This window comes from Somniosus microcephalus, chromosome 28, assembly GCF_052327205.1.
Source record: "Somniosus microcephalus isolate GS21.2 chromosome 28, FLI_Smic_1.0, whole genome shotgun sequence".
NCBI classification, from domain to species: Eukaryota; Metazoa; Chordata; class Chondrichthyes; order Squaliformes; family Somniosidae; genus Somniosus; species Somniosus microcephalus.
Genome location: NC_141014.1, coordinates 30,975,917 through 31,046,892, shown reverse-complemented (window position 1 = coordinate 31,046,892; position 70,976 = coordinate 30,975,917). Strand labels below are relative to the sequence as shown.

Sequence of the window (70,976 nt, the reverse complement as noted above, 5' to 3'; positions counted from 1 at the left end):
AAGGTGTGCGCGCGAGGCCGCTCACCATCTTTTACATTGTTAATCCCGCACATGCGGCGAAATTTAAAGGGACCCCGCACGAAAAGAAACAGGCCGCGCAGAACAAAGCGCAGCTTACAGGGACCATTGATGGGGAGGGGGGTGCGGGAGGAGGGAGTCAGTGTTCGAGCACGATTCATCGTGAGTGTGGGGCAAGCTTGTGGACCAGCCGACCCTTATCCTGCTCCACAAATCTTTGCATCCGAATGCATCCCGCATTCCTGAAAGAAACACTCACTCAGGGGCAGGGACGGGAACCGGGCTCCGAGGTGACGTCGCCTGCGGTCGAATAGCCCGCTGGCACTTATCGTGCGGGGTCACACGCGAGGAGTGGCCACTCGGACAAGGTGCAAGAGTGCGGGCAGCGGTTGCTGGTTCGAGCCCCGTAAATGACACGCGGCAAGCTGGGTTAGGGTGAAGAAGGTGCTCGTAATTCAGCCTGCCTGTGAGAAGTAGCACTGAGCGCTGCATCAATGCTGCTAATAGGCAACCGGTTAAATATGGACTGGGAACAGTCAGCCTGCAAGGCGGAGTTTGTAAGCTAGCAGGAGCTGCTGAACGACGTTGTATACGGGGCAGTTTAATTATAGAATCATAGAAATTTACGGCACAGAAGGAGGCCATTCGGCCCATCGTGTCTGTGCCAGCCGCCAAACAGCGATCCAGCCTAATCCCACTTTCCCGCTCTTGGTCCATAGCCCTGTAGGTTACGGCACTTCAAGCGCATATTCAAGTACTTTTTAAATGTGATGAGGGTCTCTGCCTCTCCCACCCTTTCAGGCAGTGAGTTCCAGACCCCAACCACCCTCTGGGTAAAAAAAATTCTCCTCAAATCCCTTCTAAACTTCTGACCAATTACTTCAAATCTATGCCCCTAGTTTAAAATCGAGTCAAGTTTCCTCTGCTTCTGCACAAACTTCTAGAGAGAGTAACTCCCCTTAAGCAGATAGCAGGTTAAAACAGGGAGAGATCATTTAAAAAGAGCCGGATTGGAAATTAAATGCTTGTCTGACACGATTTCTCCGCCGGCCTCCCAATCAGATCTGTTTCCTGGCATTGCAACTCCTCAAAACAAAGCTTGAGTTTATAAAAAAGACTTTTTTTGGGGGGGGTGAGGGGGAGGGGGTGTTGGGGAACTGTACCTGATCTTTGTCCAATCTGTTGACCATGGTTATCAGGAGGTTCTCGGCGCAGTGGGCGTGTGTGTTCGCCAGGTATGCTGAGTGTCGGTTGGTGCTGGTCCCCTCGATCTGAGCTTTTCTTGATGAAAGGTTCCGTCGCTCACTGACGAGGTAGCAGCAATCGGTGTGTGTGTGTGTGGGAGGTCAGCCAGCGTAAGGCACACCTGAGCTGAGTTATAACCTGTCTGACTGCAAGAAAAAACTCTCCCTCTGCAAGGAGTGCAGGGCGAAAAGAACTGACTTTTTTTTATTCGTTTATGGGATGTGGGCGTCGCTGGCAAGGCCGGCATTTATTGCCCATCCCTAATTGACCCTTGAGCAGGTGATGGTGAGCCTCCTTCTTGAACCGCTGCAGTCCGTGTGGTGAAGGTGCTCCCACAGTGCTGTTAGGGAGGGAGTTCCAGGATTTTGACCCAGCGACGATGAAGGATCGGCCGATATATTTCCAAATCAGGATGGTGTGTGACTTGGAGGTGGTGGTGTTCCCATGCGTCTGCTGCCCCTTGTCCTTCTAGGTGGAAGAGGTGGCGGGTTTGGGAGGTGCTGCCGAAGAAGCCTTGGCGAGTTGCTGCAGTGCATCTTGTAGATGGTACACACTGCAGCCACGGTGCGCCGGTGGTGGAGGGAGTGAATGTTTAAGGTGGTGGATGGGGTGCCAATCAAGCGGGCTACTTTGTCCTGGATGGTGTCGAGCTTCTTGAGCTGCACTCATCCAGGCAAGTGGAGCATGTTCCATCACACTCCTGACTTGTGCCTTGTAGATCGTGCGATGTGATAAGAAACCAACCGGCTGAAGGGTCGGTAACCAGAGGCCACAGTTTAAGGTGATTGGCAAAAGAACCTGAGGCAATATGAGGAAAAGCATTTTTACATAACGAGTGGTTGATAGGGAGGTGGCTACAGATTGAATAGTAGCTTTCAAAAGGGGATTCCTGGGTATTTGGTGAGACTGCTTCTGATACCACTCCTGCAAAGAAAGAAAGAAATGAACATTGGAAATACCTTCAGGACTATTAAAGAAAAATAACACAACTTTCTTCTGCTCTCTCGGGTGGATGTAAAAGATACCATGACACTATTTCGAAGAAGAGTAGGGGAGTTCTCCCCGGTGTCCTGGCCAATATTTATTCCTCAATCAACATCACTAAAACAGATTATCTGGCCATTATCACATTGCTGTTTGTGGGATCGTGCTGTGTGCAAATTGGCTGCCGCGTTTCTTACGTTACGACAGTGACTACACTTCAAAAAGTACATCATTGGCTGTAAAGCACTTTGGGACATCCGGTTGGTCGTGAAAGGCTGTTAGAACTTGCTTCTGTGTCAGGTGTCCCATCATATCTCTAGGCCATTGTCCGATTAGGATATGCTGCGATTGGAGATTAGTCGAGACAATGGAAGTAGCAACTAGCAGACATGTTGGCTACGTCCCATGTGAGGTGCAAGTATCAGGTATTGGCCAGAACAATGGAAGCACCCAAGCAGTGTCACAAGGGCCCTGAAATTAGGATCGGGAGCTTGCCGCGCGTGCAGGCCCCCGATCTGCACTCACCCGGCGCGCCGACATCTGAAGCCCGGGCCTGCTTGCATTTCCTGTCACAGGCCCGGTTCAGCTGTCGGCGCGATGTGCTTACCTGATCCAGCGGCGTAGTTAGTGCGATGTGCCGGCTGGGATCAGGTGAGCACTGTGCAGCCAATCAGGGGAGGGGAAACTTCATTCATTAGTTTGAGAGTAAGAACTGTCAAACTCATGAAAAGTATGGGCTGCCAAAACACTACTTAAACTTTAAATAACATTTAAAAAAACATCCCACTGATTATATTAACTATAAATAAGTTTTAAAAAATATTTTTAACAATTAATCACATTTTTGAAAAAAATAATTTTTTTTAAAATAGGGTCTAAAACTAAACTTACCTTACTGTAAATTCTTTAAAAATAATAAACCTGTGGAAAAAAAAATTCTAAATTGTACTAAAAGACCACTTACCTGTAAAACTAAATACTTACGTCTGTTTTTTCCACGCGTAAAAACCGGAGGCCTTTACACTCGGGCAACTCTGGGGAAAAAAAGGAATTTCAGTGCGCACGCGCTGCATCACAAGTCGCACGCGTTCTGCCTCTTAACCCCTTGGGTCAGAGGAGAGGAAATGCCAGTTTTCAGCGCATGCGCTGTGCATACTGAAAACCGGCAATTTCTCCGGGCACACGCGTGAGTACCCCGTCCGTACTCACGCGTTGTGACAGGAATTACTGGGCCATTAACTATCTGGGATTGTCTAAGTCATCCCATTCCTTTTGTAATGTTAAGGCAGGATGTCCGGTTAAACTGATTAACAGTTAAACCATCAAGATGGCCATTATGGCCATTACGAAGCTTTGACCACGCTCGATCAGCTCCGATGGATGGGCCACATCGTCCACATGCCCGATACGAGACTCCCAAAACAAGCGCTCTACTCAGAGCTCCGACACGGCAAGAGAGCCCCAGGTGGGCAGAGGAAACGCTTCAAGGACACCCTCAAAGCCTCCTTGAAAAAGTGCAACATCTCCACTGACACCTGGGAATCCCTGGCCCAAGACCGCACAAAGTGGAGGAGAAGCATCCGGGAAGGCGCCAAACACCTCGAGTCTCTTCGCCGGGGAGCAAGCGGAAGCCAAGCGCAAACAACGGAAAGAGCGCACGTCAACCCAAGCACCCCGCCCACCCGTCCCTTCAACCACCGTCTGCCCCACCTGTGACAGAGACTGTAGGTCCCGCATTGGACTCATCAGTCACCTGAGAACTCATTTTTAGGACTGCCTAAGAAGAAGAAGAAGAAACCATCAAGATGACCATTATGTCAAGGTCTGGAGGTTTGGCGAGAAGGAACCTGGCTTCAATATACATTCCGGTCATCATGTAATATGACTCACATTAAAGGGGGAGGGTACTTCAAGGATGCCTGGAAGGATTTTGAACATGTGACAGATGACAAAAGGGGAGTACAAAAGAACAGGTAGCAGCTTTCTTGTAGTTAGAGCTCACGGGGCAGTCAGAAGCCCAACACGTACGGAGGCCAGCTTGATCGCCGTGGGTCTGCAGGACACCAGCTTGTATAAGTCTATTGTATAACCATAATAGTTATTATATTATTGGTGTCTGAGTAACAGACTATAGTTGGACAATACGCTCGAGCCTGAATCACGAGGAATCTTTTAATTGGGTTTAAGAGATTTTCTTACAAAGGCGCTATATAAATGCACGTCTTTCTTTCTTTCCATGATGAGTTATTGGTTTTAAGTCACAGAATTCACCAATCACACGCTTCTCATATAAGTTTCTGTCCAAAATTGGGGATAGGACCCCCCCTTCTGTCCAGAGCCAGCAACTAGTTCAATGTTTGAAATTTCAAGAGGCAAAGGCTCCCAACACCTTGCCTCACTGGACTGGATCATGGATCAGAGCACCAGGTGCGGAGATTCCCTGTGCCTGACTTCAGGGGATACCCGGAGCGCCGGATGTGGGGGCTTGTGGGGGCAAAAGGAACATTCAGAGGGGCAACGACCACAAATAGTATTGATAAAATAGAGACCCCCGCGATTCGACAAGAGCATGGATTGGAGGATCGGGCATGTTTAAGGATAGCCAGTTCACCAGGATCGACTTGGCATCTCCAGGAACGGGATATCTCCAGGACATCACTGCGGGCAGCACCCGGGAGAAAAATAATCATAATTAAAAATAATTGTGTGTTCTTTTAATTCGTTCTGTTTATATTAGTTATAAGAATATTGCAGATGGGGGGGGGGAAAGGGTTGTTTGACTGACAATCAAGAAGCATCCAATCGGGTAGTGAGGAGTCTGTTCACTTTCTGATTGGCTGTGGGAAGGCGGGGCGCCGCGAGGACGGACCCGCCGGGCGACCAATGGCAGGAGTGTGGGGGCGGGACGGTTGGAGGCTTGAGGTCATGTGTTGGAAGCTCCAGGAATACAACCAACCAGAGTTGGCAACACTTGGCAATGTTAATGACCAGAATATCAACAGGACTGCAGATCAGGCACAGCGGCCTCTGCACCTGATCCTCCAGTCCACACTGCAGTCCAACAATACTCCATGCCGGGAGATGCGGAATACGGGTCACTAAATTTATTTGAGAGAGGTTGAAGGCTAGAGGTTGGAGAAGAATCGGCTCTCAGACAGCTCTTGCTCTTGTATTTTGTTCGGGGGTATGAGAGGTGTTAGGGAAGCCTACCTCCAATATGGGAAGATGATTCAAGTCTTGTATTGAGCTCCCTCGATGGCTCAAGGTAACTCAACCATTGACCAGTCCCACAGTCCAGGAAGGTCTCAGTTTGGACCCTGTACGGATAACCGTAGCTGTCGTAAAAACAGCGGGGTTTGATTGACAGCTGGTTGACAGCTGACGTCATATCCGGGGGCGGGATCCGACGCCATCTTGGCCATGCTTGAAGTACTGTACTATGAGACACAGAGTCAGGACTGAATAAATGGCACTCCACTACAACTGCTTGGGAGACTCGTAATTACGTTATTAAGATAACATTACATGGTACCAGGATTTATAGAACTCACGATAAGGACATACTACAACAATGGAAGGAATAAAACCTCCGGCTAGCCTGCAACTAGAAGGTAATGTGGATGAAAATTGGCGCGTCTTCAAGCAACGCTTTCTTCTCTACCTCACAGCGATTGACGCTTCGACTAGCTCTGGAACACGTAAAGTAGCTTTGTTGCTAACAGTGGCTGGCTTGCAGGCAATCAAGCTGTTTAATACATTTACGTTTGCAGCCAAAGATGATAAAAATGATCTGGACAAGGTGATAGAATGGTTCGACGAATACTGCACTCCAAAAAAGAATGAAACGTATGAGAGATTCGTGTTTCGCTCCCGTGTGCAAAAGCAAGGAGAATCCTTTGATTTTTTTTGACGGACTTGAAAATAAAAGCACAAACATGCAACTTTAGGGACCTGAAGGAATCGATGATACGCGATCAAGTCGTTTTTGGAATACTCGACAAGAAGGCGAGGGAGAGAATGCTTAGAGACAATGACCTAAATTTGGATGCAGCAGTGAAAATATGGCATGCTAGTGAACTCTCAGCCATGCGCATGAAAACTTTCGAAGGGAGCAGCACAGCAGCGGGCAGGAGCGCCCTGGGGCTGAATGCCGGTGGATGTGGTACACAAAAGGGACACAAGAGGGCCCACTGAGTTCAAGACGATGACGCCTTATGAATGCAGGTGGTGCGGTAATAAACACATAGCCAGACAGTGTCCTGCTTATGGGAAGAACTGTGCAAAATGTAAAGGCAGGAATCACTTTGCCAAGATGTGTTTTTGGGAAGAAAAAACTGAAGGTAAAAAGACAGTGCATGCTATAGAGACTGAAGAGACAGGAGCAGAGACTTTGTTTGTTGGAATGGTGCAAAATGAGTCAAAACAGGGCAAAAATGCTAATGAAGTGCACTCTGTAGGACCAAAGACTGAAGTTTGGATAGCTCCTTTGCTAGTAAATGGCACCATTGTTCCCTTTAAGCTAGATACAGGTGCTAAGGCAAACCTCATAAGTTGGAGTGATGCACGGAATCTCAAAGTGTGACCTAAAATACTGAACAAGACAGTGTCTTTGAAGGCATACAATGGACAAAGCATTGAAACAAAAGGAACGTGTAGGCTGAATGTTAAGGTAAAAAATCACATTCACCCTTTGACCTTTGTTATAGTGCCTGAAGGACATGAGTCACTGTTGGGGGATAAGGCCTGTGTGGATTTGGGCTTGGTAAAACGAGTCTATGCTATCAATGAACTGAACTGTGTGCAGAGTGCCCCCCAAGATAGTACAAATCTGACTCATGAGACTATAGCACACAAATATGCAGATGTATTTCAGGGTTTCGGAGCACTGCCCTTTACATACTCCATCAAACTGAGAGAGGATGCACAACCTGTGATTCACGCACCCAGGAGAGTTCCAGTGGCTGTCCGTGAAAAACTGAGGAAAGAGCTAGACTGCATGGAGGGACTAGCTGTCATAAAGAAGATTGAGGAACCGACTGACTGGGTAAATTCCATGGTCTGCGTCAATTCAAAGAAAACTGATAAATTGCGTGTCTGCATGGATCCCAAGGACCTTAACGCCAATATCAAAAGAGAGCACTACCAAATTCCAAAGAGAGAGGAAATAGTCAGCGAAATGACAGAAGCGAAAGTCTTCTCCAAGATGGACGCCTCGCATGGTTTCTGGCAGTTGAAACTTGATGAAGAAAGTGCTAAGCTGTGCACTTTTAACACCCCGTTTGGTCGATACTCCTACCAGCGTCTGCCCTTTGGTATTAGCTCCGCCCCAGAAATCTTTCACAGAGCAATGGAGCAAATCATCGAGGGCCTGGAGGGAGTGCGGGTGTACGTGGATGATCTGGTAGTATGGGGTTCCACTCAGGGGGAGCACGACACCAGACTGGAGAAAACACTTCAGAGGATACGGCAGTATGGACTCAAACTAAATAAAGACAAATGTCAGTTCAGTGTCAATGAAATCACATTCCTCGGAGACAAGATCTCTACAGAAGGGATTCAGCCAGACAAGTCAAAGGTAAAGGCTATACATGACATGGAGAAACCAAAGGACAAGAAAGGGGTTCAGTGGGCCCTTGGCATGGTTAACTACCTAGGAAAATTCATTCAAATCTAGCAGTGAAAACTGTTCATCTGAGAAAACTGCTGCACCAAGAGACAGAGTTCCAATGGGGACATGAACATGAGAGAGAATGGAAGGGGCTGCTACACATTCTAGCAAGTGAACCCCTACTGAAGTTCTTCTGCCCTAAAAAGAGGACAAAAGTGTCCACTGATGCCTCTAAGAATGGATTAGGGGCTGTCCTTCTACAGGAAGATGAAGGAGAATGGCGACCAGTGGCGTATGCGTTACGCTCCATGACGGCTACAGAGTGCCGGTACGTGCAAATCGAGAAGGAGTGCCTTGGCTTGGCATTTGGGTGTGAAAAATTTCATACCTACATCTATGGTCTTCCCAAGGTTATCCTAGAAACGGACCATAAGCCACTGCTAGGGATCGCAAAGAAGAATCTGTGTGACATGTCACCACGGATACAACGCCTAATGATGAGACTTCAACGTTACGATTTTGAGCTAACATATGTGCCAGGGACACAAATGTTCATTGCAGACACACTATCCAGGGCTGCGCCTTATGCCACACAAAACAGTGAATCAGAAGAGGATGTGGTTCTTCATGTGGATATGGTCTACGCAGCATTGCCCGCCACACAGGAACAACTATCAGTGATAGTCACAGAGACATCAAAGGACCCAGTCCTGAGTAAAGTAATGAGAAATCTTCAAGAGGGCTGGAAGAAAGGGTCATGTAAACAATATTATCACATTCAGTCTGAGCTCTCTGTGGTCAATGGACTACTGCTTAAGTGTGACAGGATAGTAGTGCCCACCTCTATGCGACGAGAAATGCTCAACAGGATACATGAAGGGCACCTGGGTGCAGAAAAGTCAAAAAGGAGAGCACGTGAGGCACTCTACTGGCCAAACATGAACTCTGATATTGACCAGTTGATCAGCGAGTGTGCTACATGTCAGGAGTATCATTACAAGCAAACAAAAGAGCCCCTCATTATCACAGAGCTCCCATCACAACCTTGGGAAAAGGCCGGAACTGATATATTTCACTATGAAGGAAAAGACTATTTGTTAGTTATTGATTATTATTCCAATTATCCGGAGATGGCTCTCTTGTCCAGTACCACATCAAGAGCTGTGATAACTCACCTGAAGTCAATCTTTGCCAGGCAGGGCATCCCTCTAACCCTGGTCTCTGATAATGGCCCTCCCTATGCCAGTCATGAGTTTCAGTCATTTGCTTCAGAGTATGAGTTTAATCATGTAACCTCCAGTCCGCTCTATCCTCAGGCTAATGGAAAAGCGGAGAAGAGGGTACAGATTGTGAAAAGACTATTAAAGAAAGCAGCACACAGCAACACTGACCCATATCTGGCCCTGGTGTCGTACAGGGCGGGCCCGCTAGCAAGTGGCAGGTCTCCAGCTGAGCTCTTACTGGGTTGGGAAATCCGTACACGACTTCCCAGTTATGTCGCACCTGACCACAGAGATGAGGTGTGGGCAGACAAGGCTCGGAAACTACAACAGAAACAAAAAACACTTCATGACCGCACAGCCACTACACTAGTGCCTCTACAGGAGAAGGATATAGTTTGCATTGAAGGGCCTGAGTCATGGCCTAAAAGAGCCACCGTTCTACAACAGGTCGCCCCCAGGTCATACAGTGTCATGACAGAGAACGGCAATGTGTTTCACAGAAACAGGAGGCACCTACTGAAAACCACAGAGACCTTTCAGCCTCAGGAGGACGGAGAGGATGACGAGATGAGGGAAATGCCACAAAGTGACGAAGGACACAGTAGTGATAATGTGACAAGGGACCTGTGTGGTACAGACATGAACTTAAGGGATACAACTGGGGTGGTTCAGCAAACACCCGTTCAGCCACGCAGGTCACAGCGCACCAGAAAGCCTGTAGTTAAACTTGACCTGTAGACAGGGATTGATAAGACTGTAAACAGTTAATGGACTCCTGGGTGTGGGTAAGGTTTATACCAACCTGCAATTAGTTCAACGGTGTAGTTACACTGACTGTTTCTATATGATGTTAACAAGTGTTCTATGTATTATGTTATGTTATGTTGTTACTGTGTTATGTCTTCATTGAAGGGGGAAGATGTACGGATAACCGTAGCTGTCGTAAAGACAGCGGGGTTTGATTGACAGCTGGTTGACGGCTGACGTCATATCCGGGGGCGGGATCCGACACCATCTTGGCCATGCTTCAGATACTGTACTACGGGACACAGAGTCAGGACTGAATAAATGGCACTCCACTACAACTGCTTGGGAGACTCGTAATTACGTTATTAAGATAACATTACAGACCCTGTAATTGTTCCGACTCAGCCAGTCTGGCCTGTGCCCACAGTTGGGATGCTGCAGTTGGTCTTTACACAGTGTCAGCCGTGGCTCAGTGGGCAGCACACTTTGCCTCCTGGGACAGAAGGTGGTGGGTTCATAGTCCCACTCCAGGGACTTGAGCACAAAATTCTAGGCTGACACTCCAGTACGATGCTGAGGGAGCTCGGCACTGTCGGAGGTGCCGTCTTTCAGATGGCATGTTAAACCAAGGCTATGTCTGCTCTCTCGGGTGGATGTAAAAGATCCCATGGCACTATTTCGAAAAACAGCAGTAGGGTTCTCTTTGGTGTCCTGGCCAATATTTATCCCTCAATCAACACCTAAAAACAGACGATCTGGTCATTCTCACATTGTTGTTTGTGGGACCTTGAAGTGTTGGCAAGTTGTCTGCTTCATTTCCCATATTACAACATGGCTGTAAGGCGCTTTGGGACGTTCTGAGGTTGTAAAAGGCACGATATAAATGTACAGTCTTTCTTTCTATAACTGAAATCTCTTATTCTGTAACAGTTCAGGAAAATAAAGAGCCAGGTCTCGGGACTAGGAAAGGAAACCAATGATTCAATGGGTTCATACACCACCCAGTGTCCTTCAATCCCTGGTTCAGTTGGAGCACTGGACTCCCAGACCCAGACGCTCTCTGCACATGGAGTACCTTCAGCGCTGGCCGAGATCTGGCACGAGATTCATAAAGCATTGCATCAAAAGGGGGAGCCTGTGAGCTCAACAAATAGCGACACGTTGCAAATAAACAGGAGTGAACATTCATCAGACTTACACTGCTTTCCAACCACATGATGCTGTCGTGAGCCTGTTGGAATCTAGAAACTTTCAAGCGTGCAAGTGCCTTGGGTCAGGTTTCTGTCTCCCAGCATTTTCTCATCAGAAAGAAGCCAGCAGCTTGGAAATCTATATACACGCATACATATATAACACGCCGGGCAACATCAGCACATTTTAACTTTGCAGCGTTCACTGTTTGAACACAGTGAAGTTGAAATTCGAGAATTGAATAATTGCTCTTTTTTTTCCCCATGGTTGCCGCTGATATACCTATCAATTCATTCCATGAAAAGCGACAAGTTAAGATAGTAACTATAGGTTTTTATTGGCTAAATAACAGAGCCCACCCTCGTGGGTGATCGGTTCCAACAAGGAAGAATACTAGCCAAGCGGTCACCTTTATACCTGGGCAAGCAGGCGGAGCCATGGGCGGAGTCAGCTGAGGTATGCCTAGGTATAACAGCGTGCGTGGCAAGAGGTAACCTTGTGTAGTGATAACAACAGTGTAAACAGTGATAACAACAGTGTAACAATAGTGAACGGTTGTGAACGGTAACAGTGGTTTACCACAGCCGCCTTAATGATAAATTGAGGACGTCAGTCTGATTGGGAAGCCTCTCCCCTAAAGTGGACAAATTGATTTAGCAGATGCAGTTAATGTTGCTAATTCTCATCCTGGTTTTCAAATCCCTCCATGGCCTCACCCCCCTGTAACCTCTCTCCAGCCCCACAACCCTCCGAGACCTCTGCGCTCCTCCAATTCTGGCCTCTTGCGCGGATTGGCTTCTTGACCTCTACGACCAAGCATTCGGTCACCTGCCCTAATATCTCCTCCTTTGGCCTGGTGTCAAACCTTGTCTGCTTATGCTCCTGGGTCATTATGCCACGTTAAAGGCACTGTCTAACTGCAAGTTGCTGTTGTTGTCGTACGCATTCCAAGCCTTGGTAACGGAGTGAGGCTGTCAATGAAGATTGAAGCTTCGGCAGCTTTTTATTTTCAGAAGGGTTGCAACCCTGACGGCTCGGCGGTTCATCACTCCCCTCTCCAGTGTCCTACAGACCACGATTCGCTGGTTTAGCTGGCACGATGCTACGATAGTCCTCCGGCCCCCCTGGGGTAGAGAAGGGGAAGAAAGGCAGCTGGGGGGTTTCAGCCTCGCTGAAAAGCCCTGGTTGGGAAGGAGGACAGGATTGAAATTGGCTGTAGCACCCACCGTACCCAAGCAGCTCACTGCGCAGGCTCCTATAATAACTAATCACTGCTTGGTGAATTACCAGGGAACCCCACCCCAACAGGGGTCAATACTTTTGGAAAAACTGGCTAAGACAATTGGCACAATCTCGCCCACCAGAGGAGCTACTTTGGTGACAAGCTGATTAAATCCTGTTCTGTAATTCAACCCTTCTGGATATTCAGTTCCAGCCTGCCGATAGGAGTTTTGAACTCAATTATTGGTAGTAAATCCGAGATGAAACCTGAATTACAGCCATCGGTCCCCTCTTTAAACACACTCGAGCACCGCTGCTATTGTTAGAACTGAGTTGTGAAGTTTGATGGGGAAGGGGAGGTTCTCAGTGAGTGGCAGTCAGGGCATTTTTGCAGATGCAAAAAAGTCTTTTAATATCCGGCCAATGGCAGAGTGACACAGTTGCTATTAAAGAAGACGGAGCCTCTGTGAATGACCTATAGCTTGTGTGGACGTTCAAATATGGCAATGTGATGCCACAGCCTTGTCAGGACTGCTATATTAGAAGCCCCCCATGACTCGGTGAGGGATTCATTTGCTACTGCTATTGGATGAGAGACGTTGCAAGACAAACGCCACCTGTGGCCATCAATCAACTGAACAGACCATTTTGTGGACTACAGTGATCCAGAGGAGCTGCTTTAGTTCTGAGCTTGCCGTTCCTTGTTACTTGCTTTCATTTTGGATTTGTCAAAGATTATATATCTACATATATATTTCTTCCTTGAGAACTTCTGGAGGATATATTTGCTGTCTTGGACTGAGTTGCCGTCGACATGGCCTCCCAAAAGGTTTGGCTTATCTGCCTGTTGCTGACATTCGTGTGTTCCATCCACATCAATGTCGTCCCTGGGGTCGCGGCTGCTGTTGCAGCGGATGATGATGATGATGATGATGATAACCATGGTGGAGCTCATGAAGATTCGAGGGATGTAGGAGCAGGGAAGGATGATGATGACGATGACGGTGATGATGACAAGGATGATGATGATGATGATGACGATGATGGTGATGATGATGATGATGATGACGATGATAGTGATGATGATGATGATGATGACGATGATAGTGATGATGATGATGATGATGACGATGATGGTGGTGATGATGATGATGATGATGATGATGGTGATGATGATGACAAGGATGATGATGATGATGATGACAAGGATGATGATGATGATGACGATGATGATGATGATGACAAGGATGATGATGATGATGATGATGATGACAAGGATGATGATGATGATGATGACAAGGATGATGATGATGATGATGATGACCACATTAATAAGAAGCATAAACATGATGATGATGACAATGATGATGATGATGATGACGATGATGACGATGATGATGATGATGACGACGACGATGATGATGATGACGATGATGATGATGACGATGATGATGATGACGATGATGATGACCACATTAATAAGAAGCATAAACATGACGATGATGACAATGATGATGATGATGATGATGACGATGATGACGATGATGATGATGATGATGACGATGATGATGACCACGATAATAAGAAGCATAAACATGATGACAAGGACGATGACGATGATGATGACAAGGACGATGACGATGATGATGACAAGGACGATGACGATGATGATGACAAGGACGATGACGATGATGATGATGACGACAAGAAGGAAGATGAGGAAGGTAACGATAATTAAATAAGAAAACAAAACACTTGCATACTGAACTAGGGATCGTTGCTAAGTTTCTTCCTTAAGAGCAGTCATTCTGCCGGCAGATGTACTATTAAACCTCTTCCGTAAGGAATAGAAGCGTTCCACCCTAGCAACACCAATGGAAAATAAAGGAGTGATGGCTTTAACATATTTTCGGAATCTATTGCATGGAGCTTTGACGACCACAATCACAGTGTGGACCCATGTGTGACAGTGTAACACCTTCTGATTTGGATGCAATCTGTTGTAGCGACTCTTTTCAAAGTCAACTTAATTAATTGGGATATCGCACATTGAAAGGTTGATATCAAGTAACCATTGGTCCGTCTGCTCCTTGGTATCTGAGACATAAATTCTAGCCTTGCTGCAAAAAATATTGAGAACATTTTTTTCTATCAAACATATCACAATAAAACTAAATTAAGATTCTTGCAAGTGATCACACCGATTTATTTCCTTGCATGTTAGTAGGGTGTACTGATAATTGGATTCTGTTTTAGGATGGACAGGGAGGGCGAAGGGGCTCATTTGATTCTCTTTATAAAGTTAAGGGTTGCAATAATAGTTTCACGACAAAACCACCCACAAATAAAACTAGAAGATTTTTCAATGTGTTAAGAGAATTGAAGGGGGTAGAAAAATCTGGGGGGGAAGTGCCTTTTCTCCAACTCACTTCCTCCACATTAGATTTTAAAAAAACACTGCCAAAATTGGTCTTTAAAATTATTTTTATTAATTCCAAAAGAATATGTTGTGGCAGGTTTTTTTTTTGGATATAAGATGGTGGGGTGGGGGTGGAGGTACCTTGAGAAATGAGTACTCGTCCCCCCTACATTTCCCTTTAAGAAAAGCACTGTTGGTTTGGTGTATTCCTGGGGCTCTGCTATGTTATGTTCTGCGTTGGGTTGGAGCTGAAAGCCATTGTGTAGCTCTTGATACGACAGATAGCAGGCTCATCCTTTGTCAGACACCCTTCAGTGTTCAGTGGGGACTATTAACCCCCTACTCCAGCTCGTTGCAGTTCTGTGTGTGTCTGGGGTTTCATAAGAACATAAGACGTAGGAGCAGGAGTAGGTCATTCGGCCCCTCGAGCCTGCTCCGCCATTCAGTAAGATCATGGCTGATCTGATCTTGGCCTCAACTCCACTTCCCTGCCCGCGCCCCATAACCCTTGACTCCCTTATCATTCAAAAATCTGCCTATCTCCACCTTAAATATATTCAATGGCCCAGCCTCCACAGCTCTCTGGGGAAGAGAATTCCAAAGACTCACGACCCTCTGAGAGAAGAAATTCCTCCTCATTTCCAATTTAAATGGGTGCCTCCTTATTCTGAAATTATGCCCCCTAGTTCTAGATTCCCCCACGAGGGGAAACATCCTCTCTGCATCTACCCTGTCGAGCCCCTTCAGAATCTTATATGTTTCAATAAGATTCCCTCTCATTCTTCTAAACTCCAATGAGTATAGACCCAACCTGCTCAACCTTTCTTCATAAGAAAACCCCTTCATCTCCGGAATCAACCTCGTGAACCTTCTCTGAACTGCCTCCAATGCAAGTATATCCTTCCTTAAATAAGGAGACCAAAACTGTACGCAGTGCTCCAGGTGTGGTCTCACCAACGCCCTGTGCAGTTGTAACAGGACTTCCCTACTTTTATACTCAATTCCCTTTGCAATGAAGGCCAACGCTCCATTTACCTTCCTATTACTGATGGGATTGTGGCTACAGAGCTAGGTGCTGAAAGCCGGCTTGGTGTTACGGGTGAGATACTTCATACGTTCCAACTATTTACGCTGCTGGGCCTCTCAGTATGTGTGGTATTTGTTGCAATTCAGCAGAAGTTTTGTGGTGCTCACCAGCTTCAGCTGTCTTAATGCCCGAAGCGCTCCTTAATTTAAGCTTGGCCCCGTCCGATCACCCGTCCGGTTATTTCACCGGATCTTCCCATGGTGGTGCTCACGTTAAGTCAGAAGGTGCACGCCTGCAATTTCCTCGGGGCTTCTCCCGCTCCCTGGCGGAAGATCGACGGAAACCCCGGAGAAAAGGAAATTCCCGGTTGACCATGTTTTATTAGCACAGGAGCATTAAAGAAAAAAGAAAGACTTGCATTTATATAGCGCCTTTTACGACCACCAGACGTCCCAAAGCGCTTTACAGCCAATGAAGTACTTTTTTGAAGTGTAGTCTCTGTTGTAATGTAGGAAACACGGCAGCCAATTTGCGCACAGCGAGCTCCCACAAACAGCAGTGTGATAATAACCAGATAATCTGTTTTTTTAGTGATGTTGGTTGAGGGATAAATATTGGCCAGGACACCGGGGATAACTCCCCTGCTCTTCTTCAAAATAGTGCCATGGGATCTTTTACGTCCACCTGAGAGAGCAGACGGGGCCTCAGTTTAACATTTCCTCCGAATGAGGGCACCTCCGACAGTGCAGCACTCCCTCAGCACCGCACTGGAGTGTCAGCCTAGACTTTTGTGCTCAAGTCTCTAGGGTGGGACTATGAACCCACAACCTTCTGACTCAGAGGCAAGAGTGCCGCCCACTGAGCCACGGCCGACCATACGGTGCACCAAGTATTATTCTGCTGCTAAGATGTAACTGTGCGTAAGCTAGTGTCCTCCTTTAAAGCTGCTGGTTCTAATTGCTGTGCCTTCCTGGTCAACACAAGGTCAGAAGAAACCAGCAAAAAAGAACTGGCTTTCTTTCTCCTTTTTTTTACAAGTGAGACAAAAAGCTACAAGTGTGACACCTGAAGTGTGATCGGTCCATCTCATTATATACGTATTGAAAGATATCTAACGAGTTTGCTGAAATGGGATTGAATTCGATCCCTTTCACCAGGGTCCATTCACAGGGGCTAAAATCATCTAAAATAAAACGTTGAAAGATAGCCTCCTTTAACCGCAACTCACTCTCAACCTCCCGCTCAACTTCTCCCAACACAGGCACGATGGGCTGAACGGCCTCCTTCTGTGCTGTGTCATTCGATGATATTCCAGTCGGGAGACATCACTGCAATGTTGTTCTTGCCAGTTAGAACCAAATGGTCCACGTCTTTACGTGGCTGCAGGACCTACCAAGGTTCTTCCAGGTCAATGAGTGACCCCCCAGGTACCTCAGTCCTCATTACAGCACTGTCGGAGAGGTGCCATCTTTCCAATGAGACATTAAACCGAGGCCCTCCCAGGTGGACTTGAAAAGATTCCTTCTTAGGCAGTCCCTTGGAACCGAGCATGACTTGCTTCCAAACTAAAAATGAGTTCTCAGGTGACTGATGAGTCCAATGCAGGACCTAGTCTCAGTCACAGGTGGGGCAGACGGTGGTTGAAGGGGCGGGTGAGTGGGGTGTTTGGGTTGACGTGCGCTCCTTGCTTAGTTTCCACTTGCTCCCAGCGAAGAGACTCGAGGTGTTCGGCGCCTTCCCGGATGCTTCTCCTCCACTTTGTGCGGTCTTGGGCCAGGGATTCCCAGGTGTCGATGGGGATGTTGCACTTTTTCAAGGAGGCTTTGAGGGTGTCCTTAAAGTGTTTCCTCTGCCCATCTGGGGCTCTCTTGCCGTGTTGGAGCTCCGAGTAGAGCGCTTGATTTGGGAGTCTCGTATCGGGCATGCGGACGATGTGACCCGTCCATCGGAGCTGATTGAGCGTGGTCAAATCTTCGATGCTGGAGATGTTGGCCTGAGCGAGAACATTGACGTTGGTGCACCTATCCTGCCAATGGATTTGCAGGATCTTGCAGAGGCAGCGTTGGTGGTACCTCTCCATGGCGCTATTGGAAGAAGAGCCCGGTAGTAGTCCCGATGTCCTTCAAACAACACCAGATTATCTGGTCATTTATCTCATTCTGTTTGTGGGACCTTGCAAATTGGCTGCTGCAGTTTCCGCTAAAACAACAGTGACTGCACTTCAAAAGCAATTAATTGGCGTTGAAGCGTGTTGGGACACTGCACATAACGTCCCAATAATGGAAGAACTCTAAAATTGACAGCACACAAGCATGATGTACAGAACATACTAGGGGGCATAGTTTCAGGATAAGGGGTCGCCCATTTTAGACGGAAATGAGGAGGAATTTCTTCTCTCAGAGAGTCGTGAATCTTTGGAATTCTCTACCCCAGAGAGCTGTGGAGGCTGGGTCAGAGAATAGATTCAAGGCAGAGACAGACAGATATTTGAGCTACAGGGGAGTCGAGGGTTATGGGGAGCGGGCAGGGAAGTGGAGTTGAGGCCAAGATCAGATCAGCCATGATCTTATTGAATGGCGGAGCAGGCTCGAGGGGCCGAATGGCCTACTCCTGCTCCTGCTCCTATTTCTTATGTTCTTATGAATGCTGAGAAGTGTGCAGGGTCAGAAAGTATTCAGGTGAAAGTTAACACACCACTCCCATCTGGCTTAGTGTCAACTTAAGAGTATGTAGTACCTAAAAGCATTGGTTCAGTTTGTTGCATCTGAGCCAGAAGATCTTGCGCATGATATCAACTGGGGTGTCAGTGGATGAGGAGAGAAGGGGCAGGGCTACAATTGGCCTCAGTGCCCTCTGGGCGAGGGAAGGGGAGGTCCTGGTTTGTCTCAGTGGGCAGCACTCCCAGCTCTGAATCAGAATTTTGTGGGTTCGAGTCCCACTCCAGAGATTTGAGTGCTTAATCCCGGCTGATACTCCAGTGCAGTGCTGAGGGAGCGCTGCACTGTCGGAGATGCCGTCTTTCGCATGAGACGTTAAACCGAGGCCCCGTCTGCCCTCTCAGGTGGACGTGAAAAATTCCATGACACTAATGGAAGAAGAACGGGTAGTACTCCCGATGTCCTTCAACCAACGCCACTAAATCCAGATTATCTGATAAGTTTCCCATTTCACGAAACTTCTAAAGCTAGAAACAGTGGAGGTCCAAAGAGCTTGGGGTCCATGTACATAGGTCTCTAAAATGTCATAGAATGCTGGTCTTTATATCTAGAGGACTGGAGTACAAGGGGGTAGAAGTTATGCTGCAGCTGTACAAAACCCTGGTTAGATAGACCACACCTGGAGCACTGTGAGCAGTTCTGGGCACCACACCTTAGGAAGGATATATTGGCCTTGGAGGGAGTGCAGCGTAGGTTTACCAGAATGATACCTGGACTTCAAGGGTTAAATTACGAGGAGAGATTACACAAACTCGGGTTGTATTCCCTGGAATTTAGAAGGTTAAGGGGTGATTTGATCAAAGTTTTCAAGCTATTAAGGGAACAGATAGGGTAGATAGAGAGAAACTATTTCCGCTGGTTGTGGTGTCTAGGACTAGGGGACATAGTCTAAAAATTAAAGCCAGGCCTTTCAGAAGTGAGGTTAGGAAACACTTCTACACATAAAGGGTGGTAGAAGTTTGGAACTCTGTTCCGCAAACGGTAACTGATGCTGGGTCAATTGTTAATTTTAAATCTGAGATTGATAGATTTCTGTTAACCAAAGATATTAAGGGATATGGGCCAAAGGCGGATATATGGATTTAGGCCGCAGATCAGCCATGATCTCATTGAATGGCGGAGCAGGCTCGAGGGGCTGAATGGCCTCCTCCTGTTCCTATATTCCTGTGTTATCTCATTGTTGAGTGTGGGACCTTGGCAAATGGAATGTTGGCCTTTATTGCAAGGGGGTTGGAGTATAAAAGCAGGGAAGTCCTGCTACAACTCTACAGGGTGTTGGTGAGACCACACCTGGAGTACTGCGTACAGTTTTGGTCTCCTTATTTAAGGAAGGATATACTTGCAATGTAGGCAGTTCCGAGACGATTCAATCGGTTGATTCCTGAGATGAGGGGGTTGACTTATGAAGAAAGGTTGAGCAGGTTGGGCCTATACTCATTGGACTTTAGAAGAATGAGAGGTGATCTTATTGAAACATATAAGATACTGGGAAATGGGCATGGAGGCGGGTTGGGGGCAGGGTGGGTTCCTGCCCCCCGATTCTGCAATTTTCCCCCCACTCCCGCCTCCAAACCCGCCTCCACGGGGCTTGGAAATTCAAGCCCACTGTGTCCCAAAATATTATTTTCTGAAAGAAATCTAACTCTCTAGGGAGCCTGCTCCATACGTTGACCACTCGCTCACTGCAATATTGTTTCCGTAGATTCGTTTTGTATTTACCCCGCCTTCAAGCACAGGCTCTGTCCTCTGGTTCTTCTGTTCTGGACATGGTGAAAGAGCTTCTCATGGTCTACGTTAACTAGTCCCTTGAGAATCCTAAAACCAGCAAACCCATCACCTCTCAACCTTCTCTTTTCCAGTGAGAATAGGTAGAGTACTTATCGAGAAAGCGGGAATAATTCATTCCCTGCTTTACATATCTCTTCACTCCCTGACATAAGAAAACTACTAGGCACTTGGTCAGAGTATTAAACAAGGCTTTAATCGACTGTTTCACAACATGGAAGTCTAGTTATCCTTCACTAGTTCCTGTTTACAAAATGTCCCTCAGCAAGCTGGGCCTGTGCCCGAGTATTTATACTCTCCCTGGACAGCGCCACCAGCAGGCCACCCAGTATATTTCATAAATCATTTCTACATGAATGGCACGATTTATGACACTCCCTGTAACAGAAGACCTCATTTTGAGAGCAGTACGTGCTGCCTTAGGAATGGAAGAGCTGTAGGACTTACCCCTGGCCCCGTCCAACAGGTTACAGAGTTCGGACTTGAGACTTATGAGAAATTACACCAGACACACGGGTTCTGCCTTTAACCTTTTATTGTTCCTAAGACAGATTCAAAACCCCAACCACTGTTTGAGCAGTTCATCAATAATATTACAAGAAATCGTACATACAATCACCCACCGATGATCAGTCCAGTGTTGATTGTAGGCCACGTCCTTTCGACTGCAGCTCTTCGAGTTGAGACGGTCACCCTGGCCCCTTCTTCCGACTGCAGTGCCAATATTTTCTGTCACTGGTTTTTTTATACAGTTTTCCTTGTTTTTCCAGTAAATCAATCATTCAAAAATGGTGAAATGTTCCTTTAATGTTCGACCTGAGTTGTTTGAGCTGTCAAACTTTCGCACTCACACATCCTGTGTGGCTTCCATTATCAAAAAAGTGTGAGGTTATGCACTTTGGCAGAAAAAATCAAAGAGCAAGTTATTATCTAAATGGAAAGAAACTGCAAAGTGCTACAGTACAAAGGGATCTGGGGGTCCTGGTGCATGAAACACAGGTTAGTATGCAGGTACAGCAGGTGATCAAGAAGGCCAATGGAATCTTGGCTTTTATTGCAAGGGGGATGGAGTATAAAAGCAGGGAACTCTTGCTTCAGTTATACAGGGTACTGGTGAGGCCACACCTGGAATACTGCATACAGTTTTGGTTTCCATATTTAAGAAAAGGTATACTTGCTCTCGAGGCAGTTCAGAGAAGGTTCACTCAGTTGATTCCGGAGATGAGGGGGTTGACTTATGAGGAAAGGTTGAGTAGGTTGGGCCTCTACTCATTGGAATTCAGAAGAATGAGAGGCGACCTTATCGAAACATATAAGATTGTGAGGGGGCTTGATCGGGTGGATGCGGGGAGGATGTTTCCACTGATGGGTGAGACTAGAACTAGGGGGCATAATCTTAGAATAAGGGGCTGCCCTTTCAAAACTGAGATGAGGAGAAACTTCTTCACTCAGAGGGTAGTGAATCTATGGAATTTGCTACCCCAGAGAGCTGTGGAAGCTGCGACACTAAATAAATTTAAAACGGAGATAGACAGTTTCCTAGCTGATAAGGGAATTAGGGGTTACGGGGAGCGGGCAGGGAAGTGGACGTGAGTCTAGGTTCGGATCAGCCATGATCCTATTGAATGGCGGAGCAGGCCCGCGGGGCCGTATGGCCTACTCCTGCTCCTACTTCTTATATTATCAAAGCCCCAACTTGTTCATTCAGTCCTAAAAGTTTACAAAAGTGTCAGAAAACCATTTGGTTACATTTCATGTGTTGCGTCGTATCCTGCCTTTCAAAACTTCAAAGGTTTGACTCCTCCCCTTTAGCCACCAAAAATCGTTGTACAATTTTGTAGCCTATTTTGTTGTAGACACGATGTCTGCAAATCTAAGGGGGTTTGTTTATCTCTGTTGTCTATGACTACCCCTGCAGTCACAACCATGTTTGCTGCCTTTTAGTAAAGCACATCAAAGCACATTCCATGTCCACTTATCAATGAAAGACCGCCTGTTACAACTTTACTTCACTTTGAAAAAAACCTTTTGGCCTGGCAAAGCTTTTTAATAAATATCAAAATTAAAAATTAAGGGTCTGTGTATGCCTACAGAGCTGAGTAATGGAGCCCATCTTATACAAAAAGAATCTTTGACATGGAGTATCTGATTGGGAATGGTATCTTTACAGAGTGTATTCTATATTCAGTATATAAAATAACAGGAGTTGAAGGCAGTGAGGTAGCAGGAAATTAAAAGGAAAGGCGTCAAGGGTTACGGGGAGCGGGCAGGAAAGTGGAGTTGAGGCCAAAATTGGATCAGCCATGATCTCATTAAATGGCGGAGCAGGCTCGAGGGGCCAAATGGCCGACTCCTGCTCCTATTTCTTAAGTTCTTATGAAAAATGACCAGGGGTAGCATGGAACGAAAGGCTATTGAGCCCATCAACCAATGGACCATTGTCAGACCAATACAATCTTTTGAATATGGTCTCTGACCAACCCATTAATCTCCTGAGGGAAGTTCTGGCAAGTTTCCCCTTGCCTTTCCCAATTGTGAATCTAAGAACCTATGAGAATATCTATCCAACCTTCCACCTTGGTGTTGGCTTCACATTTCAACGCTGGGATCCTGGGATATAACACACCACCAGGGTTCAACAACTTTACAACAGCAATTTGCATTCATATAGCGCCTTTAATATCCCAAGGAGCTTCACATTGGAAAGCGTGGACACCAAGTGTGACTACAAGAGTTAGGTGATCTGACCAAAGGCATGGACAAAAACGTTTTTGTGGAAGTTTTTAAAGGTTAGGTTCGGGAAGGACAATTTGGCGAGGATTGTTGCTCCTGATCAGCATCCATTGACCCCAGCTGGAAATGTGTGTGTGTGTGTGCGCCTGTGCATGTGTGTGCGCGTGTGCATGTCTGTGCGTGTGCGTGTGCATGTGCATGTGCATGCAAGTGTCCATGCATGTGTGCGTTTGCATGTCTGTGCATGTGCGCGTGTGTGTGCGCGCATGTGTGTGCGCGCATGTGTGTGCGTGTGCATGTCTGTGTGAGTATGTGCATGTGCGTGTGTGCATGTGTGCTTGTGTGTGTGCGTGTGTGTGTGGACATCGCATGAGAATACGGTCAGGCTTGTATGTGATGGCCTCTGACGTAAGAAAATTACGAGGCACTTGGTCTAAGCGTTAAACAAGGCTTTAATCAACTGTTTTTCAACATGGAGATCTAGTTGTGTCCTTCACTAGTTCCTGTTAGAGAATGTCCTGCACAAGCTGGGCCCGTGCCCGAGTATTTATACTCTCCCTGGACAGCGCCACCAGCAGGCCGCCCAGTATTATTTCATAATTCATTTCCACATGAATGACAAGATTCCTGTCAGCCTCCATGGAGGAACAGCCTGCCATAGCTCCAATATCTAGGCTCACACACAAAGAGCAGCCATTGGTTGAGGTGCCAGAGAGATGGCAGCACCTGTAGAAATTGTACCCCAGCACACCCCAAGGAGAACAACAATTGGAAATATCAGTTTTGTCTGCAACCGATGGTTCTGCCTCTGGTTGGGAGGCCGGGCTACAGAGTAAGGTGCGATGATATCACTTTACCCAAAAGGTGCTGTGAAAGTCTGTGCGTCATTCAGTCAGCAACTGGAATATGTGGCAGCTGTGTAATGTGAGGCCTCGGAGTAAAAATCAACATGAAAATATGGTTTCACATTAATTAAACCAGGCAGATATCTGTACACTGACTGGTGTCTCTCAGTCCCTCTCTCTCAGGGAGATATCTGTACACTGACTGGTGTCTCTCAGTCCCTCTCTCTCAGGGAGATATCTGTACACTGACTGGTGTCTCTCAGTCCCTCTCTCTCAGGGAGATATCTGTACACTGACCGGTGTCTCTCAGTCCCTCTCTCTCAGGCAGATATCTGTACACTGACTGGTGTCTCTCAGTCCCTCTCGCTCAGGGAGATATCTGTACACTGACTGGTGTCTCTCAGTCCCTCTCTCTCAGGGAGATATCTGTACACTGACCGGTGTCTCTCAGTCCCTCTCTCTCAGGCAGATATCTGTACACTGACTGGTGTCTCTCAGTCCCTCTCGCTCAGGGAGATATCTGTACACTGACTGGTGTCTCTCAGTCCCTCTCAGGGAGATATCTGTACACTGACTGGTGTCTCTCAGTCCCTCTCTCTCAGGGAGATATCTGTACACTGACTGGTGTCTCTCAGTCCCTCTCGCTCAGGGAGATATCTGTACACTGACTGGTGTCTCTCAGTCCCTCTCTCTCAGGGAGATATCTGTACACTGACTGGTGTCTCTCAGTCCCTCTCGCTCAGGGAGATATCTGTACACTGACTGGTGTCTCTCAGTCCCTCTCTCTCAGGGAGATATCTGTACACTGACTGGGGTCTCTCAGTCCCTCTCTCTCAGGGAGGTATCTGTACACTGACTGGGGTCTCTCAGTCCCTCTCTCTCTCTCAGGGAGATATCTGTACACTGACTGGGGTCTCTCAGTCTCTCTCTCTCTCAGGGAGATATCTGTACACTGACTGGTGTCTCTCAGTCCCTCTCTCAGGGTGATATCTGTACACTGACTGGGGTCTCTCAGTCCCTCTCTCTCTCAGGGAGATATCTGTACACTGACTGGGGTCTCTCAGTCCCTCTCTCCCTCAGGGAGATATCTGTACACTGACTGGGGCCTCAGTCCCCTCTCTCAGGGAGATATCTGTACACTGACTGGGGTCTCTCAGTCCCTCTCTCTCTGAGGAAGATATCTGTACACTGACTGGGGTCTCTCAGTCTCTCTCACAGGGTGATATCTGTACACTGACTCGTGTCTCTCAGTCCCTCTCTCTCAGGGTGATATCTGTACACTGACTGGGGTCTCTCAGTCCTCTCTCTCAGGGAGATATCTGTACACTGACTGGGGTCTCTCAGTCCCTCTCACAGGGTGATATCTGTACACTGACTGGGGTCTCTCAGTCTCTCTCGGGGAGATATCTGTACACTGACTGGGGTCTCTCAGTCCCTCTCACAGGGTGATATCTGTACACTGACTGGGGTCTCTCAGTCTCTCTCGGGGAGATATCTATACACTGACTGGGGCCTCAGTCCCTCTCTCTCAGGGTGATATCTGTACACTGACTGGGGTCTCTCAGTCCCTCTCACAGGGAGATATCTGTACACTGACTGGGGTCTCAGTCCCTCTCTCACAGGGAGATAGCTGTACACTGACTGGGGTCTCTCAGTCCCTCTCTGTCTCAGGGAGATATCTGTACACTGACTGGTGTCTCTCAGTTCCTCTCTCAGGGAGATATCTGCACACTGACTGGGGGCTCTCAGTCCCTCTCTCTCAGGGAGCTATCTGTACTGACTGGGGTCTCTCAGTCCCTCTCACAGGGTGATATCTGTACACTGACTGGGGTCTCTCAGTCTCTCTCGGGGAGATATCTGTACACTGACTGGGGTCTCTCAGTCTCTCTTTCTCAGGGAGATATCTGTACACTGACTGGGGTCTCTCAGTCCCTCCCTCTTGGAGATATCTGTACACTGACTGGGGTCTCTCAGTCCCTCTCTCTCAGGGAGATATCTGTACACTGACTGGGGTCTCCGTCTCTCTCTCAGTGAGATATCTGTACACTGACTGGGGTCTCTCAGTCCCTCTCACAGGGTGATATCTGTACACTGACTGGGGTCTCTCAGTCCCTCTCTCTCAGGGAGATATCTGTACACTGACTGGGGTCTCTCAGTCCCTCTCTCTCAGGGAGATATCTAAACACTGACGGGTGTCTCTCAGTCCCTCTCTCAGGGAGATACCTGTACACTGACTGGGGTCTCTCAGTCCCTCTCTCTCAGGGAGATATCTAAACACTGATGGGGGTCTCTCAGTCCCTCTCACAGGGTGATATCTGTACACTGACTGGGGTCTCTCAGTCCCTCTCCCTCGGGGAGATATCTGTACACTGACTGGGGTCTCTCAGTCCCACTCTCTCAGGAGATATCTAAACACTGACGGGTGTCTCTCAGTCCCTCTCTCAGGGAGATACCTGTACACTGACTGGGGTCTCCCAGTCTCTCTCGGGGAGATATCTGTACACTGACTGGGGTCTCTCAGTCTCTCTTTCTCAGGGAGATATCTGTACACTGACTGGGGTCTCAGTCTCTCAGTGAGATATCTGTACACTGACTGGGGTCTCTCAGTCCCTCCCTCTTGGAGATATCTGTACACTGACTGGGGTCTCTCAGTCCCTCTCTCTCAGGGTGATATCTGTATACTGACGGGTGTCTCTCAGTCCCTCTCTCAGGGAGATATCTGTACACTGACTGGGGTCTCTCAGTCCCTCTCTCTCAGGGAGATATCTGTACATTGACTGGGGTCTCTCAGTCCCTCTCTCTCAGGAAGATATCTATACACTGACTGTGGTCTCTCAGTTCCTCTCTCTCTCTCTCTCTCTCTCTCTCAGAGATACCTGTACGCTGACTGGGGTCTCACAGTCCCTCTGTCAGGGAGATATCTGTACACTGACTGGGGTCTCTCAGTCCCTCTCTCTCAGGGAGATATCTGTACACTGACTGGGGTCTCTCAGTCCCTCTCTCTCGGGGAGATATCTATACACTGACTGGGGTCTCTCAGTCCCTCCCTCTTAGAGATATCTACATTGACTGGGACCTCTCAGTCCCTCCCTCTGAAGGTATCTGAATCTTTCACAATATACTAGTGTAATTCCTGTTTGCCAATCAATCACACGCCATGCTCCATACTACTTGGACTCTACAAGCTCACAATTGTCTTACTTCAGTGGCACAGGCTGGAATGCGCTCCATAAAAGAAAGAAAGACTTGCATTTATATAGCACCTTTCACAACCACCGGATGTCTCAAAGCGTGATTTTTTTTTTTTCACAGCCAGAGGCACTTTTTCTTAAAGTTGGCCAGAACACCCAGAACTTCTCTTGCGCACGGTTAAGTCGCAGGCGTTCGTGAACGCCAAATCCGTACACGTAAAGGTTGGGAGTAGATATGGGCCCACACTGGCCAGGCCTGGCCCAGCATTTGGTAGCTGGCGGGACTAGCAATCACCCGACCTTTCTCCTGAATTAGTGAGGCCTGCACTACAAGGCAAGGGGGCTGATCAGCTCCAGTATTACCGTGCTTGTGTTATTATCGTAAGAGCATAAGAAATAGGAGCAGGAGTCGGCCATTTGGCCCCTCGAGCCTGCTCCGACATTCAATAAGATCATGGCTGATCATCAACCTCAACTCCACTTTCCCGCCCGATCTCCATATCCCTTGATTCCCCTAGAGTCCAAAAATCTATCGATCTCTGTCTTGAATATACTCAACGACTGAGCATCCACAGCCCTCTGTGGTAGAGAATTCCAAAGATTCACCACCCTCTGAGTGAAGAGATTTCTTCTCATCTCAGTCCTAAATGACCAACCCCCTATCCTGAGACTATGCCTCCTAGTTCTAGACTCTCCAGCCAGGGGGAAACAACCTCTCAGTATCTATCCTGTCAATCCCCCTCAGAATCTTATATGTTTCAATGAGGTCACCTCTCATTCTTCTAAACGCCAGAAAATATAGGCCCCAATCTACTCAATCTCTCCTCATCGGGCAACCCTCTCATCCCAATCGCATGAACTTTCGTATATATATCAAGTATATGTGGTGATAATGTGGGATTGCTCGCTCCCAAATAGAATTAGGAAACTGAATCCCATGTAATAAAATAGAAATTAATTTTGTCCGTCATGGTAAAGCAGTAGGCCTGGTCGCTCTGGGCTGTTGTTACTTGAATTGTCAGCTTTTTTGTGCAGCTGTTTAAAAGCTTTCGAGAGTTCCTAGCCCGGCGTGTGCCCAATCAAGAGGAACAATGCAATGCATTCAACGTGTCAGTTTGGCTCAGTTAGTAGCACTCTTGCTTCTGTGTCAGAAGGTCGTGGGTTCAAATCCCACACCAGGGTTTTAGATGTAAGCTGACATTTCAGTATTAGTATTGAGGGAGTGCCATCCTTGGGATGAAACAAAGACCAGAACTTGCATTTATATAGCGCCTTTCACGATCGCAGGACGTCCCATGTAGGAAACTCTGCGCAAAGGAAGATCCCACAAGCAGCAATGAGATAATGACCAGATCCTCTGTTTGGGTGGGTGATGTTGGTTGAGGGATAAATATTGGGCCAGGACACTGGGGAAAACTCTTTGAAATAGTGGCCACGGGGGCTTTTACGCCCACCTGAGAGAGCAGATGGGGCCTCAGATTAACGTCCCACCCGAAAGACGGCCCTTTCCCTCCTTGCAGTCACGGTCGATTTTAGTCAATGAGTGCATCGATGTGCAGCACGGATTTCCGATAATGATGGGCTTATGGAATTGGCTCTCAACCGATATCCCACCCAACAGGTGAGCTGTGTGTATATTATAGGGAACAGCTGAACCTGTGTATGTAAATTTAGGACTTAATAATGTCTTCTTTACGTAAGGTGTATTAGAGCTATTAATAACTAATAACTCATTTTTATACAGAAAAAATACTTGTGTTGTGTTGCAGGGGCTCTGAGGAATTTTTATAACACAGGAGAGGGACCTCGGAAGCAAACCTTTTGAGAACGCCTGCATTATAGGGAGTGATGTGCCTCAATAATTCCGAGACTCGAAGTTAGCAGAACAAAAACAAGGCTTTTATTAACTTAGAAAGTAACACGTAAGAGAGAGAGATGTCTTCCTTCTGGAGACTGAGGCCAGACTGAAGCTAGCTTACAAACGGGGCCAGGTATGGGCGGAGCCCTACACACAGCACATTCCAGCACATTCCAGTATACAATACAGCACATTCCAGTACACAATACAATGAGGTCTGGGGGAAGGGAAATGACACTGAAACCGATCTCAGTCACAGGCAGTGGTGAATGGAATATTTCATCACAGGGAGTAGGCCCCATGTATATTATAGGGAGTAGGCCCCGTGTATATTATAGGGAACAGCAGACCTTGTGTATAATAATAGGGAGTAGCAGAGCCTGTATATTTTTATTTAGTGTTATACCTTGAAGGTATTGCAACATGACAGCAGTCAGTCGGAGGCTGTGGAGCTAGTCAGAGGGTCTGCGGTGGTGTGTAGTCATGTAAGAATTAGTGGCTGTATTTAGCGGGCCCATTTTATGTTAACAAGAGCATCATCTTTGCAGCTTTTGACATTTCAAGGAGATTAGTAACGTTTATAATCACTGTAAATATACTGTTTGTACTGAGTGTTGTTCATTTACCTGTTTAATGTTTGATAAATTTGGTTCATGGTTTATAAGCTCACTGGAGTGTATTTTCCCACCTGACGAAGACCTGGCGATACATAATGGCCCTTAATTTCCGATAGCAGGCTTCCTGCGTGCGGAGGCCTCCTATCGGAAAAAAATCTACAAACTTACCTGAGGGCTCCTGAGGTACGGACACTTCCGCTGCTGGGCCTCTCCACAGTCGAAATGCGCAGCGGCCCACGTATCCCGGGGCGCAGGCGGTTCACAAGCGTCCCTGGGATCACGTGGGCCAGGCCAGCCAATAGGAGAAGGGAATCTCCCTTCATACTTTTGACAGATAGACCTGTCAAAAATATGGATGGAGATCACCACAAAAATTCACTAAAACATTAAATACATTTTTTTAAATCATGTTTTTAAAATGAGTTAAAATTACATGAAATTAAATATTTTAAACAAAATTAAATTTTTTGAAAAAAATAATTAAAGTTTTTTACAGGGCTAAAAATAAACTTACCTTTTTTAAAAGTATTTTTAAATTATAAATGAGTGAAAACATTTTTTTTTCACTTTTTTCAACTCTTATGCTGGTCTAGGCGTAAGATTTCTCCGTATTTTCAGCGGGCAGAGGTTCTGCAGAAAGCGGAACTCTCCCCCCGCAGATGCCCTTCTCCAGGGCAGACGTCCGATCTGTCAAGAGCATTCTTGACAGATCGGAAATGCCAGTTTTCAGCGCATGCACTTCGCATGTCTGGAACCAGCATTTCCAATGTCCCTACGGGTGTGTACACAGCCTGTACACACCCATAGGGATCGGAAAATACGGGCCAATATATTCCAGCAAGCCGGAATACAATGACAAGGATTCTCTGTTTGACCCCTGGGTCTGACCACATTTACCTGGATATTGGGCCGATAAAGGTGCACTCAGGCTCATAAGGGACATGAGGTCCACTGATGGTAGTGGCCCATGGCACTGAACTCAAGGAGAATATGTAACGTTAAAAATGCACACATATGTAACAACCCATTTAAAATGGGATCTGCATGAGATGCCTCTTGTCTACAGTGGGGTTCTTGCTGTTAAAGATACATTGCTGGTTTTCAGATTTGTGTATCGCTGTTTGTCAGGCCCTGATTGGTGTGTTGCTCCTGTGGGAGAACAGAAGATAGTGAAGCATATTGCCCGTATCTTTTATCTTTTTTTTTATTAGTTCATGGGATGTGGGCGTCGCTGGCAAGGCCAGCATTTATTGCCCATCCCTAATTGCCCTTGAGGAGGTGGTGGTGAGCGGCCTTCTTGAACCGCTGCAGTCCGTGTGGTGAAGGTACTCCCACAGTGCTGTTAGGGAGGGAGTTCCAAGATTTTGACCCAGCGACGATGAAGGATCGGCCGATATACTTCCAAGTCAGGATGGTGTGTAACTTGGAGGGGATCTTGGAGGTGGTGGTGTTCCACGCGCCTGCTGCCCTTGTCCTTCTAGGTGGAAGAGGTCGTGGGTTTGGGAGGTGCTGCCGAAGAAGCCTTGGCGAGTTGCTGCAGTGCATCTTGTAGATGGTACACACTGCAATCACTGGTGGATGGGGTGCATGTTTAAGGTGGTGGATGGGGTGCCAATCAAATGGGTTGCTTTGTCCTGGATGGTGTCTAGTTTCTTGAGTGTTGTTGGAGTTGCACTCATCCAGGCAAGTGGAGAGTATTCCATCACACTCCTTACTTGTGCCTTGTAGATGGTGGAAAGGCTTTGGGGAGTCAGAAGGTGAGACACTCACCGCAGAATACCCAGCCTCTGACCTGCTCTTGTTGCCACAGTATTTATGTGGCTGGTCCAGTTAAGTTTCTGGTCAATGGTGACCCCCCAGGATGTTGATGGTGGGGGATTCAGCGATGGTAATGCCGTTCAATATCAAGGGCCAGTGGTTAGACTCTCGCTTGTTGGAGATAGTCATTGCCCTGCACTTGTGTGGTGCGATGGTTATCTGCATGTTCGACAAGAAATGGTCATTATGTGTAGCTTTGCAAGGATCTAGGGGCTATCCCTCTGGTCATATGTCTCTGTTTGTGTCTTCTTGAGGATGAGACCCCGAGAAGGTATGACAGGTAGGTGCCTTTGAACCTCAGGAGATCAATAGGACCATCCTAAATCTATTACCTGAAGGGCCAGGAAGCCCGGGTTAATGGACGCTAAGGAACCAGGACTACCGACTGTACCCATGGCTGCATTGAGGAACCCAAGGACAAGAGGGGAACAGTGCGGTGGTGAGCTGCACGCTGCTCCAAGAGTCTTGGCTGAGCATGCCACCAGCATCCAGAAGTGGAGATCAGACACCTGGGTCCAATCAGGGCGCGTGCTGCAGTCTACTCCAGGACCAGAGTCCCAATTTATTGTAGCCTGCGACATTGTACGTAACCGTGCCCTGCATAAAACACCCAAACAGTCATTTCTAGCCTATAATTAGCAGACTTTGCATATGTTGTAGATTGGTAGACTCTGTGATATCTTATATATATTTATATACGTATATCTCCCAGTGTCCTGGCACAATATTTCTCCCTCAACCAACATGACTAAAACAGATTATCTGGTCATTTATCTCATTGCTGTCTTATGGGAGCTTGCTGTGCGCAAATTGGCTGCCGTGTTTCCCACATTACAACAGTGACTACGCTTCAAAAAGTGCTTCATTGGCTGTGAAGCACTTTGGGACGTCCTGAGGTCGTGAAAGGTGCAAAATAAATGCAAGTTATTTCTTTCTAAGGAAGATGACATGTGGCGGGATCATTAAGATTTGTAAAATTTCCCTTCTTTTTCCTTTAAACCTTTTCCTTGTGTTCCTTGGCAGCTAAGGAAGAGGAGGAGGAGGAGCAAGGAGAGTACAAAGATGGCTCCCTCTGCAGTTACTGTGCCTTCTGTGAGGTGAGAGAGACTCCGCGCCAGTTCTTTTGAAGACTATTGATTGGTCTGATTTCTGTACCGGAGTGAGACACAATTGCTGGTCATATCAGACACGCAAACAGGAGTCGATTCTCAAACTGACCGCCCGGGTATAAAGTTGGCAGTGTATGACGTAAGAAAACTACTAGGCACTCGGTCTAAACGTTAAACAAAGCTTTAATCAACTGTTTTACAACATGGAGGTCTAGTTGTGTCCTTCACTAGTTCCTGTTAAGAATGTCCTGCGCAAGCTGGGCCCGTGCTCGAGTATTTATACTCTCCCTGGACAGCGCCACCCGCAGGCCGCTCAGTATTATTTCATAAGTCTTTCTTTCATGAATGACCGATTCAGGTCAGTGTGGACCGGCCGCCCGTTATACAAACGGCCAGTCACTCGCTTCCATTGACCCGCAGCACTGGACTTACACCCAGGCAGCAAGTTGAAAATCTAGCTCGTCGATTCGGGTAGATTAAGGAACTCATTGCGGAGATGGTGCTTTGCTAATTCGCCTATCAACATCCTATCTCATAAAGGGGTAAATTCCCTCATCATTGCATCAAAGGGAATCTGAGTCTAGAGGAACTGGGGGCGGAGGCTTGACGTAAGAATGAAAGCTCAATCCCGTAACAATACTGACCTCCCACCCCTGCATAGTGAACTCGCACCAATACCAATTGCTCACACCGGTATCTATAGTGACCTTGCACATCTTCATCAGCAATGAGCTTCCATTCCTGTATCAATAGTGAATTGTTACACTAGTATTAATAATAAGCTACACCACTCGTAAGATAGTGAGCTTCCACGCCTGTATCAATAATGTTGAAACAGGTTCTAGAAGTGAAAGAACATAAGAATTAGTGGCACAAATAGAGATAAATGGGTTTGATCTAATAGGCATTACAGAGATGTGGTTGCAAGGTGACCAAGGTTGGGAACTAAATATTCCAGGGTGTTTGAATTTATGCCGTGAAATGACAATGTTCTAACTAACTATGGACTACTAATTCAATGAGCTCTTCATACAAGAGCCACTATGTAATGCAATTCCCCCAACAAACAGAGACCTTATTCCTCTCTGTCTGCACTGGATTTGAACTTTTTTTTTTGGTGCTTTTTGCCCTCTCTTTTACCACAAGCTTCTTCCATTAAACACGATTTCTTTCTCCTGTTCCCACAGCACTGCGATGAATGTGAAAAGTGCCCTTGTGAAGAAGGAGACAAGAGCGAGCATTGTGAGGACTGCAAGGTAAGAACGCTCACAGGTCCTTCCACTGCGCAACGCTGATAGGTGCCCATTACCAGGAGTGTATCGGGAAACCACACCTGTGCAGTCCAGGGTTTCCGTCCATTAAGGAAAATCAGGGGTTATGTGTACGTAATTTCCCAGTGGACTAGACCCCACACAAGAACTGCAAAACTGGAAAATTTACCTCTATATCCGTCCAGTGCATCTCCAGTTCTTCAATGTGTTAGGGTTAGGGTTCTGTGTCTCTCCCTCCATCTCTATTCCTACAGTATGTCTATCCTTCCATCTCTATTCCTTCAGTGTGTCCATCCACTATCTCCATTCTTTCTGTTTGTGTCTCCCTCTATCTCCCATCCTTCATTGCATCTATGCCTCCATCGCTAATCTTACACCACAGAAGGAGGCCATTCGACCCACCATGCCTGTGCTGGCTCTTTGAAAGAGCTACCCAATTAGTCCCACTCTCCTGCTCTTTCCCCGTAGCCCTGTACTTTTCCCCCCTTCAAGTATTTATCCAATTCCCTTTTGAAAGTTACTGTTGAATCTGCTTCCGCCGCCCTTTCAGGCAGCGCATTCCAGATCGTAACAACTCGCTGCGTAAATAAAATTATCCTCATCTCACCTCTGGTTCTTTTGCCGATGACCTTAAATCTGAGTCTTCTGGTTACCGACCCTCCTGCCAGTGGAAACAGATCCTCCTTATTTACTCTACCAAAACCCTTTATAATTTTGAATGCCTCTATTAAATCTCCCCTTAACCTTCTCTGCTCTAAGGAGAACAACCCCAGCTTCTCTAGTCCCTCCACATATGTTTCTGCCTCCATCTCGAATGCTGCAATGCGTTTCGTCTCCAATGCCTCAGTTACCTCTTTAGCTCCAGTCTCGCAATATGTATCCTATCCCTCAGAACTGATTCCTTCATTGCCGCTTGTTACCTCTGATCTGAGCTGGTATTATTTAGTGACTTACCTCACCGCTCCTAATCTGCTTTATATATAATGTTTCTTTTCTTTTTTTTCCCCCACAGTACTGTCAGTTCTGTTATGTCTGCCCTGTAATATGTGAAACAGTTTGCAAACCAGGTAGGTAATGTTTGGCGCTCGGTACTTCTGTCTGTCTTGGCTTTATCAGTTTATATCAAAGCATGTCACGGCAACCTCACTGTGCTCTGAGGTGACATAGTCCTAAGTTGACCTGTAAATGGAACCAAAATGATGGTCTTTATTGAGATAGGTACTGCAAGGAGTTATCAGGGGCAGAGACACCCCCTGGACTAGTTTCGATCGCCTAGATGGGTCGGAGAGGAATTTCCCAGATTTCCCCCCCGCCCCCGCCAAATTGGCCTGGGTTTTCTATCTGGTTTGTTTTGCCTCTCCCAGGAGATGACATGGTTTCGGGTGGGGTGGAGAGTGTAGATATTGTGATACACAAGGTATCGTAATTGTGTGGGACAGGCTCAATGGAGCAGAGGGTCTTTTCCTGTCCATCATTGTTGGTATAGGGGGGTGAAGGACCACGGTAACATAGTGGTTATGTTACTGAACTAATAATCCTGAGGCCTGGACTAATGATCCGGAGACATGAGTTCATAATCTCACCCCGGTAGCTGGGGAATTTAAATTCAGTTATTTAAATAAATCTGGAATAAAAAAGCTGGTATCAGTAATGGTGACCATGAAGCTTACCGGATTGTCATAAAAACCCATCTGGTTCACTAATGTCCTTTAGGGAAGGAAATCTGCTGCCTTACCCGGTCTGGCCGATATGTGACTCCAGACCCACAGCAATGTGGTTGGCTCTTAACTGCCCTCTGAGTTGTGCCAAACCGCTACAAAGGATTATCACCACACGGACTGCAGAGGTTCAAGAAGGAGGCTTCACCACCACCTTCTCGAGGGCAAGTAGGGATGGGCAATAAATGCTGACCTTGCCCGCGATGCCCACATCCCGTGAACAAATTTTTTAAAAAGTCCCACATTAATGGACACCACCAAGAGGTGGGGAGAGAAGACAAAGTAAATTAGGAGATAGTTGGTTGATGACACCAAGCCTGGCTATTAAAAATCAGTCCATTGCTGGAGGAAGGAAAGGCTGAGTCAGGCAAGGAGTTTCGAGGTCCTGGAAGAGAATGGGTTCGAGCAGAAGATGGTGCGTTTAGTCTGACATCAATGCGGGGAGGAGAGAGGGCTCGGGAGATAATTTCTTTGCAGGACAAGAGGAATAAGAAAGATCAGAGGAGCACTGAGCATAGCTATCGATAAATTGGAGACAAGAATGTTTGTGACAGACAGAAAGAGCTTGGAGACTGGTTGCGAGAGTGGAACTGGCTATGGCATGACAAGGCTTTTCCTGGATCCTATCCAGAAGGGCTGGAAAAGCCTCCCAGTAATGGGAGGGACAAAGTCCCTGGTCTCGGAGTTAATGTTTTAAAGAGTTAGTCACACAGTGTCTGATCTGTAATCCCTTGCACCTCCCGATGTTATAGAACTGAATAAAACGTTAAAGTGTATGGAGATTCAGTCGGGTAAGGGTCACTGACTGTGTAACTGGACAGAGTTCCTGTTTATTCAGCAGGGTAAGGGTCACTCACTGTGTAACTGGACAGAGTTCCTGTTTATTCAGCAGGGTAAGGGTCACTGACTGTGTAACTGGACAGAGTTCCTGTTTATTCAGCAGGGTAAGGATCACTCACTGTGTAACTGGACAGAGTTCCTGTTTATTCAGCAGGGTTAGGGTCACTCACTGTGTAACTGGACAGAGTTCCTGTTTATTCAGCAGGGTAAGGATCACTCACTGAGTGAGTAACTGGACAGAGTTCCTGTTTATTCAGCAGGGTAAGGGTGACTCACTGTGTTACTGGACAGAGTTCCTGTTTATTCAGCAGGGTAAGGGTGACTCACTGTGTAACTGGACAGAGTTCCTGTTTATTCAGCAGGGTAAGGGTGACTCACTGTGTAACTGGACAGAGTTCCTGTTTATTCAGCAGGGTAAGGATCACTCACTGAGTGAGTAACTGGACAGAGTTCCTGTTTATTCAGCAGGGTAAGGGTCACTGACTGTGTAACTGGACAGAGTTCCTGTTTATTCAGCAGGGTAAGGATCACTCACTGAGTGTGTAACTGGACAGAGTTCCTGTTTATTCAGCAGGGTAAGGGTCACTCACTGAGTGAGTAACTGGACAGAGTTCCTGTTTATTCAGCAGGGTAAGGGTCACTGACTGTGTAACTGGACAGAGTTCCTGTTTATTCAGCAGGGTAAGGGTCACTCACTGAGTGAGTAACTGGACAGAGTTCCTGTTTATTCAGCAGGGTAAGGGTCACTGACTGTGTAACTGGACAGAGTTCCTGTTTATTCAGCAGGGTAAGGGTCACTGACTGTGTAACTGGACAGAGTTCCTGTTTATTCAGCAGGGTAAGGATCACTCACTGAGTGAGTAACTGGACAGAGTTCCTGTTTATTCAGCAGGGTAAGGATCACTCACTGTGTAATTGGACAGAGTTCCTGTTTATTCAGCAGGGTAAGGATCACTCACTGTGTAACTGGACAGAGTTCCTGTTTATTCAGCAGGGTAAGGGTCACTCACTGAGTGAGTAACTGGACAGAGTTCCTGTTTATTCAGCAGGGTAAGGGTCACTGACTGTGTAACTGGACAGAGTTCCTGTTTATTCAGCAGGGTAAGGATCACTCACTGAGTGAGTAACTGGACAGAGTTCCTGTTTATTCAGCAGGGTAAGGGTCACTGACTGTGTAACTGGACAGAGTTCCTGTTTATTCAGCAGGGTAAGGATCACTCACTGAGTGAGTAACTGGACAGAGTTCCTGTTTATTCAGCAGGGTAAGGGTGACTCACTGTGTAACTGGACAGAGTTCCTGATTATTCAGCAGGGTTAGGGTCACTCACTGTGTAACTGGACAGAGTTCCTGTTTATTCAGCAGGGTAAGGGTCACTCACTGAGTGAGTAACTGGACAGAGTTCTTGTTTATTCAGCAGGGTAAGGATCACTCACTGTGTAACTGGACAGAGTTCCTGTTTATTCAGCAGGGTAAGGGTCACTGAGTGAGTAACTGGACAGAGTTCTTGTTTATTCAGCAGGGTAAGGATCACTCACTGTGCAACTGGACAGAGTTCCTGTTTATTCAGCAGGGTAAGGGTCACTGAGTAACTGGACAGAGTTCTTGTTTATTCAGCAGGGTAAGGATCACTCACTGAGTGTGTAACTGGGCAGAGTTCCTGTTTATTCAGCAGGGTAAGGATCACTCACTGAGTGAGTAACTGGACAGAGTTCCTGTTTATTCAGCAGGGTAAGGATCACTCACTGTGTAACTGGACAGAGTTCCTGTTTATTCAGCAGGGTAAGGATCACTCACTGTGTAACTGGACAGAGTTCCTGTTTATTCAGCAGGGTAAGGATCACTCACTGAGTGAGTAACTGGACAGAGTTCCTGTTTATTCAGCAGGGTAAGGATCACTCACTGAGTGAGTAACTGGACAGAGTTCCTGTTTATTCAGCAGGGTAAGGGTCACTCACTGTGTAACTGGACAGAGTTCCTGTTTATTCAGCAGGGTAAGGATCACTCACTGTGTAACTGGACAGAGTTCCTGTTTATTCAGCAGGGTAAGGATCACTCACTGTGGAGTTGTGTCGAGTCAGTGACACCAGCTCCCCCCCCATTCCAATACATAGGGAAACTAAACATGCCTCTTTTTTACTTATTTTCAGGGAGTTACGTAGATGAATTCTCATCAACAATATACCAGTGAGTAAAACTGTCTCTCAGCTCACGTTATGCAATGCCGGCACTTTTCAGATATTGTAACGATTGCAAAAAAGTAATACAGGGATAATTGTCGGGTTAATGAGTTTATCAATGTCATAGTTATTCTCTGGTCCCAGCTGTAAGCCTCAAATTATATTCAGCTGCCGAGGCCCTAAGCTCTGGAATTCCCTCCCTAAACCTCTCTACCTCTCTCTCCTCCTTTAAGATGCTCCTCAAACCAACAATAACAACTTGCATTTATATAGCGCCTTTAATGTGGTAAAACGTCCAAAGGAGCGATTATCAAACAAAATTTGACACCGAGCCACATAAGGAGATATTAGGGCAGGTGCTCGGTCAAAGAGGTAGGTTTTAAGGAGCGCCTTAAAGGAGGAAATAGAGATAGAGAGGCAGAGAGGTTCAGGGAGGGAATTCCAGAGCTTAGGGCCTGGGCAGCTATAGGCATGGCAACCAATGGTGGATCGATTAAAATCAGGGATGCGCAAGGGGCCAGAATTGGAGGAGCGCAGAGATCTCGGTTTGTTGTAGGGCTGGAGGAGGTTACAGAGATAGGATGGGGCTTTTGGTCACCTTTCCTAATTTTCCTTATGTGGCTCGGTGTCAAATTTTACCAAGCGAGAGGGAGAGATAGAGAGAGAGATAGTGAGAGAGATAGTGAGAGAGAGAGAGAGAGAGAGCAAGAGAGAGAGAGAGTGAGAGATAGTGAGAGAGTGAGAGAGAAAGCGAGAGAGAGAGAGAGAGAGACAGCGCGAGCGATAGAGAGAGAGAGAGAGAGAAAGCAAGAGAGAGTGAGAAAGAGAGTGAGAGAGAGAAAGAGAGTGAGAGAGATAGTGAGAGATAGTGAGAGAGAGCGAGAGAGATAGAGAGATAGTGAGAGAGAGAGCGAGAGAGATAGAGAGAGAGAGAGAGTGAGAGAGAGTGAGAGAGATAGTGAGAATGAGAGAGAGCGAGCGAGAAAGAGAGATGAGAGAGAAAGAGAGAAAGAAAGAGTGAAAGAGAGAGTGAAAGAGAGAGAGAGAGAAAGCGAGAGTGAGAGAGAGTGAGAGAGAGAGTGATAGAGAGAGAGAGAAAGCGAGAGTGAGAGAGAGTGGTCTGGTCAGTTTCACCTGTAGTGTTGGCGAGTTGAATGGGGCTGAAGCACAGCGGCACTTTAACAGCTGCTCGAACTGCCCAAAACAGTCAGCACGTTCAATACATTTCTAAATGTTTGCTTTGTAATTCCAGCCTATGGTGATAACAAATGGTTATAGCGCCATTTCCCCAAAATAGGCGATGCCCGTGATCGGTGAGTGGGGTGGTGGAACGGTGAGAGTGATGAAGGCAGCGTGTGAGTGAGGGGGAGTGTGTGAGTGAGGGGAGTGTGTGAGTGAGGGGAGTGTGTGAGTGAGGGGAGTGTGTGAGTGAGGGGGAGTGTGTGAGTGAGGGGGAGTGTGTGAGTGAGGGGAGTGTGTGAGTGAGGGGGAGTGTGTGAGTGAGGGGGAGTGTGTGAGTGAGGGGGAGTGTGTGAGTGAGGGGGAGTGTGTGAGTGAGGGGAGAGTGTGTGAGTGAGGGGGAGTGTGTGAGTGAGGGGGAGTGTGTGAGTGAGGGGGAGTGTGTGAGTGAGGGGGAGTGTGTGAGTGAGGGGGGAGTGTGTGAGTGAGGGGGAGTGTGTGAGTGAGGGGGAGTGTGTGAGTGAGGGGGGAGTGTGAGTGAGGGGGTGTGTGAGTGAGGGGGAGTGTGTGAGTGAGGGGGAGTGTGAGTGAGGGGAATGTGTGAGTGAGGGGGAGTGTGAGTGAGGGGAGTGTGTGAGTGAGGGGAGTGTGAGTGAGGGGAGAGTGTGAGTGAGGGGGAGTGTGTGAGTGGGGGGAGTGTGTGAGTGAGGGGGGAGTGTGAGTGAGGGGGAGTGTGTGAGTGAGGGGGAGTGTGAGTGAGGGGAGAGTGTGAGTGAGGGGAGTGTGTGAGTGAGGTGAGTGTGTGAGTGAGGGGGGAGTGTGAGTGAGGGGGAGTGTGTGAGTGAGGGGAGTGTGTGAGTGAGGGGAGTGTGTGAGTGAGGGGAGTGTGTGAGTGAGGTGAGTGAGGGGGGAGTGTGAGTGAGGGGGAGTGTGTGAGTGAGGGGAGTGTGTGAGTGAGGGGAGTGTGTGAGTGAGGGGAGTGTGTGAGTGAGGGGGGAGTGTGAGTGAGGGGGAGTGTGTGAGTGAGGGGAGTGTGTGAGTGAGGGGAGTGTGTGAGTGAGGGGAGTGTGTGAGTGAGGGGAGTGTGTGAGTGAGGGGGGAGTGTGAGTGAGGGGAGTGTGTGAGTGAGGGGGTGTGTGTGAGTGAGGGGAGTGTGTGAGTGAGGGGGAGTGTGTGAGTGAGGGGAGTGTGTGAGTGAGGGGGAGAGTGTGAGTGAGGGGAGTGTGAGTGAGGGGGGAGTGTGTGAGTGAGGGGGAGTGTGTGAGTGAGGGGAGTGTGTGAGTGAGGGGGAGAGTGTGAGTGAGGGGAGTGTGTGAGTGAGGGGGAGTGTGTGAGTGAGGGGAGTGTGTGAGTGAGGGGAGTGTGTGAGTGAGGGGGAGTGTGTGAGTGAGGGGGAGTGTGAGTGAGGGGGAGTGTGTGAGTGAGGGGAGTGTGTGAGTGAGGGGGGAGTGTGAGTGAGGGGAGTGTGTGAGTGAGAGGGAGTGTGTGAGTGAGGGGAGTGTGTGAGTGAGGGGAGTGTGAGTGAGGGGAGTGTGTGAGTGAGGGGAGTGTGAGTGAGGGGGAGTGTGTGAGTGAGGGGAGTGTGAGTGAGGGGGTGTGTGTGAGTGAGGGGAGTGTGAGTGAGGGGAGTGTGTGAGTGAGGGGAGTGTGTGAGTGAGGGGAGTGTGTGAGTGAGGGGGAGTGTGTGAGTGAGGGGGTGTGAGTGAGGGGAGTGTGTGAGTGAGGGGAGTGTGTGAGTGAGGGGAGTGTGTGAGTGAGGGGGAGTGTGTGAGTGAGGGGAGTGTGTGAGTGAGGGGGAGTGTGTGAGTGAGGGGAGTGTGTGAATGAGGGGAGTGTGAGTGAGGGGAGTGTGTGAGTGAGGGGAGTGTGTGAGTGAGGGGAGTGTGAGTGAGGGGAGTGTGTGAGTGAGGGGAGTGTGTGTGAGGGGGGAGTGTGAGTGAGGGGAGTGTGTGAGTGAGGGGAGTGTGTGAGTGAGGGGAGTGTGTGAGTGAGGGGGAGTGTGAGTGAGGGGAGAGTGTGAGTGAGGGGGAGTGTGAGTGAGGGGAGTGTGTGAGTGAGGGGGAGTGTGAGTGAGGGGAGTGTGTGAGTGAGGGGGGAGTGTGAGTGAGGGGAGTGTGTGAGTGAGGGGAGTGTGTGAGTGAGGGGGAGTGTGTGAGTGAGGGGAGTGTGAGTGAGGGGGGAGTGTGAGTGAGGGGAGTGTGTGAGTGAGGGGGTGTGTGTGAGTGAGGGGAGTGTGTGAGAGGGGAGTGTGTGAGTGAGGGTGTGTGTGTGAGTGAGGGGGAGTGAGTGAGGGGGAGTGTGTGAGAGGGGGTGTGAGTGAGGGGGGAGTGTGAGTGAGGGGAGTGTGTGAGTGAGGGGGGAGTGTGAGTGAGGGGAGTGTGTGAGTGAGGGGGTGTGTGTGAGTGAGGGGAGTGTGTGAGAGGGGAGTGTGTGAGTGAGGGGGTGTGTGTGAGTGAGGGGGAGTGAGTGAGGGGGAGTGTGTGAGAGGGGGTGTGAGTGAGGGGGGAGTGTGAGTGAGGGGAGTGTGTGAGTGAGGGGGTGTGAGTGAGGGTAGTGTGAGTGAGGGAAGTGTGTGAGTGAGGGGGTGTGTGTGAGTGAGGAAGTGTTTGAGTGAGGGGGAGTGTGTGAGGGGGTGTGAGTGAGGGGAGTGTGTGAGTGAGGGGGTGTGAGTGAGGGGAGTGTTTGAGTGAGGGGAGTGTGAGTGAGGGGGGCGTGTGAGTGAGGGGAGTGTGTGAGTGAGGGTGTGTGAGTGAGGGGAGTGTTTGAGTGAGGGGAGTGTGAGTGAGGGGGGAGTGTGAGTGAGGGGGAGTATGTGAGTGAGGGGAGTGTGAGTGAGGGGAGTGTGAGTGAGGGGAGTGTGTGAGTGAGGGGGGTGTGAGTGAGGGGAGTGTGTGAGTGATTGTGACAGTACAGCTCCTGAGGCGCGTTTTAATGCCAGGATTGTATCCCGGATTTTGATTCGCGGGATGCTGAGATTCCTGCATTCGCAAATCGCAGCATTACTCTGATGGCGGAGTAATTTAATTCATGATCTTTTCTCTTTCAGATCCATCGCAAACATCTTCGACCAGCCGGAGCATTAGATTGTCAACGTGTGGTCAAAATGCCAGAGAGCCGGGTATCAACACCTGGAGACAGACAACAATTCACAACTCTGCCTTTAATGCTTTGTGCTGATTAACAGCCCCGCTGTTCAATTTTTAATAAAATTCTTAATCTTATCCTCCCTCGAAAGTCTCCCCAAGTGAGTCCCTCGGCACTACCCAGAATCCATTGCATGGGAAGGGGGCCAATACTCTGAGCCACTGATTTGCCCACAATGACCTTCGGCCTTCCCTCTCCAATCCTCTCTCCCCGTCACCTCCCCTCCCTTCCCCATTCGCCTCCTCCATCTCTTCACTTAACCTCACCCTCCCCATTTCCCTCCTCCACCTCTCCCCTCCCCTCTCCCCTCCTCCACCTCCCCCTCCCCTCACCTACCTCACCTCCACATCCCCCTCACCTCCCCATTCCCTTCCCATCCCCGTTCTCCTCCTACACCTCTCTCCCTCATTTCCCCCTCCCCATTCCCCTCCTCCAGCTCTCCCCCCTCCACCTCTCCCCTCCCCTCCTCCACCTCTCCTCCTCCACCTCTCCCCTCCCCTCACTCACCTCCACATCCCCTGCACCTCCCCATTCCCCTCCTTCCCCCATTCCCCTCCTCCCTTCCCAATCCCCTCCTCCCTTCCCCATTCCCCTCCTCCCTTCCCCATTCCCCTCCTCCCTTCCCATTCCCCTCCTCCCTTCCCCATTGCATCTCTTCACTTCGCCTTACCCTCCGCCACCCCTCCCCATTCCCCTCCTCCACCTCTCCCCTCACCTACCTCTCCCATCCCTGTTCTCCTTCTCCACCTCTATCCCTCATTTCCCCCTTCCCTCCCCTCCTCCACCTCTCCTCCCCTCCCCCTCCCGATTGGCTAGGTTAAGGAGCCAAACTGCAACCCGTTGGTCATTGGTCACCCCCCCTGCGTGACCCTCCACCCCGGGTGACACGCCGCTCGCTTAAACCCGTCGTGCGGACTCCCAAGGACCCGCCTGTCAAACGCAGGCTGTCGATAAAATACCCGAGCGCTTTAATGTCGGGGAAGGAAACCGGCCAGGCTGACCCAGTCTGGGGCTCTCAGACGAGGATCAGCCATGATCTCATTGAATGGCGGAGCAGGCTCGAAGGGCCGAATGGCCTACTCCTGTTCCTATCTCTATGTTACTATGACCCCGGCCTTGCGCCAAGCCTGCTTGGCTGCTCACCGGCCTCTCAAGCGGCCTAGCAAGCCACTCAAGTTGCAGCGGCGCCTTCTCCGGGACGGGTAATAATAGGCCCGCCTTACCCGGGAACGAATCGAAAATAAAAAGACAGGGTCTGCGGGAAGGGGGGTTAATCTCCGGGTGAAGGTGTCGGCAGGTTACCTGGAGGCGGGGCGGGGGGGGGTGTCATTCGCTGGGGAGGTCCTCACTCCTAGGCCCAGGCTTGTTCAGACTGATTAAGGCCCAGGCCTCCCCGTCTCCTGGGCTGTGCGAGCGTTTGGCCCCCTTATACGAAAGCTTCGGAGAACACGACTTCATTGCAGGAAAGAGCCCTCTGGACTCAACATAGAGTTCAACAATTTCAGGTCATAACCTCGGCCCCTATCATATTTATATTTTTTATCCACACTTTTTGTTTGTGCTTTTTTTTCTTTCTTCCCTCCCACATGGCAGCTGTCTCTTATTCTGCCAGTGCAATTCACACCCCATCTAGAGCCATCCTTTGTTTCTTAACCCGTCCCATTACCATCTCCTCTCGCCTTGAATATCTCTTAATGCCTCTTTAATTCTCCTGCCTTCCATCCTATCACAGGCCTTCCCTTTTGTTCTTTCATCCCCTCCCCCATTTCCCAGCCCCTAAACTTGCTTTTAAATCTACTCCATTTCCTGCTTTTTTTCCAGTTCTGACGAAAGGTCTTCGACCTGGAACGTTGACTTTGTTTCTCTCTCTCCACGGATGCTGCCGGACCTGCTGAGTGTTTCCAGCGTTTTCTGTTGTTATTCCAGGAAAGTTGATGCTGCTCTCTGCTCGAAACAAGCGCCTGACCTCCCTCGGGCTGTTCGTTTAAACCCCCCCTCAACCGTCGACCCATTTCACTTTGAATTAATTAACTAACGCCGCCGGGAAAATAGCGGCCGGAGGAATGCCGCACGGGCCCGCTAAGTTTCGGCGACAGTCATTCCCAGGCTCTTTAACTACTGTCTTCATACCCGGAGCTAATCTCCCCCCGCTCACTCTCTCCACAGGAGTCCTGCGTCCCGCCCCACCACCACAGTGATCAGATTCTGGTATAACCGTCTTATTGGGGAGTAGTTATCTGAGCAGATCGTTCCCATCCTACCTGCGGCGAGTCTCGGAATCTCTCCACCCTAGCGAGACTCGAAAAATATAACTATGCAGTTAAACTCAATCATTTCATATTTTATTTCCTCTGCTTCTGGCCTGTTCTCATGTCGATATTTATTTTAAAAGATGTTCATTTTGTCTTATTAAACTGTTCACGCCTGTGTCATGGCCCCTTACTGTCCCTTTGGGGGTGCTCCATTCTGAATATGAACCTCTGATAATTATTAAAATGGTCGGGGGAGGGGGGTGGAAATTCTCCCTCTTGTTCTGGAAGCACGACTCCGTGAGTTATTCTGCTTCCCCATACCCACGCCATTTTTGCTCTCCCTCATCTTTTCTGAGGGAACAGACTTGGGTTATAGGTTCTGTGGGTTCTGCCACGCTTGGCCATTCTTCAGGTGTAAGTCAATACAGCCGGGCTATTCAGCTGTGTGGGGGCATCGTAGCCAGCCTTGATCCGGGTAACCCCTTGATTTTAAAATCCCTCCATGGCCTCGCCCCCCCCCACCCCCCTCCCTATCTCTGTAACCTTCTCCAGCCCTACAACCTTCCAAGATCTCTGCGCTCCTCCAATTCTGGCCTGTTGAGCATCCCCTGATTTTCATCGCTCCACCATTGGCGGCCGTGCCTTCAGCTGCCTGGGCCCTAAGTTCTGGAATTCCCTCCCTAAACCTCTCTGCCTCTCGACCTCTCTTTCCTCCTTTAAGACGCGCCTTAAAACCTACCTCTTTGACCAAGCTTTTGCCCACATGTCCTAATATCACCTTATGAGGCTCGGTGTCAAATAATGAACATAGGAACAGGAGGAGACCATTCAGCCCCTCGAGGCCGTTCCGCCATTCAATGAGATCATGGCTGATCTGCGACTTAACTCCATCTACCCGCCTTTGGCCCATATCCCTTAATACCTTTGGTTAATAAAAATCTATCAATCTCGATTTAAAATTAACAATTGATCCAGCATCAACTGCTGTTTGCGGAAGAGAGTTCCAAACTTCTACCACCCTTTGTGTGTAGAAGTGTTTCCTAATTTCACTCCTGAAAGGTCTGGCTCTAATGTTTAGACTCTGCCCCCACGTCCTAGACTCCACAGCCTGTGGAAATAGTTTCTCTCTCTCTACCCTATCTGTTCCCCTTAATATCTTGAAAATTTCGATCAAATCACCCCTTAACCTTCTCAATTCTAGGGAATACAACCCTAGTTTGTGTAATCTCTCCTCATAACTTAACCCTTGAAGTCCAGGTATCCAGAAGACCTACGCTGCACTCCTTCCAAGGCTCCTTCGGCAGCACCTCCCAAACCCAGAAGGACAAGGGCAGCAGGCGCATGGGAACACCACCACCTCCAAGTCCCCCTCCAAGTCACACACCATCCTGACTTGGAAATATATCGGCCGTTCCTTCATCGTCACTGGGTCAAAATCCTGGAACTCCCTCCCTAACAGCACTGTGGGAGCACCTTCACCACACGGACTGCAGCGGTTCAAGAAGGCGGCTCACCACCACCTTCTCAAGGGGCAATTAGGGATGGGCAATAAATGCCGGCCTTGCCAGCGACGCCCACATCCCATGAACAAATTTTTAAAAAACCTTCCTAAGGTGTGGTGCCCAGAACTGCTCACAGTGCTCCAGGTGTGGTCTAACCAGGGCTTTGTACAACTGCAGCATAACTTCTACCCCCTTGTACTCCAGTCCTCTAGATATAAAGGCCAGCATTCCATCAGCCTTTTTGATTATTTTCTGTACCTGTTCATGAAATTTTAATGATCGATGTACCTGGACCCCCCGAGTCTCTTTGGACCTCCACTGGTTTTAGCTTTTCATCATTTAGAAAGTATCCTTTTTAGGTGCAAAGTGGTTGACCTCTCATTTGCCTACATTGAAATCCATTTGCCACAGTTTTGGCCTTTCACTTAATCTGTCAATATCACTTTGTAATTTTATGCTTCCATCTGTACTGCCTCCAATGCTGCCTCTCTTTGTGTCATTGGTAAATTTGGATATGTGGCTTTCTGTCAAATTTTTGTTCGATTACGCTCCTGTGAAGCGCCTTGGGACGTCTTACTATGTCAAAGGAGCTATATAAATGCAAGTTATTGTTGATCTTACCTGACACACACACACGATTTCTACAGCAGCATCGGTCACTAGGTAGCCATCAGTAGGTGGCTGATAGTGTTAAACCCCCCGCCCCCCCCACAACCCCTTCCTCCGTCCCTCCCTGACCCTGGGACCCTGAGCCCCTGAGCCCCTGAGCCCCTGAGCCCCTGAGCCTCTGAGACCCTGAGCCCCTGAGACCCTGAGACTCTGAGCCCCTGAGCCCCTGAGACTCTGGGACCCTGAGACCCTGAGACTCTGAGACTCTGAGCCCCTGAGACTCTGAGACTCTGAGACCCTGAGACCCTGAGACTCTGGGACCCTGAGACTCTGAGACCCTGAGACCCTGAGACTCTGGGACCCTGAGCCCCTGAGCCCCTGAGCCCCTGAGACCCTGAGCCCCTGAGACTCTGAGACCCTGAGACCCTGAGACCCTGAGACCCTGAGACCCTGAGACTCTGAGACCCTGAGACCCTGAGCCCCTGAGCCCCTGAGACTCTGAGACCCTGAGACCCTGAGACTCTGAGACCCTGAGACTCTGAGACTCTGGGACCCTGAGACCCTGAGACTCTGAGACCCTGAGACCCTGAGACTCTGGGACCCTGAGACCCTGAGACCCTGAGACTCTGGGACCCTGAGACTCTGAGACTCTGGGACCCTGAGACCCTGAGACTCTGAGACCCTGAGACTCTGGGACCCTGAGACTGAGACTCTGGGACCCTGAGACTCTGAGACTCTGGGACTCTGAGACCCTGAGATTGGAAACTCAACATCCACTGCGACTAAGGCTCACATCTCCCTCCTTTTCCAGCACAGAAGCGCATGGCACATCTGGATAGAGGGGGTGACGGGGCGGGGGTGGGGGCAAGGGATGTTGCACGCTCTGAGGCGGCAACGCCGGTGTCACTCTGAGACCCTCCCCCCTTTCCCCACCCAGCTGACAGACACCAAGAGTGCAACTCAGCGGAACGCCTTCCCCACCCTGCCTGGTTATTTTTAGCTGTGTAACTCTTTCTCAGTGCGGGCTCGTGATCCTTGACATCTGTGCAAAGGCAGAGACAGTGGACATTGCTCGTCGGTGAGAGGGCTTTTATCACACCGTTTGGATTATTTCAGATCCCACCCCCACCCTCTGGGTTTGATTTTAATCTGGCTCATCGCGGGAACTGGAGCTATGGAAGAAAAAGGAAGATTTGCTATTTATATAGCGCCTTTCATGACCTCGGGACGTCCCAAAGCGCTTTACAGCCAATGAAGTATTTTTAAAGTGCAGCCACCGTTGTAATGTGGGAAACATGGCAACCAATTTGCGCACAGCAAGCTCTCACAAACAGCAATGTGATAATGACCGGATAATCTGAATTTAGTGATGTTGATTGAGGAATAAATATTGGCCCTGGTCACCAGGGAGAACTCCCCTGCTCTTCTTCGAAATAGTGCCGTGGGATCTTTTACATCCACCTGAGAGAGTAGACAGGGCCTCGGTTTAACGTCTCATCCGAAAGACGGCACCTCCAGCCGTGCGGCACTCAATTCAATTCAATTCAATTCAAATCGCTTTATTGGCATGATAAGGTACGGTGTCAGCCTGGATTATGCGCTCAAGTCTGTCTGTACGTGCGTGTGTGCGAGCGTGGAGGTCAGAAGAGGTCAGGTTCAGCTTCAATTTACTGCCCTTCCACTGTCAAACCAACCAATGCGCTCCACCTCGGCCCACAGAGGGAGAACTGGCCACTTCGGAAGCGTATTGGCAGCAGGAGTCAGCATCCTGAGGGAAAGGGTTAGAATCATGGAATCATAGAATGGTTACAGCACACAGAAGGAGGCCATTTGGCCCGACGAGCCCCTGCCGGCTCTCTGCAAGAGCACTTCAGCTAGTCCCACTCCCCCGCCCTTTCCCCGTAGCCCTGTGAATTTTTTTCCTTAAAGAAAGACAGACTTACATTTATATAACGCCTTTCATGATCACCGGACGTCTCAAAGCACTTTACAGCCAATTAAGTACTTTTTGAAGTGTAGTCACTGTTGTAATGTGGGAAACGCGGCAGCCAATTTACGCACAGCAAGCTCCCACAAACAGCAATGTGATAATGGCCAGATCAGTTGGTTGAGGGATATGTATCAGCCTAGATTTTTGTGCTCAAGTCTCTGGAGTGGGACTTGAACCCACAACCTTCTGACTCGGAGGCGAGAGCGCTACCCACGGAGCCACAGCTGGCAATCCACTAGAGTACTTATCCAACTCCCTTTTCAAAGCCACGATTGAATCTGCCGCCACCACCCTCTCAGGCAGTGAATTCCAGATCCTAACTACTCGCTGCGTAAAATGGTTTCTCCTCACAGAAAATACGGGGGCGGAGTGCGGATGGCAGGAGGTGGGGGTGGAAAGCCTGGGGCTATATTAAGACTGGGTGCAGGGGGCTGCACACTGCTGGTTCTCATCAGCTGTACTTTCTGATTAGCAAAGGCCACCCGACAACACGCTAATCCTCCTGCCGCTATTAATAGTGCTCGCAGTATCGAATAACACAGCCAACTCTCTCCTCCACAATGCCTTAGTAAGGGGCTGTCCTCTCCCACACAAACAGTTGACGGTGTGGAAATACTCCTTCAAACCGCACTCCTCACTTTCTTCCATTTTCCTCCCTCTCTGCTTCCATTCTTATGTCTTTTTCTTCTTTCCCTCTCTCTCTCTCCCTCTCTCTCTCTCTTTTCTTCCTGTAAGAAGTCACACAACACCAGGTTATAGTCCAACAGTTTTATTTGAAATCACAAGCTTTCGGAGCGCTGCTCCTTCGTTGGGTGAAGTGGAGAGATGCCTATAGTCACAGATTATATAGTCAGAGAATAATGCCAGATGATTACAGGTAATCTTTCTAACTGCCATTTATCACACCTGACTATATAATCTGTGTCTATAGGCATCTCTCCACTTCACCTGACGAAGGAGCAGCGCTCCGAAAGCTTGTGATTTCAAATAAAACTGTTGGACTATAACCTGGTGTTGTGTGACTTCTTACATTTGTCCACCCCAGTCCAACACCGGCATCTCCACACCATCTTTTCTTCCTGTTAGCTGTGGCTCAGTGGGCAGCACCCTCGCCCCTGAGTCAGCAGATCGTGGGTTCGCAGTCCCGCTCCTATGAAGCTGGAGCACAAAAATCCAGGCTGACGCTCCCAGTGCAGTGCTGAGGGAGTGCCGCACTGTCGGAGGTGCCGTCTTTCGGATGAGACTTTAAAACTGAGGCCCCCGTCTGCTCTCTCAGGTGGATGTAAAAGATCCCATGGCACCATTTCGAAGAAGAGCAGGGGGAGTTCTCCCCGGTGTCCTGGCCAATATTTATCCCTCAACCAACATCAGCTAAACAGATTATCTGGTCATTATCACATTGCTGTTTGTGGGAGCTTGCTGTGCGCAGATTGGCTGCCGCGTTTCCTACATTACAACAGTGACTGCACTTCAAAATTTACGTCATTGGCTGTAAAGCGCTTTGGGACGTCCTGAGGTCGTGAAAGGCGCTATAGAAATGCAAGTCTTTCTTTCCGTTCTTCCTGATCATTGGCAACCACACACTGATTCCCCCCACGGCCCCCCCACCACTCCCCGCACCCCCTCGCAACTGGGAGCGTCAATGCTGTAACTGCCTTATTAACAGTAACACGATGAAGGAAATATTCAGAACTGCAGAACAGGCAGAGAATTTCCGAATTAATGGAATAGCTGTCAGTTGCTTTTGCCACGTTTGAAATTGGTGCTCGAGTGTTTAATTCTCAAGCACTTCAGGCATTGGCCTTTCCTCAGAACTGCTGCCTGAAGTGGCAATATTACTCTCTCTCTCTCTCTACAGGTGCTGCCCGAGCTGCTGAGAGCTCCCAGCATTTTCTGTTTTTGTTTCGGATTTCCCAGTGTCTGCGGCATTTTGTTTCTCAGAGGAGTGGATGGCTTGAGAGGGTGCACACGTCCGGAGAGATTACTGAGTTGGGGTCGGAGGTGGGGGAGGTGAGGGCGAGATTTTAACCTCGACACATTGAGAAACATAAATATATAAGATAGAAAGACTTGCATTTATACAGTGCCTTTCACGACCACCGGACGTCTCAAAGCGCTTTACAGCCAATGAAGTACTTTTGAAGGGTGGTCACTTTTGTAATGTGGGAAACACGACAACCAATTTGCACACAGCAAGCTCCCACAAACAGCAATGTGAAAATGACCAGATAATCTGTTTTTGTTATGGTGGTTGAGGGAGAAATATTGGCCAGGACACCGGGGATAACTCCCCTGCTCATCTTCAAAATAGTGCCATGGGATCTTTTACATCCACATGAGAAAGCAGACGGGGCCTCAGTTTAACGTCTCGTCCAAAAGACAGTACCTCCAACAGTGCAGCACTCTCTCAGTACTGCCCCTCCGACAGTGCAGCGCTCCCTCAGTACTGCCCCTCCAACAGTGCAGCACTCCCTCTGTACTGCCCCTCCGACAGTGCGACGCTCCCTCAGTACTGCCCCTCTGACAGTGCAGCGCTCCCTCAGTACTGCCCCTCCGACAGTGCAGCACTCCCTCAGTACTGCCCCTCCGACGGTGCAGTGCTCCCTCAGTACCGCCCCCTTCGACAATGCGGTGCTCCCTCAGTACTGCCCCTCCGACAGTGCAGCGCTCCCTCAGTACTGCCCCTCTGACAGTGCAGCGCTCCCTCAGTACTGCCCCTCTGACAGTGCAGCGTTCCCTCAGTACCGCCCCCTTCGACAATGCGGTGCTCCCTCAGTACTGACCCTTCGACAGTGCAGCGCTCCTCAGTACTGCCCCTCCGACAGTGCAGCGCTCCCTCAGACAGTGTGGCGCTCCCTTAGCACTGCCCCTCCGACAGTGCAGTGCTCCCTCAGTACTGACCCTCTGACAGTGCAGCGCTCCCTCAGTACCGCCCCCTCTGACAATACAGCGCTCCCTCCAACAGGGCGGCTCTCCCTCAGTACCGCCCCTCCAACAGTGCAGTGCTCCCTCAGTACTGACCCCTTCGACAGTGCAGTGCTCCCTCAGTACTGCCCCTCCGACAGCGCAGCGCTCCCTCAGCACTGCACCGAGAGTGTCAGCCTAGCTTTATGTGCATAAGTCCCTGGAGTGGGGCTTGAACCCACAACCTTCTGACTTAGAAATGAGTGTGCTACCCACCAAGCCATGGCTGACACTGACATGGATAAGGGCAGCTGATCGCAACCAGGGCAGTGATTGGGGCTGCTGGGATTGGCCTCAGCGACAGCACCCCCCTGAGGTAGGAATGGTGGGAGGGGGAAACCATTCAGGGTTCCCTTCAACACCATCCAGCGACCCCGACAGAAAATGGTGTGGGAGTCGGGCTGAGGACAGGATTAAACGCGGCCTGTGATGTCAGCCGTGGCTCAGTGTGCAGCGGCTCAGTGTGCAGCGCCTCCCGCCTCAGAGGCAGCAGGTTGTGGGTTCATAGTCCCACTCCAGAGATTTGAGCACAAAAATCCAGGCTGATACTCCCAATGCGGTGCTGAGGGAGTGCCGCACTGTCGGAGGTGCCGTCTTTCGGATGAGGTGTTAAACCGAGGCCCCATCTGCTCTCTCTCAGGCGGACATTAAAAGATCCTATGGCACTATTTCGAAGAAGAGCAGGGGGAGTTCTCCCCGGTATCCTGGGGCCAATATTTATCCCTCAATCAACATCACTAAAAACAGATTATCCGGTCATTATCACATTGCTGTTTGTGGGAGCTTGCTGTGCACAAATTTGGCTGCCGCGTTTCCCACATTATAACAGTGACTACACTTCAAAAAGTACTTCATTGGCTGTTAAGCGCTTTGGGACGTCCGGTGGTTGTGAAAGGCGCAATAGAAATGCAAGTCTTTCTTAAAGCGTCCCAAGGCGCTTCACAGGAGTGTACATCAGATAAAACGCCACATAAGGAGTTATTAGGGCAGGTGACCAAACGCTTGGTCAAAGAGGTAGATTTTAAGGAGCATCTTAAAGGAGGGGAGAGAGGCGGAGAGGTTTAGGGAGGGAATTCCAGAGCTCGGGGTCTCGGCAGCTGAAGGCACGGCCGCCAAGGGAGTGGGGGTTGCGCAAGAGGTCAGAGTTGGAGGAACGAGGCGAGAACAGAAAACTGGATAAGGAAAACCCTCTTTTAAAACAGTGATTTATAAAAATCAGTGCGGTGGAAACAAGCTCTTGGGAAAACAGAAGTGCGACTTTCAGCTGCTCCTGTCACCACTGAACAAAGAGGGAGGAGCTGCCCAGCTGTACGTGGGCTATAATGGTGAGTGGCGGCCACAAGAGGGTGACACAGACTGCAATTTGTTCAATCCCGGTGAAGCTGGTTCAACCTCAGACTCTCACAACAACAACAACAACAACTTGTATTTATATAGCGCCTTTAACGTAGTAAAACGTCCCAAGCCGCTGCACAGGAGTATTTTAAGACAAAAAAATTTGACACCGAGCCACATAAGGAGAAATTAGGGCAGGTGACCAAAAGCTTGGTCAAAGAGGTGGGTTTTAAGGAACGTCTTAAAGGAGGAAAGAGAGGTAGCGGGGAGGAGAGATTTAGGCAGGGAATTCCAGAGCTTAGGGCCTAGGCAACAGAAGGCACGGCCACCAATGGTGGAGCGATTATAATCAGGGATGCTCAAGAGGGCAGAATTAGAGGAGCGCAGATATCTCGGGGGGGTTGTGGGGCTGGAGGAGATTACAGAGATAGGGAGAGGCGAGGGCCACAGAGGGATTTGAAAGTATGGATGAGAATTTTAAAATCGAGATGTTGCTTAACCAGGAGCCAATGTAGGTCAGCGAGCACAGGGGTGATGGGTGAACGGGACTTGGTGAGAGTTAGGACACGGGCAGCCGAGTTTTGGATGACCTCAAGTTTACGTAGGGTGGAATGTGGGAGGCCAGCCAGGGGTGCGTTGGAATAGTCAAGTCTAGAGGTAACAAAGGCAAGGATGAGGGTTTCAGCAGTGGATGAGCTGAGGCAAGGGCTGAGACGGGCGATGTTACGGCGGTGGAAGTGACCACAGACGCGGTAGAAACACATCTGTACAGCCTGGTGTTCCACAGTTCCAGAGCGTGGGGCCTAGGCAGCTTAAGGCACGTCCGCCAATGGTGGGGTAAAGCGATTGAGGGGTGGGGGGGTGGGGAGATGTACATGAGGCTAATGTGAGAGGTACGGTGAGAAGCAGGTGCGTCATAGGGTCGGAGACGGTCACAGAGATAGAGTGGGGCGAAGCCATGGCAGGTTGTAAACAGAAGGATGAAAATGTTCAACTCGAGGAGACCGGGAGCCAATGTAGGACAGGGGCGGATGGGCGAACGGGACTTGGTGCGGGTTAGGACAGGGGTGGCAGAGATTTGGATGGGCTGAAGTTTCTGGCGGGTGGATGACCGACCAGGAGAGCGTTGGGTATAGCCGATTCTGGAGGTGACAGCGGCAGGGATGGGGGGGTTTCGCTACAGGTACGCAAGTCGTCCCGTTTCTCTCTAGGAGTCCAAATGCTGTTATGCTGAGGTCACACAGTGTCGCCCGTGCTATCCTGCAGCTTAACAGTAGGCGGCATAAAGAGTGAGCACGGGGGGGCTTTGCTACAGTGCTGTGGGTTAAATAACTTGCTTACAAAGGGAGACTCAAGGTTCCCTGGCTCCCTCCCACAGTTACCCGATGGGATACGCAAGGCTCAGATGGACAGTCGAATTTCACCCAGATTCTATGGGCTGCCTCACTCAATGCAACAGCTGGTTAGCGTACACTCAGGAATAGGCACAGCACGCCGAATTCCAGCTGTCGTAGATTATTACAGCAAGGAGGCCATTTGGCCCATCGTGCCGGTGCCAGCTCGTTGAAAGAGCCATCCCATTAGCTGCCTCGGCTCTAAGCTCCGGAATTCCCTGCCTAAGCCTCTCCGCCTCGCTACCTCTCTCTCCTCCTTTAAGACGCTCCTTAAAACCTACCTCTTTGACCAACCTTTTGGTCACCCGTCCTAATATCTCCTGATGTGGCTCGGTGTCAAATTTTGTCTGATAATCACCCCTGTGAAGCATTTTGGGGCTGCAATGGCTTCTCTTCTCGCTCCTGCACTGTTACCTCTGGTGTCCCCCAGGGATCTGCCCTTGTCCTCCCTCCTGTTTCTCATCCACATGCTGACCCTCGGCGACATCATCCGAAAACACAGCGCCAGTTTCCGCACGTACGCGCAGCTCTACCTCACCACCACTTCTCTCGACCCCGCCATGGTGTCTAAATTGACAGACTGCTTGTCAAATTCTGTTTGATAACGCTACTGTGAAACGCCTTGGGCCGTTTTACTACGTTAAAGGCGCTATATAAATGCAAATTGTTGTAGTCCCACTTCCCCCCTGCTCTTTCCCCGTAGCCCTGCAAATTTTTCCTTTACAAGTATTTATCCAATGCCCTTTTGAAAGTTATTATTGAATCTGCTTCCGCCGCCCTTTCAGGCACGCGTTCCAACTCACTGCGTAAAGAAAATTCTCCTCATCTCCCGCTCTGGTTCGTTTTGCCAATTATCTTCAATCTGTGTCCTCTGGTTACCGACCAAATCAAATCAAATCAAATCAACTTTTATTGTCATTGTTAGTGCACAAGTGCAGTACAACAAAATGTAGGCTTGCGGCTCCCGAGAGTGTACATTTGGATTAAGACATTTAAACATTCAACATACATTTGGCTTGTAGTATATTAACATAAACATAACCATAATAAAGACCCTCCTGCCACTGGAAACAGCTTCTCCTTATTTACTCTGTATGAGATGGGAGTAACCATTTCAAACTATATTGAAATAATTAAAGAAAATGGTTGGGACTTTTTTATATATATTATTAAAGTTCTCGGTCTTCAAATAGTGCCGCGGGAGCGACAGAGGAAGCCTGGGTTTAACGTCTCATCCGAAAGACGGCACCTCTGACAGTGCGGCACTCCCTCAGTACTGCACTGGGAGCGTCAGCCTGCATTTTGGGCTCAAGTCTCTGGAGTGGGATTTGAACCCACGACCTTCTGACTCAGAAGTGAGAGCGCGACCCACTGAATCAAGCTCTTCCCTAACGCAGAGGGCACTGAGGCAAATTGTAACCCCTCCACCCCGCCACTTCCGCCCGATCCAGGTGAGATCAGCGAATCCAGTATTGAACCCGCGATCTTCTGCGAGCTGGCTATTACCTAAGCAGACAGTAGGGATGCCCCTGTCAGAGTTGGGAGCCCTGCCCAGCTGGTCAGTGGGTGTTTTCACAGCTGTGGGAGTGGGTCCCTCGAATCCCTTGTGTTTTATCAGCTCCTCCACTCCCCCCCCACCCCCACCCCTGGCAAACCCCCCCATGTGCTACTGTGCAGCGATGCTGAGGTGGTGACGGGGTTTCACAGCTGAGGGGCGAGGGCGAGCAGGACCACAGATAGCTCCAAGCCAACAGGTGCCTGGTCCGGACAGTCCCTGACACACACAAAAAAACTCCGACGTCCGTCTCGCTGGCTGTGTGGCCCCTTTGCCAAGGGCCAGCTTAAAACCACAACAATCCCGGGGGATACTGTAAGATTACAGGGGCAGTGTCTAAATTTAAATGAATATTTGGCGTGTTTTGTGCATGTGTGAGTGTGTGTGTTGGAGTGCGTGTGCGCCAATGTTCCCTGTAATTTTGTTTGGCGCCACGCAGCCCCTTTAAGAGGTCATTCTAAATACTGCAAATGCGTGTTGTTTCTCATTGAAAAGCCAGCAAGCTGGCTGCACAGAGTCCCTGGCGCACAGCACGCCGCGCGGCTTACAGGGAACACCCATGTGAGTGTACCTGTGTGTGCGTGCGTGTGTGTGAGCATGTGTGTGTGTGCATGTGCGCACGTGTGTGTGTATGCGTGCATGTATGCGTGTGTGTGTGCATGCGTGTGTGCGTGCTTGTGGGTGTGTGTGCGTGTGGGTGTGTGTGCGTGTGTGTGCGTGTGGGTGTGTGTGTGTGTGCATGTGGGTGTGAGTGCATGTGTGCGTGTGCGTGTGTGTGCGGTGTGCGTGCATGCGCGTGTGTGCATGTGTGTGTGTGCATGTGGGTGTGTGTGCGGTGTGCGTGCGTGCGCGTGCGTGCGTGTGTGTGAGCATGTGTGTGAGTGTGCACGTGTGTGTGTGCATGTGTGCGTGAGTGTGTGTGTGTGTGTGCGAGTGTGTGCGCGTGCATGTGTGTGCGTGCATATGTGAGTGTGCATGCGTGTAGGCGTGTGTATGCATGTGTGCGTGTGCGCATGTGCTGTGCGTCTGTGTGTGCATGTGTGCGTGTGTGCGCGTGTGTGTGTGCGCGTGTGTGTGTGTGCGCATGTGTGTGCGTGTGTGTGCGTGTGTGCATGTGATGTGCGTGCGTGTGTGTGTGCGTGTGTGTGCGTGTGTGTGCGTGTACGTGTGTGTGCGAGTGTGCGTGTGTGGGTGTGCGTGTCTGTGAGTGTGCGTGCGTGTGTGTGTGCATGCGATGTGTGTGTGTGTCTGCTTGTGTGTGCGTGTGTGTAGGCTCATCCAGTTTTATCCTATCGTTTCCTGCTCCTGACTCCGTGCTGGAATTTCCGCAGTATTTTCCCCACCAGCACCTCCCGCGAGAGGCCATTCATCCCGTGCGAGCATTTAGTGAGTGCAGGCTGCCTGAACGACCATGGAAGGACGGGGGCGGGGGGCGGGGGGAACGGGGAGGTGGTGCCACAGACCAGCCAGCTCCACGTGAGGGCCAGAATCATTAGCACTGCATACAAGTAACAATGCTGGAGCTGAATATACAAGCAGTTTAAATTTCCATCGGCCTTTGTTCTAGTCTGTCAGTGGTGTGTGAATCCGCCAGGTCACTCCCTGCTCCCTGTTCTGGTCGGAGGTGAGAATTGCTGTTGGCATTGTCCTCGCCCACTTCGGACGTGGCCACACTACAGCCGGTATCCCACATACAATGCCAGGTCTTGGCCAGTATCGGCCGTGGCTCAGTGGGCAGCACTCTCGCCTCTGGGTCAGATAGGTTGTGGGTGCCAGTCCCACTCCAGAGACTTGAGCATCAAAATCCAAGCTGACACACCCAGTGTGGTGCTGAGGGAGCGCTGCACTGTCAGAGGTGCCGTCTTTTGGATGAGACGTTAAACTGAGGCCCCGTCTGCCCTCTCAGGTGGACGTAAAAGATCCCCTAACACTCTTTCGAAGCAGGAGCAGGGGAGTTCTCGCCGGTGGTGGGGGGAGTGAATGTTTAAGGTGGTGGCTGGGCTGTCAATCAAGCGGGCTGCTTTGTCCTGGATGGTGTCAACCTATTTGAGTGTTGTTGCAGCTGCACTCATCCAGGCAAGTGGAGAGTATTCCATCACACTCCTGACTTGTGCCTTGTAGATGGTGGAAAGGCTTTGGGGAGTCAGGAGGTGAGACACTCGCCGCAGAATATCCAGCCTCTGACCTGCTCAATTATAAAATACTCATCCTCGTGTTCAAATCCCTCATGGCCTTGCCCAACCCACACACACGCACACTCCTACAGCCCTCCAAGATCTCTTTGACCAAGCTTTTGGTCATCTGTCCTCATGTGCCTGTGTCAAATTTTATTTGATAACGCTCCTGTGAAGCACTTTTGGATGTTTTACTACGTTAAAGGCGCTATATACAAGTTGTTGTTGTGTTTATGTGTATATATGTTACATATGTGTGTATGTATGTTACACAGTCCGGCAATGACTCAATTTAAAAATACTCATCCTTGTGTTCAAAGCCCTCCATGGCCTCGCCCCTCCCTGTTTCTGTAATCTCCTCCAGCACTACAACTCTCCAAGATCTGCGCTCCTCTAATTCTGGCCTCTTAAGCATTCCTGATTTTGATCGCTCCACCATTGGCGGCCGTGCCTTCAGCTGCCTGGGCCCGAAACTCTGGAATTCCCTCCCTAAACCTCTCTGCCTCTCCACCACTCTCTCCTCCTTTAAGACACTCCTACCTCTTTGACCAAGTTTTTAGTCACCTTTTTTTTTACTCGTCTATGGGATGTGCGCATCGCTGGCAAGGCCAGCATTTATTGCCCATCCCTAATTGCCCCTTGAGTAGGTGGTTGGTGAGCCGCCTTCTTGAACCGCTGCAGTCCGTGTGGTGAAGGTACTCCCACAGTGCTGTTAGGGAGGGAGTTCCAGGATTTTGACCCAGCGACGATGAAGGATCGGCGATATATTTCCAAGTCAGGATGGTGTGTGACTTGGAGGAGAACTTGGAGGTGGTGGTGTTCCCATGCACCTGCTGCCCTTGTCCTTCTGGGTTTGGGAGGTGCTGCCGAAGGAGCCTTGGAGGGAGTGCAGCGTAGGGCTTCTGGATACCTGGACTTCAAGGGTTAAGTTATGAGGAGAGATTACACGAACTGGGTTTATAGTCCCTAGAATTCCTATTAGGTGGAAGAGGTCGCGGGTTTGGGAGGTGCTGCCGAAGAAGCCTTGACGAGTCCTAATATCTCCTTATGCGGCTTGATGTCAAATTCTGTTTGATAATCTTATCTGAGGAAAGATGTTCTTGCCATGGAGAGAGTGCAGCGAAAATTCACCAGACTGATACCTGGGATGGCAGGAATGACGTATGAGGAGAGATTGGGTCGATTGGGCTTATACTCGCTGGAGTTTAGAAGAATGAGAGGGGATCTCATCGAAACTTATAAAATTCTAACAGGACTAGACAGACTAGATGCAAGAAGGATGTTCCCGATGGCGGGGGAATCCAGAACCAGGGGTCACAGTCTAAGGATAAGGGGTAAGCCATTTAGGACAGAGATGAGGAGGAATTTCTTCACCCAGAGAGTGGTGAACCTGTGGAATTCTCTACCACAGAAGGCAGTGGGGGCCAATTCATTAAATATATTCAAGAAGGAGTTGGGTATATTTCTTAAGGCTAAAGGGATCAAGGGATATGGGGAGAAAGCAGGGACAGGGTACTGAATTTGGATTATCAGCCATGATCTCATTAAATGGCGGAGCAGACTCGAGGGGCCGAATGGCCTACTCCTGCTCCTATCTTCTATGTTTCTATAATCGCCTCTGTGAAACGCCTTGGGACAGTTTACTATGTTAAAGGCGCTATATAAATGCAAGGTGTTGTTGTTGTGTGTCCGTGTGCATATATGTTACACGTGTGTGTGTGTTAAATACGTGTTATCGATGTATGCATCTGGGCATGTTACGTGTGTGATGCTTTTGCAGGCTCTGCTTTCGCGACTCCCAGCAGTTGGAGAAGCGGCAGTGATTGAGCGGGTACCACACAGTATAAAAGAACTAGCTTTATCGTCCTGTTCTGGATCTCGGTGCCCTTCTCTAAAGTAGCTGCCTGTGGAGGGGGGTCCCGGGTATAATCGAACGCCCTCGCTGTTGTCATCAAAACTCCTTGGTGCCCCGGCTCAGGATTTGAAAATTGGGTCTCTTGACGGGAGGAACGATTCAGTGCAGGCCTGGACTCTTCCAGACGGCTGCGGGCAGGCCCGGGGGTGTCGATACAGACGCTTGCAGCCTACCTCCTTGCCCCTTTGATCTCGCAGGAAAAGGCTGGATGGAGGCGTGAAAGGGAATCACTCTTTGTGATCCCGAATCCGTGCGGCCCCTCCCCCAACACGCAGGAAGATTACTTGGGCCTAGTTTAACCGTGAATCCCACAGAGTTTCACACATTTGCCCTGTATCCTTGGAAAAACTGCTGGTCTGGCTCCTGCGGCTACAACAACAACTTGCGTTTATATAGCGCCTTTAACGTAGTGAAATGTCCCAAGGCGCTTCACAGGAGTATTGTCAGACACAAAATTGACACCGAGCCACATAAGAAATTAAGGCATTTTGGTAGGTTTTAAAGAGCGTCTTAAAGGAGGAGAGAGAGGCGGAGAGGTTTAGGGAGGGAATTCCAGAGCTTAGGGCCTCGGCAGCTGTACCGAGTGTTGTACACAGATCCTCCTCAGAGTCGACTATTCCAACAATCTCCTGGCCGCCCACCTTCCACCCTCCAAAAACTTGAGGTCATCCAAAACTCGGCCAGCCGTGTCCTAACTCGCTCCAAGTCCCGTTCACCCATCACCCCACCCCCCCGTGCTCGCTGACCTACATTGGCTCCCAGTCCACAACACCTCAATTTTAGAATTATCCCACCCACCCCGCCTCCTGTAAGGACTCTATTCCATTCTTCCAGTTTCTCCGTCTCCGCCGCATCTGCTCCGATGATGCCACCTTCCACACCAGTGCTTCCGACATGTCTTCCTTTTTCCTCAACCGAGGATTTCCCTCTACTGTGGTTGACACGGCCCTCGACCGTGTCCGTTCTATCTCCCACACTTCTGCCCTCACCCCTGCCCCTCCCTCCCGGAACCACGATAGGGTTCCCCTTGTCCTCAGCTTTCAACCCACCAGCCTCCACATTCAACGGATCATCCTCTGCCATTTCCGCTACCTCCAAAGTGATCCCACCACCAAATGCATCTTCCCCTCCCCTCCCCTTTCAGCATTCCGTAGGGACCGCTCCCTCCGAGGCACCTTAGTCCACTCCTCTATCACCCCCAGCACCCCTTCCCCTTCGCCTGGCACCTTCCCATGCAAGCGCAGGAGATGTAACACCTGCCCTTTTACCTCCCCCCTTCCCACTGTCCAGGGCCCCAAACACCCCTTCCAGGTGAAACAGCGATTTACTTGTACTTCTTGCAATCTAGTATACTGTATTCGCTGCTCACGATGTGGTCTCCTCTACATTGGGGAGACCAAACGCAGATTGGGTGACCACTTTGCGGAACACCTCCGTTCAGTCCGTAAGGGGGACCCCGAGCTTCCGGTCGCCTGTCATTTTAATTCACCGCTCCATTCCCACTCAGACCTCACCGTCCTTGGCCTCTTGCATTGTTCCACGGAAGCTCAACGTAAACTCGAGGAACAGCACCTCATCTTCCGATTAGGCACTTTACAGCCTTCCGGACTCAATATCGAGTTCAACAATTTCAGATCATAACCTCGGCCCCTATTACATTTTTACTTATATTTTTTTTTCCACCCCTTTGTTTTGGGTTTTCCCTCCCCCCACCTTTCCTCCTCTTTTTTTACATGGCAGCTGTCTCTCATTCTGCCAGTACATTTCACACCTAATTTTGCCGTCTTTTGTCTCTTTACTAGTCCTATCACCATCTCGTCTCGTTTGCAATACCTTTCAATGTCTCTTCACTTCTTTTGTTCCCTCCCAGCCCTGCCTTTCGATTTATTTCATTTCCTTTCCAGTTTTGAAAAAAGGGTTAGACCCGAAACGTCGACTCCAATTTCTCTCCACGGATGTTGCCTGGCCTGCTGAGTTTTTCCAGCATTTTCTGTTGTTATTTTAGAATTATGAACCTTGTTTTCAAATCCCTCCATGTCCTCGCCCCCCTCCCTTTCTCTGTAATCTCCTTCAGCACCACAACCCTCCGAGATCTCTGCGCTCCTCTAATTCTGCCCTCTTGAGCATTTCCATCACTCATAGAAACATAGAAGATAGGAGCAGGAGTAGGCCATTCGGCCCCTCGAGCCTGCTCCGCCATTTAATAAGATCATGGCTGATCATCCAAGCTCAGTACCCTGTCCCTGCCTTCTCCCCATATCCCTTGATCCCTTTAGCCTTAAGAAATATATTTAACTCCTTCTTGAATATATTTAATGAATTGGCCTCAACTGCCTTCTGTGGTAGAGAATTCCACAGGTTCACCACTCTCTGGGTGAAGAAATTCCTCCTCATCTCAGTCCTAAATGGCTTACCCCTTATCCTTAGACTGTGACCCCTGGTTCTGGACTCCCCGGCCATCGGGAACATCCTTCCTGCATCTAGTCTGTCTAGTCCTGTTAGAATTTTATATGTTTCAATGAGATCCCCTCTCATTCTTCTAAACTCCAGCGAGTATAAGCCTAATTGACCCAATCTCTCTTCATACATTATTCCTGCCATCCCAGGTATCAGTCTGATGAATCTTCGCTGCACTCCCTTCATGGCAAGAACTTCCTTCCTCAGATAAGGCGACCAAAACTGCACACAATACTCAAGGTGTGGTCTCACCAAGGCCCTGTACAACTGCAGCAAGACATCCTTGTTCCTGTTCTCAAATCCTCCACCATTGGCGGCCGTGCCTTCAGGTGCCTGGGCCCTAAGCACCGGAGTTTACCACCCTGAACCTCTTATCTTCACCCTCCTCCTTTAGGATGCTCCTTAAAACCTACCTCTTTAACCAAGCTTTTGGTCACCCTGTCCTAATATCTCTTTATGTGGTTCTGCCCTGTCCAATATTTATCCCTCAACCAACATAACAAAAACAGATTACCTGGTCATTATCACATTGCTGTTTGTGGGAGCTTGCTGTGCGCAAATTGGCTGTCGCGTTTCCCTACATTACAACAGTGACTACACTTCAAAAAAGTACTTCATTGGCTGTAAAGCGCTTTGAGGACGTCCGGTGGTCGTGAAAGGCGCTATAGAAATGCAAGTCTTTCTTTCTGTGTCCAATTTTATCTGATGACACTCGTGGGGAGTGTCCTGGGACATTTTTCTTACAACGTTAAGGGCGCTATATAAATGCAAGTTGTTGTAACGCACCTGTTCCATTACCTGTTAGGACCTGCATGCGTCCGTCTCTTTTGTCAGTAACCGGGACCCCAGCAGGGTCGCCAACTCTGATTGGACGGATGCCTGGAGGTTTCATCACATGACCCCCCCGCCTCCAATGGCCCTGCCCCTGCGCTCCCGTCATTGGTCGCCCCACACATCCAACCTTCCCACGGCCAATTGGAAAGCCAACAGATTCCTCGTTACCCGATTGGATGATACTTGACTGTCAATCAAGCAGCCTTTCCCTCCCCGCTCCCCCCCCTCCCCTCCCACCCCCTCCAATATTTTTAGAACTAATGTTTTTTTCTTCCGGGTGTTAATCAGACATTAATGTCCAGGAGATTAATCTTTAATTCCTGGAGACTCCAGGGCAATCCTGGAATGGGCTGGCGACCCTGCTGTGGTGATTCTTCTTGCTTGTCAGCCTTGTGGCACAGTGGGCAGCATTCTCGCCTCTGAGTCAGAAGGTTGTGGGTTCACAGTCCCACTCCAGAGACTCGAGCACCAAAATCTAGGCTGACACTCCCAGTGCAGTGCTGAGGGAGTGCTACACTGTCGGAGGTGCCGTCTTTCAGATGAGACGTTAAACTGAGGCCCCGTCTGCTCTCTCAGGTGGATGTAAAAGATCCCACGGCACTACTTCGAAGAAGAGCAGGGAAGTTCATCCTGGGGGCCAATATTTATCCCTCAATCAACATCACTAAAGCAGATGATCTGGCCATTATTACATTGTTGTTTGTGGGAGCTTGCTGTGCGCAAATTGGCTGCCAGTGTTTCCTACATTCCAACAGTGACTCCACTTCAAAAAGTACTTCATTGGCTGTAAAGCGCTTTGGGACGTCCTGCGGGCACGAAAGGCGCTATATAAATACAAGCCTTTCTTTTTTCGAGGCCAAATGGTTATTTTTAACAGCGAGTGCCCTTTGCCCCAGCAGTATTCTCGCCGGTCGAAAACCAGTCACGTCCTAACCTGATTGCGCAAGGGCCGGTTTCCAGAGTTAGGCCCGAGGGGATAGATTGTTTTGAAACACTCTCTCTCTCTCCCCTCCCCTCCATCGCTGCCAAACTGTGTTCTAAGAAACACAAACCAGTCTCTTTTGTACCCTGGAGGATACACGTGGGGGAAGGAGGTGGTGGGGGGGGGGGTGGGGAGGTGGAGGGGGGAAGGGAACACAGGAATGTACATAAACATCAGGTTTTTTTTCTCTCTCAGTTTTACTCTCTCAGCAAAAACAAGTTTGTTAACTTTAAGGGCTGGTGTGTTGCTTCAAGCTGTCTGGGCCACTGCCAACTCGTTCCAGGAATTTACTATTGCCAGAATTGTTGTGCGGATTGAAGAACATTCATTCTCTCCCCCGCACCGCCCATCCTTCTCCTCCCCCAACCTAATCCCCACCTCCCAGAAAAACAGCACATTGCAGAGAATTTTTATTAAATGTATTATTGTTGGGAGTAGGTGTCAGCCGTGGATCGGTGGGTTAGCACTCACGCTTCTTGAGTCAGATGTTTGTGGGTTCTAAGTCCCACTCCAGAGACTTGGGGGGAGGAAGAATCCGGTTGCTTTGCGCCTCCTGTTAGCGCCCCGAGGGGAGTTAACGGGGCGCAAAGCCCCTAGCGACCGAGTGCGGTGCCGCTAACGCCTCCCGCGAAATCCAGCGGGAGGTTAGCGGCGGCGGTAGCCGGTAGCGCCCCGCGGCGCTGCGCCTCGGGCAACGACGTCATCGGCGTGCGCAGCGTCCCGCTCGCGCCCCCTGACCTACCACCGGACGCTATGTCCAGCAGGGTCAGGGAGACATACGTGCGGCCAGGGTGGCATAAATTAAAGGGCAGGTGCTGGGCGGCCATTTTTTTGGGGGGGTGCCGCCTGCCAGCACCTGCCCCCTCTCGCCTCCTCCCGCAGGTGCCGGCCGCGATCGGTCTCTATTGCCGGCGCCCCGCTCCCCGGTGGTCCCGCAGGGCCCCAGTGCGCACAGCACTAGGCCCCTCCCCTTTAATCAGGGGAGGAAGGCCTGCAATACCGCGGGGCTACATGCCAGCGCGCGTGGCGCTGTTGCACACAGCGCTGTGATATTCCATGGAAGCGCCCCAAGAGGGAGGGGGAGCGCTTCCAGTAGTGCCCCATCTCCTGCTTGGGGCGCTACCATTGAATATGGGGCGCTGGCGAAGTTAACGCCCCAAAGGGGGCGCGAGACAATTTTCCCCCCCTTGAGCCCATAATCCAGGCTGACACACCCAGTGCGGTACTGAGGGAACGCTGCGCTGTCAGAGGTGCCGGCCTTTCGGATGAGACGTTAGTCCACGTCTGTCCTCTCAGGTGGACGTAAAGTATCCCATGGCCACTATTTTGAAGAAGAGCAGGGAGAGTTCTCCCCGGTGTCCTGGGGCCAATATTTATCCCTCAATCAACATCACTAAAAACAGATTATCTGGTCATTATCACATTGCTGTTTGTGGGAGCTTGCTGTTACAGCAGCGACTACACTTCAAAAGTATTTAATTGGCTGTAAAGTGTTCGGGACATCATGAAAGGCGCTATATAAATACAAGTCTTTCTTTTCTTAAAGGGACCGCGCACAAAAAAAAATTAGAAGGAACATTGGTCCTGAGTTCATGAAAGTTCTTTTCTTTTATCTCTAAAATTGTTGATTGTTCTGCAGTACCTGGGACGATATGCTGTTTTATAAGGAAAGGGAGCTTTTACACCATGTGACGTACAATGTATTATTCCACTGCTAAGATGTGTGACCGGCCTGTGCCTTTAAGACCACGTGTCTGATTGCTGTTCCTTGGCGGGGACAGCTAATGGCTAATAGTGTTTAGGGACATGTTGGAGTCGACGAGGTGGATTTTGACTCCCTTCGCCTGGCGTTAACAAGGGGTTAACCGTCTCAAAATGGGGTCGGAAACACAGCGTCAGTTTCCACATGTACGCTGACGACACCCAGCTCTACCTCACTACCACTTCTCTCGACCCCTCCACGGTGTCTAAATTGTCAGATTGCTTGCCCGACATCCAGTTCTGGATGAGAAGAAATTTTCTCCAATTAAATATTGTGAAGACCGAAGCCATTGTTTTCGGTCCCCGCCACAAACTCCGTTCCCTCGCCACCGACTCCATCCCTCTCCCTAACATCTGTCTGAGGCAGAACCACACTGTTCACAACCTTGGTGTCATATTTCACCCTGAAATGAGCTTCCGACCACATATCCGCAGCATAACTAAGGCCGCCTACTTCCACCTCCGTAACATCGCCCGTCTCCGCCCTTGCCTCAGCTCATCCGCTGCTGAAACCCTCATCCAGGCCTTTGTTACCTCTAGACTTGACTATTCCAATGCACTCCTGGCTGGCCTCCCACATTCCACCCTCCGTAAACTTGAGGTCATCCAAAACTCGGCTGCCCGTGTCCTAACCCGCACCAAGTCCCGTTCGCCCATCACCCCTGTGCTTGCTGACCTACATTGGCTCCCGGTTAAGCAGCGCCTCGATTTCAAAATTCTCATCCTTGTTTTCAAATCCCTCTATGGCCTCGACCCTCCCTCTCTCTGTAACCTCCTCCAGCCCCAGAACCCCCCTCCCCACCTCCGAGATATCTGCGCTCCTCTAATTCTGCCCACTTGAGCATCCCTGATTATAATCGCTCCACCATTGGTGGCCGTGCCTTCTGTTGCCGAGGCCCTAAGCTCTGGAATTCCCTCCCTAAACCTCTCCGCCTCTCTACCTCTTGCTCCTCCTTTAAGACGCTCCTTAAAACCTACTTCTTTGACCAAGCTTTTGGTCACCTGCCCTAATTTATCCTTTTGTGGCTCGGTGTCAAATTTTTTGTCTTAAAATACTCCTGTGCAGCGCCTTGGGACATTTTACTACGTTAAAGGCGCTATATCAATACAAGTTGTTGTTGTTGTTGTTGGCGGCCTCACCGCCCCGTTGTCACCTGTAACGGGGCCGGCGCCATTTTGAAAGGGGTCCTGCCGCCGGGTGTCCAATGCTCCCGCCTTATTCTAGGCGACAGGGCTTCTTTTAATGAGGAAATCGGGGGAGGGGGGGAGGTCCTATGGCCTGAAGAGGACGCCCGACTACCATTTTAGTCCAGAAGCGGTCGGGGCCTGCGCCATGCACGCACTCCGACCAGTTCCACGGGCGATGGCGCCGAAGAGGCCCGACCAGAAGTAAGATGTCCAAAGGAGCAGGTGTGCATGTCTGGGGCCCACGAAAATAATCTAGGCCGCTGCTGGGAACCACCACCCACCCCCCGAACTTTCACCCCATGATTAACCCTGTTGCCGCGATCTCCAAGCGAATTTACTGTGCTCAATCTGGCGAGCTCCATCTAGATGCCAGCTCTGTAGGTGCAAACCACGGTGGGGGCCTCACATGAACTTCAAACCCATGTTCCGTTGATTTGCACATAGCTGAGGTGAATGATACAAACCGAACTTAGTGTCCTGACGTGGAACTTATCCACACCAATGAAAGAAAGAAGGAATTTGCATTTCGATAGCGCCTTTCACGACTTCAGGACGTCCCAAAGTGCTTTACAGCCAATGAAGTACTTTTTGAAGTGTAGTCACTGTTGTCATGTAGGAAACGCGGCTGCCAATTTGCGCACAGCAAGCTCCCGCAACCAGCAATGTGATAACGACTAGATAGTCTGATTTAGTGATGTTGATTGAGAGATAAATATTGGCCCAGGACAACGGGGAATAACTCCCCTGCTCTTCTTCGAAATAGTGGCCACGGGATCTTTTACGTCCACCCGAGAGAGCAGACGGGGCCTCGGCTTAACGTCTCATCCGAAAGACGGCACCTCTGACAGTGCGGCCCTCCCTCAGCACTGCACCGGGAGTGTCAGCCTAGATTTTTTGCTCTCAAATCTCTGGAGTGGGGAATTGAACCCACGACCTATCTGGCTCAGAGGCGAGAGGGTGCTGCCCACTGAGCCACGGCTCTCGACGCTAGGAACAAGCCTCCAGCCATATAAAAAAAAAAATCAAACCAGGACAAAGTACCGATTAAGAAATATCAGCGGGGAGAGGATTCAATCGCCTGGGGTTCAAAGGTCGGAGAGCCAGGGCTCAAGAGGTCATGTGTGTGTTATGTGCCACAGTTTGGCCACTCCTGCCCTGTTCTGAGCTTAATATCACTCTGATTTTTTGACTTTATGCACTCAAGCCGTTGGGTGTCATCATCCTGCAATGAAAGCTGGAACTGATGTCAGTATTTCAGATTTGTCAATGGAATTATGCTGTGAATTTGTGTTTTCCCTCCTTCTATTGGGAGGAAGGGGCAGGAGCTTGGCAAGTGTCTGCTTGCAGCTTACTGGTAATTCTCACCGGCTAGTTCTCTCGGGCTTTTAACTGCGCTTGTCCATTTTAAGTCGTTTACCGGACAAGCGATTTCTCTTCAGCTGGGCGCCCTCTCTCCCCAGGGAGGCATTTCGAAAATGCGGATGCAAGCGTTGCATCTGGAGCTCGGGGTCTGGGGCAGACTCGACTGGCCGATTGGCCCCTCCCCTCTGTGCTGTACCACTCCATGATTCTATGATGATATTTTTGTAACACACAGCTTAGCCAGATAGAAAATCAAGTGAAGTACATGGAATTACATCATATTTACAGGACAGAAACGAGGCCATTCGGCCCAACTGGTCCGTGGCCGGTGTTTATGCTCCACACGAGCCTCCTCCCACCCGAGGTCATCTCACCCTATCAGCATATTCTTCTATTCCTTTCTCCCCTCACGTGTTTATCCAGCTTCCCCTTATCTACGCTGTTCGCCTCAACTACTCCCTGTGGTAGCATAGAAACATAGAATATAGGAGCAGGAGTAGGCCATTCGGCCCCTCGAGCCTGCTCCACCATTCAATGAGATCATAGCTGATCATCCAAATTCAGTACCCTGTCCCTGCTTTCTCCCCATATCCCTTGATCCCTTTAGCCTTAAGAAATATATCCAACTCCTTCTTGAATATATTTAATGAATTGGCCTCTACTGCCTTCTGTGGTAGAGAATTCCACAGGTTCACCACTCTCTGGGTGAAGAAATTCCTCCTCATCTCTGTCCTAAATGGCTTACCCCTTATCCTTAGACTGTGACCCCTGGTTCTGGACTCCCCCGCCATCGGGAACATCCTTCCTGTATCCAGTCTGTAGCGAGCCCCACATTCTCACCACTCTTTCGAGTAAAGTGTCAGCTGTGACTCAATGGGCAGCACCCTCGCCTCTGAGTCAGCAGGTTGTGGGTTCAAAGTCCCACTCCAGAGACTTGAGCACATAAAGCTAGGCTGACACTCCCAGTGCTAGTGCTGAGGGAGTGCTGCACTGTCAGAGGTGCCGTCCTCTCGGATGAGACGTTAAACCGAGGTCCCCGTCTGCTCTCTCAGGTGGATGTAAAAGATCCCAGGGCCACTATTGCGAAGAAGAGCAGGGGAGTTCTCCCCAGTGTCCTGGGACTAATATTTATCCCTTCAACCGACATCACTAAAACAGATTATCTGGTCATTAGCACGTTGCTGTTTGTGGGAGCTTGCTGTGCACAGATTGGCTGTCGCATTACAACAGTGACTACACTTCAAAAAGTACTTCATTGGCTGTAAAGTGCTTTGAGACGTCCGGTGGCCGTGAAAGGCGCTCTATAAATGCAAGTCTTTCTTTTTTATTTTTAAAGAAGTTTCTCCTGAATTCCTTACTGGATTTATTGGTGACTATCTTATATTTATGCCTGATTTTCCCGTATGCTCTTCCAGGTTGGGTCAAAGTTCCCGTCAAACCCCCATTACCCCTGATTCCGGGAGGATTGTGAGCCCGGCCCCCTTTCCCCCCACCCCCCCGCCATAGGTAAGAAATCCTGGGATGGATTTGCACTTCGCAGTGGTCGGAACTGGACTATGAGCCACGGTTTGGACAACCCCCCCCCCACCCCCATCCCACCCACTTCTCTAAATCTCATCTCTCAACTAATGCCTGGTATAACTTGTGGCAGAAATTCACACAAATCCCTCGCTCCCTTCTTCCTGCCCCACTAATTGGCTCACCGAATCTGAAAGCGATAACAGATCTGTAAAGCTGACCGATCAAGTATGGCAGCACACAAGGCGGCGGTCTTCTCACGGAGGGTCGTCTGTATCTGCAGTAGGATTAACCGCCCAGTGGTGTGTCCACTCCCCGCCTCCCTCAAAACCTTCTAGGAACCCATAGATCGTCAAAGTAACACAGCTGCCGTCCTTGGCCGTTCGTTGCCCTGGCAACCCGGTCATGTTATGCTTAAAACATCAACTTGGGAAGCTGACCTTTGACTTCACAGCCTCTCTCTCTCTCGCCATAACTGCAGAGGTAAGACTTCAGTTA

General features: G+C 49.4%; 2 protein-coding genes across 4 annotated transcripts in view; one reads left to right on the top strand and one right to left on the bottom strand.

The window, feature by feature from the left end:
• trpm4a (transient receptor potential cation channel, subfamily M, member 4a) overlaps positions 1 to 1,417 on the bottom strand; it is a 92,752-nt gene extending 91,335 nt beyond the window's left edge. Inside the window, exon 1 of the mRNA XM_085969693.1 lies at positions 1,182 to 1,417. Coding sequence (XP_085825819.1) covers positions 1,182 to 1,208 — 27 coding nt within the window. The 5' untranslated portion in view covers positions 1,209 to 1,417. The remainder of the gene's footprint in view (positions 1 to 1,181) is intronic.
• An 11,317-nt stretch (positions 1,418 to 12,734) lies between these two features.
• Positions 12,735 to 45,113, top strand: LOC147099499 (uncharacterized). 3 transcript variants are annotated; one of them, XR_015073931.1, is made up of 7 exons: positions 12,735 to 13,961; positions 32,271 to 32,344; positions 33,544 to 33,612; positions 34,640 to 34,694; positions 38,334 to 38,370; positions 39,616 to 39,676; positions 42,589 to 45,113. XR_015073931.1 is itself a non-coding variant. In XM_085969691.1 (7 exons), the coding sequence occupies exons 1-7, from the start codon at positions 13,052 to 13,054 to the stop codon at positions 42,623 to 42,625; spliced, it is 1,143 nt and encodes a 380-aa protein (XP_085825817.1). In that variant the 5' UTR covers positions 12,735 to 13,051; the 3' UTR covers positions 42,626 to 45,113. The 3 variants fall into 3 exon arrangements, 2 of the variants coding, with proteins under 2 accessions (XP_085825817.1, XP_085825816.1); XM_085969691.1 differs by lacking the exon at positions 39,616 to 39,676 and having other exon boundaries at positions 12,735 to 13,902; positions 13,942 to 13,961; XM_085969690.1 differs by lacking the exon at positions 39,616 to 39,676 and having other exon boundaries at positions 12,737 to 13,961.
• The last annotated feature ends 25,863 nt before the right edge of the window (positions 45,114 to 70,976 follow it).

Coding starts and splice junctions, on each gene's coding strand:
- LOC147099499 (XM_085969690.1), top strand. CDS start 13,052: ATGGCCTCCCAAAAGGTTTGGCTTATCTGCCTGTTGCTGACATTCGTG. Junction 13,962..32,270: donor CAAGAAGGAAGATGAGGAAG/GTAACGATAATT, acceptor GTTCCTTGGCAG/CTAAGGAAGAGGAGGAGGAG. Junction 34,695..38,333: donor TGAAACAGTTTGCAAACCAG/GTAGGTAATGTT, acceptor ACTTATTTTCAG/GGAGTTACGTAGATGAATTC.